Below are 72,089 nucleotides of genomic sequence, written 5' to 3' on the forward strand. Positions count from 1 at the left end.
GCTGCTGACTTGCAGTGGGGGTCGCCGCAGATGGCCTTGCAGGATGACCACAAGCAGCTCTAGGCATAGAAGGCCTGCTTCGAACTGAACCACCTCGGCATGGGCGGCAGCAGTCTGAGCTGGCTGGATGACAGGCAACAGCAGGAGTCACAGTGGTGGGATGATGAATGCTGTCATCCTGAGATAGGACAGCAGGATCATGCACAACGGAGCCACTGCCACTCCGCCAGGGCAGTACCTCAGCAATCTTGGTAATCTGCTTAAACACAGATTGCTGGACTGCTGTGAGACCCTGCAAAGCCCTTTTGAGCACTGGTGTTCACAGCCATGATGGCAGCAGTCTGAGTGTGCAGGACACCAATCTGAGCTTCCATTGCAGCAGTCAGATGTTAGGTAGCAGATGTTAAGAACAGAGAGGTTATGATGGAGCTGTATAAAATGCTAATTAGGCCTCAGCTGGAGTACTGTGTACAGTTCTGGTCACCACATTATAGGAAGGATGTGATTGCACCAGAGAGGGTGCAAAGGAGATTCACCAGGATGTTGCCTGGCTGGAGCATTTCAGCTATGGAGAGAGACTGGATAGGCTAGGGTTGTTTTCCTTAGAGCAGAGAAGGCTGAGAGGGGACCTGATTGAGGTATACAAAAATATGAGGGGCATAGATAGGGTAGATAGGAAGAAACTTTTTCCCTTAGCGGAGGTGACAATAACCAGGGGGCACAGATTTAAGGTGAGGGGCAGGAGGTTTAGAGGGGATTTGAGGAAAAATCTGGAATCTGGAACACACTGCCTGAAAGGATGGGAGAGGCAGGAGGCCTCAAAACATTTAAGAAATATTTAGATGAGCACTTGAAACACCATGGCATACAAGGCTACGGGCCAAGTGCTGGAAAATGGGATTAGTATAGATAGGTGCTTGATGGCTGGAATGGACACGATGGGCCGAAGGGCCTGTTTCTGTGCTGTATAACTCTATAACTCAATGACTCTAAGATATTGGCCAACCGACGCTGCATCATGGTTGGGTCTGCAAGTGTTCTCGTGGAGTTGGCCACCACTTCCATGCTGGAAAAGATGGGTTCCAAGCTCTGTGCAAAGCCCTGTGCATGGTTGGTGCCAGACTCCTCCATGCTCTTTGACAGTGACTGCAGACTTTCTGGTAGGTCTGCCAATGCAGCAAGTATTTCTGTGTGAATGTCCATCAGTCTTTTTCTGTACACTGCTCTGTCAAAGTCTTGATTTGAATACCCTGCAGCAAAACTTGTGTGCAACCTGGCATCGAGCTGGCATTGATGCTACCCTTTCCCACTGCCCTGTCTGCAGGCCACTCATGCCCAATGTCTCACCATGTGCAGATCTCACCTATAAGCTACCCTCTAATGTATGCGCAGTGTCAGTATCTGAGTTGGTGGTTGCGAGTGTCAAAGTGAGTGATGCTGTTTCTTCATCGTCAGTGTCTTCTTCTATCACTTCTTTCTCCTGTCCCACTGTCTGGCCAGGTTGCAGTTCTTGGGTATCTGAAAGGAAAAAGGCACAAGGGTGCGGTTATAGTGAAGGAAGTGGGGAAATGCAAGAGGTGCATACTTAAACAGCTGCAGCTTGTAAATCAGAAGTGATTGTGGGAGGAAGGAGAAGTGGGATGTGAGAAGCAGGATTAGGTATGAACACATTGTCATCTTCAATGGTTTCAGCCCCATCTCTAGCCATGGCCTCAGTCATGACCACTTCAATGATGGTGCACACCACCCCTTCCATTGGGAGACATGCCATGCCTGTCCTGTGTCAGTTAGCTTCTGCTGCCTACAGTTGTGCACCATCTTGTTCTGCAAAGGAGAAGAAAGTGTGTCAGTGAGTCTGACGCAATGTGTTTGGGTGATGTGTCTGTCATGATTGAATAGCTTTCAATGTTTACAAGCGGTGAGATGTTCGTGGGAAGCTTCAGCAGTGCTAAATGTGTGAGGTGAGGTGAATGTGAGGTATGAGTCATGATTGATAGAGATTTTTGGTGGATGAGTGAAAGTAGTGTGGTGAATTGAGCAATGTGTGAGGCTAGTGGTTCAGTTATAAGGATATGGCAATTGAAGATGCATTCACCGACCTTGACACCTCACTGATGTTGTGTACATGGACTTCCAAAAGGCATTCGATACAATGCCACACAGCGGACTTGTGAGCAAAGTTATATCTCATGGAATAAAAGGGACAGTAGTAACATGGATCTGAAATTGGCTGAGTGACAAGAAACAGAGTAGTGGTTAATGGATGTTTTTTAGGCTGGAGGAAGGTTTGTAGTGGAGTTCCCCAGGGGTCAATGTTGGGACCCTTGCTCTTCCTGATATATATTAATGACTTCGACTTTGGTGTACAGGGCAGAATTTCAAAGTTTGCAAATGATATGAAACTTGGAATCATTGTGAACTGTGAGGATAGTATAGAACTGCAAAAGGACATAGACAAGTTGGTGGAATGGGTGGACAAGTGGCAGATGAAGTTTATGTGGAGAAGTATGAAGTCATTCATTTTCGTAGGAAGAACATGGTAAGACAATATAACATAAAGGGTACAACTCTAAAGGGGATGCAAGAACAGAGGGACCTGGGTCTATTTGTGCATAAGTTATTGAGGGTGACAGGACAGGTTGAGAGAGAAGTCAATGAAGCATACAGTATCCTGGGTTTTATTAATTGGGGCATAGAGTACAAGAGCAAGGAAGTTATGTTGAACTTGTATAAGACACTAGTTTGGTCTCAGCTGGAGTATTGCGTCCAGTTCTGGGTGCAGCATTTAAGGAAAGATGTGAATGAATTGCAGAAAAGATTCATGAGAATGGTTCCAGGGATTAGGAACTTCAATAACGAAAATAGATTGGAGAAGTTGGGATTGTTTTCCTTGGAGAAGAGAAGATTGAGAGGAGATTTGACAGAGGTATTCAAAATCATGAGTGGTCTGGACAGAGTAGATAGAGAGAAACTGTTGCCACTCGTGAAAGGATCAAGAACAAGAGAACACAGATTTAAAGTAATTGGCAAAAGAAGCAATGGCAACATTCGGAAAAACTTTTTCACACAGCGACTGGTTAGGATCTGGAATGCACTGCCAGAGAGTGTGGGGGAGGCAGGTTCAATCAAGGCATTCAAAAGGGAATTAGATAGTTACCTGAAAATGAAGAATGTACAGGGTTATGGGGAGAAGCCAAAGGAATGGCGTTAAGCGAATTGTTCACTCGGAGAGCTGGTGCAGGTATGATGGGCTGAATAGTCTTCTTCTGTGTGGTACTGATTCTGTGATTCTGTGATGTGAAGTCATTAAACTTCTTCCTGCACTGTGTCCAGGTCCTCGGGGAGACACTGCTTGCAATGACGGTGATGGCTATCTGATCCCACTACCTTCACAAAGTTTGTCTGGAGGGCCTTCTGCCTGCTGTGGATGAAGGACATCTCTCCTCTGGCCCAGCTCAAGGCCTCCAGTGCTGTATCAGAGAACATTGGATACTGTTCTCTGCCCTGCATTCATTCTTCATTATTCATTCTCCTTGCAGGTCAGACACTCTTTCTGCTGCAGCCAGAAAATACCTCCCCTTTAAGTGGTGCAGGCTAGCTTTAAGTGGTGCTCGCCTTGCACGCACTTGGGCCCCCTGCTGAGGTGTCAGCCACTCCAACAGTGCATTTAGCACTGGGCTTCAAACTGCTATAATTTAAATTAGCAGGCAGCGCAAAGTTTGTGTCCTGCCTGCATCTGAAGGAACGGGTGCGGATAATCCCGCATCACAATCCCCGTGCCCATTTTCGGGGGTGATCGGATTTGCCCCCACTGTATTTGCATAGAAGCTCGGTAGAGTTTGGTATTCCCCACACAAACAGGGTTGATAAAATTCTCTAGTGCAAGACTTTGCCAAAGAGTCGGACTGAAGACCAAAATTAACCAAATAGCCCTGATTAGGAGACACCAAAGTTTGTTTTTAAAAGACTGCTGACTGTAAAGGGAGGGAAGATTAAAGAACTATGGGACACATGCTGATCAAACTGCTTTTTTCACTCAGCATGAAAAAGTCAACCTGTACTTACATGTTACAGCAATCTAAGAATCTTTACTCTGGCTGAGAATTCTGACTCGCTCGCACCAGCAATCAGATTTTTGGCATATTCAGTCAGTAATTCTCCAAGGTGACATTTTCACAAACACTAGTTTGTGAAAACGGGTATTTATCCGTTTGTAATCCCAAACATTCTGCTCATTTAGTTGTGGGAGGGGCATGGGAACATCAGTTCCAAAATATAACCATGTAATGCACATAGCTTTAATGCAGCGTTGTGACCCATTAATATGGACAGAGACATCTACAAAGTGCTGATGGGTTGATGTGAGAGTTTTGCTGAAGCTTTTTTGTAAGAATCTGTCACGGGAAGCTTATCCGGATCACTTCTTTGCCAACATGGTGCAGTACAGTTGACAGGTATATGAGGGTATTGTGCTTTGTGCTGAAATGGGTCAGTGTTGGGGAGGGTGGAGCTTTGTGTCCATGGGGCGGGGCACTCCTCGCAGTCCACTATAAGAACTCTTGCTTGTTCGCGGCTGTGTTCATTTCAGTCCATTTCAGTCCAAGACGATCCAAGTTCTTTTCGCTCTGACCAGAATGTCTGCAGCTGATCGCACCGTACTTGTGCTTGGGGGAGCCGGCACTGTTGGATCGGGGACTGTTAAAGTTCTGCTGGAAAAGGGTAAATGACAAATTTCGCTACATTCAGGTGCTGCAGTCGGGTCGAGGTTCCTTCGAATAGCATTTGTTTAGTTTTGACCAGTGTTTATTGGATGTTTCAGTTCGTTTCATACTGCTAATTTATAATTGCTGCTGTGAGATTTGTTTATTAATGGAAGAACTCAAAGCAAACCCAGCTAATTAACTTGTCCAAAGAACAATGTAATGTGAAACTGACGCGCTAACGGATAATTCATAGAAATATACAGCACGGAAGGAAACCATTCGGCCCATCGCGTGTTTGCCAGCTATCTGAAAGAGCTTTCTAAATTACTCCCCCCGACGTTAAACTGAGGCCCAGTCTTTCTGCTTGGGTGGGTGTAAAAGACCCCATGGCACTATTTCGAAGAAGAGCAGGGGAATTATGCCCGCTGTCCTGGCCAATATTTACCCCTCAATCAATATCACTAAAACAGGTTATCTAGTCCTTATCACATTGCTGTTTGTGGCAGTCTGCTGTGTGTAAATTGGCTCCCAGATTTCCTGCATTACAAAAGTATTTTCTTGGCTATGAAGTGATTTGAGATGACTGATGGTCATGAAAAGTGTTATATAAATGCAAGTTTGTAGAAAATAAAAATTATTCATTCACTATTCTTCTTTACTTACTTTGATATTTAGTTGAAAAAAAATCACATTTTATTAATCAATTATCATTAAATCAATGCAGTTTCATTTGCTTTCTACAGGGTATAGGTACCACTATGCTAAAATCCAGTGACATTATTATGGCACCTGGGGAAAACATATATTCAATAGGGTAGGACTTGGAATTCACTGTAAATCTATTTGGGTCACTTTGATGTGCATAACAAGTAGTAGGCTCTCAACAGCAGCAGATTATATGCAAATCCTTTTAAATTCAGCATTAACAATGTATAACAAATCCCAGAAACATCTTTTCATTATTTTTTTTATTTTAAGTTTGTGTTTTGGGATACATTTTTATCCTTGTAAATGTGAAAGATGTGGCACTTTACACATTCAGCGTGCAGTGTCTTACAGGTAAAATGCAGCAAACTAGATGAAGTGTAAAGCTCACTTGTCACCAAAGAGCATCTCTACTTCTTTAACGTGCTATTCTAATTTTTTGCACTTGCTGTCCTTTTGACCTCTCTGACCGAAATTTCAAAATTGCTGAAGTATATCAATTTGTGCCAATTCAGGCTGACCTCAACTAGTAGTCTCAAAGACACACATCTTTATGTTAGTGCTTGCAATTATACTACTATATCATTTTTTATAGAATTCTTCGGGTTCCACCTAACCTAAGTGATATTTCTCTGGCTTCAAAAGAATGCAGGTAGATTTCACACAGATTCTTAGGATTGTCTGTCTGTTGTTCTGGTCTTCTGCACTTCTGATGCATTACCTTTATGGAAAAAAGACCCTCCGGGTTTTCAACATTGCTGAGTTTTGAAGGAGTGCTGTGAAGCTGAAACTTCTCATCTCTTTTGCAATAAGACAATTAAGCAATGTCAGAGTTGTGAGCGGACTGCAGCAATTCAAGAAAAAGGCCCCGCCCCCCCGCTCCCCCAACCTTCTGAGGGACCACTAGAGTTGGGTAATAAATGCTGGGCTTGCTAGCGACACCAATATCTCAGGAATGAATTGCACTAAAGCTGTACTCCATGTGTTGTCAAATCCAAGTGGTCACTGCCTCTGCCAGGCTGTTTAACACAATTCCTCTCCAAAGTCACTCCGGAGTTAAGACTGTTAATTTTCTGTCATGAAAGTGGCAGTATAACTGCAGTCTATTATGGTAGGATGAGTGCTTTCTATCTAAAGAGCTTTCCCACCCACCTTAAATAGTTCAAAATATTATAAAAAAATGTTCTTATCTGTTAGGAAAAAGGTTATACTTATTCTTCTATACCACAGTTGCTGGATAGCTGCCATGTTAGAAAAGAGCAGCTTTGAGGGCATCAGTGGTGGCTCTATCAGGAAGTAACTCTTCTAACATTAGTGTGGATTAGTATCCTTCTCAGTTCTAGAATGCTGCCTGAGAGGCATTGTCAATTCTGAAAAGTAATACGGACCACAAATTTCTGCACTGTTGCCGACACCTCCTGATCAGCTTTCAGGACTGATTATAATTATATTCTTTGCTAAACCCATGACAATTATGTCACTGACATCAGCTGAGAGGCACTTTCCCAGTTTGAGACACCAGACAACTCCCCATATGCTGTTGGCAAGGAGATTAAATGTACAACATCTCCTGACAGCGCTCTGAATCAAATGTTAATTTATTTCAATGTTCTTTTCGAGGAGTTAAAATACTATGTGTACTTAGCACAGTGATTTTCAAAGTGTGGTCCACAGACCACAGGTGGTCCGCGAGGGTCCTCCAAGTGTTGCAGGGGCTGGCCCAAAATGCAAGCCAATGATGCGCAGCGCCACGGCCGAGGGGATATGAGAGAATAGGCCAGAACCCTCATCCCCACTACTTCTGTGACGTCACAAACCAGACTGGCTCCCACATGCACAGCACGTGTCAACATAAGCACGAGCAATAACAATGTAGTTTTCTAAGCAAGATTTATGTTACTGTTGATTTTGTTTGATTAATATAGATGTAAGCTAAGTATTAGTTCCTCAGAAGGTAATTGGAAAGAATCTATAACATATATAATGTTTCTAATTAAATGTGTTCTCTTGTAGTATTAATGTTTATAATATGAAAATGTTTATACTTTTTTGACATGAATTAATAATTTACTTACGATATTTAATGAAAAATTAATGCACAAAAGATTCACTACATTTAATAGCAAAAAAGCAGTGAAGTATTTATAGTTTCCATAAGTCCCCATTAATTCTGATGAATGTTTTTGTGGTGGCAAGTGAAAGCGGGTGGGTTAGGGCCTGTAGCTTGTCCCGCCTAAGTAGTCTGTGGATGGAAAAGTTTGAGAATCACTGACTTAGTATACCCACTCACTTCCTTCAACTAAATGGTGTTGCTATGGGAACCTGCATGGGTGCTTGCTATGCCTGTCTTTTCATGGGATAGATGGAATGTTCTATCTTCTCGCCACAGATGCTGCTGAGTATTTCTGACATTTTCTCTTTTTACCCTGTATGATGGTCAGTAATATCCATTTTATGCGCCATTCTGCTGAGTGTTTAGGCTTCAGGTATTGTATATTCTGTTCCCTCCCATAACTATTCAATATCTAACTGATATTTTAATTTACCTTGCCCTTTCTATGGTTTCCTGCCATGTCACTTCATAGCTGAGAGCTGATGCACTGACAGCAGCAGTAAAGGCCCATTAGAAATCCGCCAGGGTTGATTTCTGATCAGGAGGTGATAAGCCTGACAAATTTAATGCCAGTGCAGCACTCCGTTAACACATGCATCAAAGACATGCATCCCTGTGAGATATCGATGCTGCATCAGGTGTTCTACAGAAACTGCTCTCCACATAGAAAATCTAAAATATAATTAGCAACACTGATACAGAAGGTGAAAGCATAAGAAATCATGGTACAAGAAATGACCATTCAGCCCTTCTCCAGATTATGTGCAATCTGCTCAATAACAAACAGTTGCCAGCCTATTTAATCTTCTCAGGTAAGGTTTGTGGAAGTTTATCCTTCCTGGCAACAAACACCCCCCTCTGCCACCTCCAACCCCAGTCATTTGCACTCAGGTCAATCAAATGAAACTGCAGAATATCCATTTGAAGTTTCGTCCCAAACCAGATGCTTTTCTTGGTACATCATTTCCATTGTTTCAGCAGCTCAGGAACCATCATGTTCCTGTATTCAATTACCTTAATCTGCACTCATTCTTCAAGGCCATTCTTCATCAGACATTCATCCAGCTCTTTTTAAAGCTGTTAATAAATAGCTGAAACTAAATTAACTGTGAGGCTATCCCACATTGGAGAGAATCTGACTTTCTAGCCTTGCTTGAGGCCTGTTCATTTTATACGTGTCCACTAGTTCTGCATTTACAGATGATTCGAAAGATGATCCAAAATGTTAGCAGTTTTTTTTTTAGCAATTTATAGCAATGTTACTTTCACAGCATTTTTCTTAAATCCGAGAGCGGAAATAACTCAGTCCCCTTAACAGTACCTCCCTGCCCAGGACCTGGAGCAGTTTACATAGAATTACATATAATAGAATTAGAACATTACAGCGCAGTACAGGTCCTTCGGCCCTCGATGTTGTGCCGACCTGTGAAACCATCTGACCTACACTATTACATTTTCATCCATATGTCTATCCAATGACCACTTAAATGTCCTTAAAGTTGGCGAGTCTACTACTGTTGCAGGCAGGGCGTTCCACGCCCCTACTACTCTCTGAGTAAAGAAACTACCTCTAACATCTGTCCTATATCTATCACCCCTCAACTTAAAGCTATGTCCCCTCGTGTTTGCCATCATCATCCGAGGAAAAAGACTCTCACTATCCACCCTATCTAACCCTCTGATTATCTTGTATGTCTCTATTAAGTCACCTCTCCTCCTCCTTCTCTCCAACGAAAACAACCTCAAGTCCCTCAGCCTTTCCTCGTAAGACCTTCCCTCCATACCAGGCAACATCCTAGTAAATCTCCTCTGCACCCTTTCCAAAGCTTCCACATCCTTCCTATAATGCGGTGACCAGAACTGCACGCAATACTCCAGGTGCGGCCTCACCAGAGTTTTGTACAGCTGCATCATGACCTCGTGGCTCCAAAACTCGATCCCCCTACTAATAAAAGCTACACACCATATGCCTTCTTAACAGCCCTATTAACCTGGGTAGCAACTTTCAGGGATTTATGTACCTGGACACCAATATCTCTCTGTTCATCTACACTACCAAGAATCTTCCCATTAGCCCAGTACTCTGCATTCCTGTTACTCCTTCCAAAGTGAATCACCTCACACTTTTCCGCATTAAACTCCATTTGCCATCTCTCAGCCCAGCTCTGCAGCCTATCTATGTCCCTCTGTACCCTACAACATCCTTCGGCACTATCCACAACTCCACCGACCTTCGTGTCATCCGCAAATTTACTAACCCACCCTTCTACACCCTCTTCCAGGTCATTTATAAGAATGACAAACAGCAGAGGCCCCAAAACAGATCCTTGCGGTACACCACTAGTAACTAAACTCCAGGATGAACATTTGCCATCAACCACCACCCTCTGTCTTCTTTCAGCTAGCCAATTTCTGATCCAAAGCTCTAAATCACCTTCAACCCCATACTTCCGTATTTTCTGCAATAGCCTACTGTGGGGAACCTTATCAAACGCCTTACTGAAATCCATATACACCACATCCACTGCTTTACCCTCATCCACCTGTTTGATCACCTTCTCGAAAAACTCAATAAGGTTTGTGAGGCACGACCTACCCTTCACAAAACCGTGCTATCGCTAATGAACTTATTCTTTTCAAGATGATTATAAATCCTGTCTCTTATAACCTTTTCCAACATTTTACCCACAACCGAAGTAAGGCTCACAGGTCTATAATTACCAGGGCTGTCTCTACTCCCCTTCTTGAACAAGGGGACAACATTTGCTATCCTCCAGCCTTCCGGCACTATTCCTGTCGACAATGACGACATAAAGATCAAGGACAAAGGCTCTGCAATCTCCTCCCTGGCTTCCCAGAGAATCCTAGGATAAATCCCATCTGGCCCAGGGGACTTATCTATTTTCACACTTTCCAAAATTGCTAACACCTCCTCCTTGTGAACCTCAATCCCATCTAGCCTAGTAGTCTGAATCTTAGTATTCTCCTCGACAACATTTTCTTTCTCTACTGTAAATACTGACGAAAAATATTCATTTAACGCTTCCCCTATCTCCTCTGATTCCACACACAACTTCCCACTACTATCCTTAATTGGCCCTAATCTAACTCTAGTCATTCTTTTATTCCTGATATACCTATAGAAAGCCTTAGGGTTTTCCTTGATCCTATCCGCCAATGACTTCTCGTGTCCTCTCCTTGCTCTTCTTAGCTCTCCCTTTAGATCCTTCCTGGCTAGCTTGTAACTCTCAAGCGCCCTAACTGAGCCTTCACGTCTCATCCTAACATAAGCCTTCTTCTTCCTTTTGACAAGCGCTTCAACTTCTTTAGTAAACCACGGCTCCGTCGCTCGACAACTTCCTCCCTGCCTGACAGGTACATACTTATCAAGGACACGCAGTAGCTGCTCCTTGAATAAGCTCCACATTTCGATTGTGCCCATCCCCTGCAGTTTCCTTCCCCATCCTACGCATCCTAAATCTTGCCTAATCGCATCATAATTTCCTTTCCCCCAGCTATAATTCTTGCCCTGCGGTATATACCTGTCCCTGCCCATCGCTAAGGTAAACCTAACCGAATTGTGATCACTATCACCAAAGTGCTCACCTACATCTAAATCTAACACCTGGCCGGGTTCATTACCCAGTACCAAATCCAATGTGGCATCGCCCCTGGTTGGCCTGTCTACATACTGTGTCAGAAAACCCTCCTGCACACACTGGACAAAAACTGACCCATCTAAAGTACTCGAACTATAGTATTTCCAGTCAATATTTGGAAAGTTAAAGTCCCCCATAACAACTACCCTGTTACTCTCGCCCCTGTCGAGAATCATCTTCGCTATCCTTTCCTCTACATCTCTGGAACTATTCGGAGGTCTATAGAAGACTCCCAACAGAGTGACCTCTCCTCTCCTGTTTCTAACCTCGGCCCATACTACCTCAGTAGACGAGTCCTCAAACGTCCTTTCTGCCGCTGTAATACTCTCCTTGATTAACAATGCCACACCCCCCCCTCTTTTACCATCTTCTCTGTTCTTACTGAAACATCTAAATCCCGGAACCTGCAACATCCATTCCTGCCCCTGCTGTACCCATGTCTCTGAAATGGCCACTACATCGAGATCCCAGGTACCAACCCATGCTGCAAGCTCACCCACCTTATTCCGGATGCTCCTGGCGTTGAAGTAGACACACTTTAAACCAAGTTCTTGCTTGCCAGTGCCCTCTTGCGTCCTTGTAACCTTATCCCTGACATCACTACTCTCAACATCCTGTACACTGGAACTACAATTTAGGTTCCCATTCCCCTGCTGAATTAGTTTAAACCCCCCCGAAGAGCACTAGCAAATCTCCCCCCCAGGATATTGGTACCCCTCTGGTTCAGGTGAAGACCATCCTGTTTAGGATATATAGGACAAAAACAGGCTATTCAGTCCAACAAGTCCATACCAGTGTTTATGCTCCACTCAGGCCTCCTACCATCTTTCTTCATCTAATTCTATCAGCATAAGCCTCTATTCCTTTCTCCCTTATATGCTTATCCAGCCTTCCCTTAAATGCATCTATACTATTTGCCTCAATCACTCCCTATGGGAGATCCACATTCTCTGAGTAAAGAAGTTTCTTCTGAATTCCCTATTTAATTTCATGGTGACTGTCTTACATTGACGGCCTCTAGTTTTGCTCTTCCCCACAAGTGGAAACGCCCTCTCTGTGTTTATTAAAACCTATCATAATTTTAAGGACCTCTATGAGGGCACTCCTCAACCTTCTCTTTTCACACAAAAACATACCTATCCTGTTCATCTTTTCCTGATGGATATAACCTCACATTTCTGGTATCATCCTTGTAAATCTTTTTTGCACCCTCTCCAGTGCATTTATATCCTTTTTAAATATGGTGACCAGTTTTACACAGTTCTCCAATAGTGCTCCAACCAAGGTATGATACAAGTTTAGCATAACTTCTCTACTTTTCAATTACATTGCTCTAGAAAAAAAACTTAGTGCTTGGTATGTTTTAACCTGTGTCACTACCTTTAGTGATTTGTGTATTTGTACTCACAGATCCCTTTGCTCCTCTATCCCATGATTGGAAAGACAGGTTAGATTTTCTGTTCATAGATCATGAAAGAGCCAAATTCTATCTCAGCCTTACTTGGAGATGAATTATTAAGAAACACCAAACTATAGTCAGCTGTTCCCAGTTATACAAGATTGGAATAGTTTTTGTCTCATATCTAGTTTCCAAAAAAACCTGCCCCATATTCTGTGTTTTCATCTTAATCAAATAAATCACATCACTACGTAGCCAGCCCCTGAAGACTACCCAATCTCCAAATTATTTTCAACAATTTAGTAGGGTAGGTAAACATGAGAGTTAAAATTATATTCTGCTCCCCATAATCAAAAGTACTCATACCAGATATATGTCACAGCATAACCTTCTTACTTTTCCACATACACCACAGTTCTATGTGAGAGGGAAGACATTTCCAATATGGAGTGCTATGAACTGCAAAGCAATAAATATTTCATTTATTGGCAAATCATAATATTTTAACACATATTCCAATGGTATTTTTAATAATTAAATAATCGTTAATAGATTTAGTTTGCATGGCAGCATTCTAACTTGTGCACAGTGGAGTAATAGGATGCAAATTTTTACCTATGATTTCTCCACAAGGTGAATTTCCAATCTCAGCCTTGCTATCAAGGAGAGGCAGTAACTGAAGGGTCCCCAATAGTGAGAGAGGAAAAATTGATCGCTAAGTAACCCAGTCACTGCTGCATTCGCAACAACTTTGACATGTAAAGCCTGATCATCCTCTCATTACTGGACTGAGATAAATGTGAATAATGTAAAATACGTAGTTTAGTGAATATAAAGTGAAAATTCTCTCCGTGTTTATGACAGGCCATGACAATTTTTTATTTTGGTTTCACTGTGGTACTGCTGAAAGAAAGAAGTTTAATTTGTAGAACAACAACTATCACATACTCAGGGGATCACAAAGAAAATTAATTTTGCTATGATTACCATTCCTTTGCAGGTAGCTGCATCAGTAACCTGCATGCAGCAAGTCTCACAAATAAGATTTAGAGCCAGTTGACCTGTTTTTGGTGATGTTGGTTGTGGGATGAATGTCGGCCAGGATGCTGGGAGAACTACTTGCTTTTCTTCAAACAATATCATGGGATCTTTTACTTCCAACTTAATAAGCAAGCAGGATCTTGCTTTAGTGGCTCAATTCAAAAGACAGAATCTCCAACCATGCAGCATTCCCTTGCTATTACAATAAAGTATCAGCTTAGATTATCAACAGAAACCCTGGGGTGGAGTTTAAAACCAAAAGTCTTCTGACTCGAGGCAACAGAGCTTCCACTGAGACAAAGAGAAATGTAGTCAGATGAGATTTGCAGAATAATTATCCCCTTGAAACTGAAAATTGTGCCAGCTCTCACAAAGGTCACCAAATGTCAATGTTGTACAAGTCCAATAGAAGGGTGTTCCCAATAGTTCAGTGAGTAACAATTGGTGTGGTACTGAGTCATTTTAATAAGTAATATCTCTAGTCTGATATCAAATCTAGGTTACTCGATTTCAATGAGACTGAGCATTCCTGGACGTGAGAGAGGAGAAATTTGTTTGCTTTCCCAAAGCTGATTGCAATACACTGGCACCTGCTGCATGAAAATCAGACTACAAATTCCTACAGTGTCTGCTGTAGGACAGTGTCACTACCCAGTGATCTGGGTGGGGCCCAGCTCTGCTAGAGCCCTGCCCTTTTTGGGGGCCCACATTCTGAGTTCTTGAACAGCAATTGATCACAGAGCAATTGATGGTCAATAGGAAAGTGGCAAATGTCAAATCTCTCATCTTTTGAAAAAAAAATCAGAATGTTCAGTTAGAACAACCTGCAACCCTCTCATGGAGTGGCTAAGTGTCATTCTGAAATTCCTTGCCTTTTGAGAGGTGGGCACCCAGGGAGTGCTATAAATGGCAAGGAACCACCACAGTTATGCTAATTGCCCCACCCCTGGGATTTGTGCAGGGTCCATGTTAAGTCAAACTGCTGGTTACAAGTCCTGTCCAATCACACATCCACCACTGCAGCAGTCCACCAGGAATTTCAAGGTTATTCAGTCAGCACAGAGTGAGGCCTTGCTCGAATGGTTCAATACCTTGCTGTGATTTTTTTCAGCCATTTGTGTAATGTACTCAGTGCGTGTAACAGGAAAAGGAGAAAATGGATAGAGAAAAAAAACTCTGCTGAACTTGCCCAATTTCAGTGGTTTTGCTGAAGTATTGCAAAAGGGTGTGGGTGAGCTAATGAATCATCTAACCTATGATTCTGAGTTTTTAAATACAAGAATTCTGAAACTTACTTCACAGATACTTTTGAGACATATTAGTCATTAATGGTATCTTGTAATAAATCTGGTGATCCCAAATGGAGTCTGTAGTTATAAGTGAGTAACAACTTTGCATTTTTAACAAAATAAAAATTTAAGTAAAATAACAGAAAGACCAGTCTGGTGAAAAAAGGTTGATCTTAGAGTATCTTAAAATAATTCTCCTTAAATCTGGAAAGAGTTGTCTGTCTTTTTGATGACATTGATAAGTAGAAAGTATAGGCAGTCTAAATATCATTTGCTATAAGATTACGAGATGGGCCAGTGAATAGAATTAAACTTGGTTTGTTGATGTGCTGATCTTCCCTCAAAAGGACACTTTTGTTAACGAGATCACATGAGGTTATGCCACTGACTCATCAAGGTTGAATCCTAAATTAGTTCACTTAAAATTTTTACCATCACACAAGTATAATTGTAAAAAATGATGATACCATGCTACAATGTTTGACCTGTTACCTTGATATGAACATGTGCCAAGAAATATATGATGCAGAATGTTAGTTTATGTGTATATTTGAACATTAATTAAGAACTTATAAACTTAGGGAAGTAGTCATCAAAAGCAGAAGTGTTTGCAACTGCAGTCTGTTTAGATTTAGATTAGAGATACAGCACTGAAACAGGCCCTTCGGCCCACCGAGTCTGTGCCGAACATCAACCACCCATTTATACTAATCCTACACTAATCCCATATTCCTACCAAACATCCCCACCTGTCCCTATATTTCCCTACCACCTACCTATACTAGTGACAATTTATAATGGCCAATTTACCTATCAACCTGCAAGTCTTTTGGCTTGTGGGAGGAAACCGGAGCACCCGGAGAAAACCCACGCAGACACAGGGAGAACTTGCAAACTCCACACAGGCAGTACCCGGAATCGAACCCGGGTCCCTGGAGCTGTGAGGCTGCGGTGCTAACCACTGCGCCACTGTGTTTCATTGATTTAAAGAAAATGTATTTGCATTTTTCAGTGACTCCCTTTCCCAAAAGTCTCACATAACATTATTTCACATACGGACCAATTTTGCTTCGTAATCATTCACAAAGACGACAGCCTAAATTGGCTTAAGTTCTGGTTTTCATGCTATCCTTCTGTTTAAGGCTGGGCTTTGGTGCGAGTCAATGCTTGGATATAATTATCAACCATTTCACTGAAAATATCCTCTCAATTTGAGGCTGTTATCAACAAGATCAATCATGAAATGGAATGTTTCACAAGAGACTTTAGTTACAGGATATACTGTGTGCATTCTTCAAAAGAACATTCATTTATTAGAGGATTCAGAAAGAATGGCAAAGTTGATTTCAAGACATAAATTCTAAGGCTGTGACATAATAGGTTTGAACACTTCATGTATTTGTCTGAAATGCTTCTCTCCATTATTTTAGCAGAGGCTTTAATGCATTTAAAATAATTGGATTACACCTTTGTTAAGAAAGGAAATGGAGGAATTTAAAGCAGACACATTCAGTGTTCATATTTGTTAACCCACAGTGTTATTTCAGGCCAGTCTCCCCCAGGTGATCATTTATGCCCAAGTGCAATGAGAGGAAAGTCTTTTGGATCCGATGTTAAACGAAGCTTCTGTCTGCTCTTTCAGGCAGATATAAAAGATCCCAAGACAATATTTGAAAAAGATCAGTGAGTTCTTCTGGTATCCAAAATGCCTCCATCAACTAACACCACAAAAGATGGATCAACATGTCATTCATCTCATTTGCTGTTTGTGGGACCTTCCTATTTGTAAACTGGCTGTTGTGTTTGTTTGCATAACACCAATGTGGACATTGGCTGTGAAGTACTTTGGAATATCTTGAGGATGTAATAAGGTGCTATAGGAATACAAGTTGTTCTTTTGAGTCTCCTGAAAATGGATGAGAAATTTTTTATATGTCATGGCTAACTGTGATATGTAAAAAAAATCTTTACTTGTGAGGTTCAGAATAGCTTGGTGAGGCCATTGCATCCCAAGAGTTATCAGTGTAAGTTTTCATAATCACCACATGGCTGTAAACAGATAGAGCAGATCACTCACCCTTTGTAGAACCCATCAAATTCAATGGAATGAAAACTGAACGGGCTCTGTAACAGTGCAGCCCAGCTGAGCATCCAAGCCATGAAGATGAAAATTTACTCTGTCCAGTCAGGTTCACTGATGGGCTCTTAACAGTGCTGGCTATGTTATATGTGCGTTGAAACTATGCTATATGAGAATAACAAGCACAGAAATATACTCATAGAAAATTTCTTTATCTGCTAAAATAAAACGCTGAAACACATTTATTAAAATAGCGGACAGCTTAACTTCATATGAATGCATTAACTCATTTATTATTAATATCACCCAGTTCAATTTGCCTGCTTCTGTTTAATGCTCACCTACTTCTTCATAATCATATGATAAGACAGCGGTATTTTCTTAATCGTTTGGTCTGCTGTCCACCTCCAGTGTGTATTCAGCGCCCTTTGATGCAAGAATGAAAGATATTTATACAACACCTTTCACGTGCATGCCCCAAAGTGCTTCATATAAATTACTTTCAAAATGCAGTCACTTTTATAATGTAGGCAAATGCAGCAGCCAATTTGCACATGGCAAGGCCCCACAAAACAGCAAATGAGACTAATGATTGGCTAATCAGTTTTGGAATGAATGTTGGCCTGGACACCACCATACTTTTATGTTTTATACAGCATAATTCTTTAAATTAATCATAGTTTTCATTTTCATTTATTTCATATGAGCTTTTATCCTTGAGAAGGTAAAAGAAGTCAGAAACAAGGGGAACAGAATAATTTGCACTTCTGGTGCTGGGTATCATTAACAAACATCCTAAGGCCAGATATAGTATTTCAGAAAGGATGTAGAGTAAAATTCCTTTTATTCTGGTCCAATTTTGCTTAAATCCAATTTCACTACTGGAATTATTCCCCACATTTGCCAGACCAGCCATTCTCCTGCTCTGTTTCAGTAAGATTATCAGTTTAGTGTCAAATGCATCAAATGGCATTTGTTAGGAACTTGTGGTGAAGCTGACCCAAACTCTTTCATGTATGGAGAGGTTTTCCATGTTAACGGTCTGGGCTGGATTCATTTCCAGGTCAAATAGGTGAAAGAACAGTTACTTGCTCTCCCGTTCCCCCGTCTGAAAAAAATATTTTCTGCTGTGGCTGAATCCTTTTTCTTGTGTCTTCTAGGCTTCCGTGTGGCAGTTCTATCCAGAGATGCAGCCCGGTTGGAAAAACTGAAAAACTTTGTCCCAGCTGCTACCAGATCTAGACTTTTTACATTGGTTGGAAATGTAGGTAAGGTATCCTCTTCAAACAGTACCTGAAGGAGGAACAAAAAATACTCTTTTTCTGTGATTGGTGGAAAAAGGAAGAAAGAGAAAAATCAGCATTAAAAAAGTCAAAGAATTCTATACAACTCTGACAAAAGAATCCAGTTCAGTTGAATCTCATTTACTATGTTGATGGGGTTAGATTATAATATAGAGCTCCCTGGATGACAAAAGAGTTAGAGATTAAGATGAAGAAGAAGTGTGCTTACAACAAATACCAGGTACAAAATACTATTGAGAACCAGGTTGAATATAAAAGGTCCAGAGGGAAGTGAAAAAGCAAATAAGAGAAGTAAAGACAGAGCATGAGACGAGATTGGCAGCTAACATTAAAGGAAATCCCAAAGTTTTCTACAGCATATAAATAGTAAAAGGGTGGTAAAAGGAGTGGGGTCGAATAGAGACCAGAATGGAGATTTACACATGGAGGCAGCTGAGGTATTAAATGAATACTTTGCATCTGTCTTTACCAAGGAAGAAGATGCAAACCAGGCAATGTTGAAAGAGGAGGTAAGTCAGACACTAGAGGGGTTTAAAATTGATAAAAAGGAAGTATTAGATAGGCTGTCTGAACTTAAAGTGGATAAAGCACCAGGGCCGGATGAGATGCATCCAAGGATACTGAGGGTGGAAATTGTAGAGACACTGGCCATAATTTTTCAGTCTTCCTTAGACTCAGGGATTGTACCAGAGGATTGGAGAATTGCAAACGTTACACCCTTGTTCAAAAAAGGGTGTAAAGATAAGCCCAGCAACTACAGGCCAGTCAGTTTAACTTCAGTGGTGGGAAAACTTCTAGAAAAAATAATTCGGGACAAAATCAATAGTCACATGGACAAATTTAAGTTTATTAAGGAAAGCCAACATGGATTTCTGAAGGGACAATCATGTTTAACTAACTTGCTGGAGTTTTTTGAGGAGGCAACAGAGAGGGTTGATGAGAGCAATGCTGTTGATGTGGTGTACATGGAGTTTCAAAAGGCATTTGATACACTACCACACAACAGACTTGTGAGCAAACTTGCAGCCAATGGAATAAAAGTGACGGTAGCAACATGGATACAAAAATGGCTGAGTGACAGGAAACAAAGAGTAGTGGTTAATGGATGTTTTTTGGGCTGGTGGAAGGTTTGTAGTGGAGTTCCCCAGGGATCAGTGTTGGGACCCTTGTTTTTCCTGATATATATTAATGACCTAGACCTTAGTGTACAGGGCACAATTTCAAAGTTTGCAGATGATACGAAACTTGAAAACATTGTGAACTGTGAGGAGGATAATGTAGAACTTCAAAAGGACATAAACAAGTTGGTGGAATGGGCCGACAGGTGGCAGGTGAAGTTCAATGCAGAGAAATGTGAGGTGATTCATTTTGGTAGGAAGAACATGGAGAGACAATATAAAATAAAGGGCACAATTCTAAAGGGGTTGCAGGAGCAGATGGACCTAGGTGTATATGTGCATAAGTCATTAAAGGTGGCAGGACAGGTTGAGAGACTACTTAATAAAGCATACAGTATCCCGAACTTTATTAATAGAGGCATAGAGTAGAAGAGCAAGGAAGTTATGTTGAACTTGTATAAGACACGAGTTCGGCCTCAGCTGGAGTATTGTGTCCAATTCTGGGCGCTGCACTTTAGGAAAGATGTGAGGCCATTGGAGAGAGTACAGAAGAGATTCACGAAAATGGTTCCAGGGATGAGGAATTTCAGTTATGAAGACAGATTGGAGAAGTTAATACTGTTTCCCTCAGAGAAGAGAAGGCTGAGAGGTGATTTGATAGAGGTATTCAAAATCATGAAGGGTCTAGACAGAGTAGATAGAGAGAAACTGTTCCCACTCATGAAAGGATTGAGAATGAGAGGCTACAGATTTAAAGTATTTGGTAAGAGAAGCAAAAGTGACTTTTTCACGCAGCGAGTGGTTAAGGTCTGGAATGCACTACATGAGAACGTGATGGAGGCAGGTTCAATTGAAGCATTCAAAAGGGAATTAGACAGTTATATGAAAAGGAAGAGTGTTCAGGGTTATGGGGAGCAGGCAGGGGAATGGGACTGAGAGAATTGCTCTTTCAGAGAGCCAGTGCAGACAAGATAGGCCGAATAGCCTCCTTCTGTGCTGTAACAATTCTGTGATTCTGTGATTACTCGTTCCTTTGGAGCATTAACTATTCTAAGATTCACAGGAATACAAGTAATGTCCAAAGAATACATGGGTTTTTATTGTAACTTAAACTGGAACTTATATACACAGCTACTACAGGAGCATACCTACACACATCTTACTCTGTCAGGCCACACCCACAACTCTCTGGTTATATTTGATATGACATCACTTCCTTTCATGACTCTTCACTTACAGCCTCTTAAAGTGATACCACCACATCCCCCTTTTTTCCAAAGATAAAAACGCATGTACAGCATGTTTCGGTTCAGACTAACTATATAGGAATAAAACAAAACATAATTTACAAGTAAGCAAGTTTAACACTCTCTAAAACATAGAGCAAGTTTGCATTTCATCCTGTTATTGTAAATTTCTTTTCAGAGCTGTGGTCGTCTTGACGACTCCTCTGAGACTCTGGTAACTCAGAACTTTGGTTAACATGCTCTTCCTCTGTGCTCGTAGACTCTATGGGCTGAAATTTTTAGTCCTACCGCTGATCTCGGCAGCTGGCGCAAACAATTGCGGTCCGTCCATCTGGGCCACGCGTCGTGGAGCCGCCATGATATTAAGCGAGGTGGATTATTTAAATAGCCGAGGCAGACCGCTCCCCACCGATAATGTGAAGGGGACAGGTTGTCCATCCCCGGCAATGGCATCTGCTGCCTGTCCACAGGCGCTGATGCCATTTTTAAAGGGCTTCGTGACCTAACTTTCAATTTACATATTTAAAGAAAAATTCATATAAAAAATAAATAAATTTATCTTACCCATCTCCCACCACCACCCCAGTAACCACAGAATTAATTACTTGCCCTCTCGCCCCCCACCAAAACACTTATCTTGTCCAGCTACCTTCCCCGCCCCACCCCGCAAAGTGCATAAACTTTACACTATAACCCCACACCAATGACATGACTTTGACACCGCTTCCCCCACCCAACACTAAGAAACTTACCTGCTCCCCCCTCCCCACCAGTGTTCCGTCTCGGTTCCCCGGAGGGGATCCCGAGACGCAGGAGTGCCGTCCTCTGGCACGAAGATCACACTTGGACTGATGGCCAGAGCTTAACGGTAATTAATTCATTTATTTACATCAATTTAAATATTTCATATGGGCTCCGATTGGGGGGGCTGCCATGGGCAATATTGGACCGGGCCTTCATGGCATCAAGGTCCATGATGGGGCCCTCCTGGAAGCATTTTCGGGCCCCCCTCCACAACCCCCGACGTTGGGGGTCTGTAAAATTCAGCCCTATATTTTCATCTTCGGACTTTGTCTTTGAACATGTCTGCGATGCCACAGAGTTGTCACATGTAATGTTGTCATACAGCTCTCTGAGTTGACTTCGGTTCCGACTGAGAGTCGTACCATTGGGTGTCTGGACCTTGTATAATCTGGGCTGATCGCATATTCTAGCAACCTCTGCAGGATACCAAGTTCCTGATGCATTAATGAGGACTCTCATCTTCTGTCCTACTTGCAATCAAGCTAATTATGGTCCTGTTTGCTTGTCATACAAAGCCTTCATCTTCCCCTGTTTGGAAAGCAATTCTCTTACTGTTGAGAATTTGGAAAGATGATGACTGGCAGCATCACCAATCACCGGCAATCCTTCTGGCCTGAGGAGAAACTCCCAATCATATCGCCTCTTCGTGTCAAAACTCCCAGCTTTTTTGTCGTCCTTTACATGGACCGACCGGAAACACTCGACCTGGCTATTTTCTACCATCTTCGGTGCGTTATTGACTTCATGTGTTGACGATTCGTAAACTTCAGCATACTGGAAGTCCTGCGATGGCTGGTCCAGTTGTGTCTACAATATAAAATGTGCATGGCACCCTATCACAGCTCCTACAACTGCACTGCGAGGTTATCGTTCCAATGCACTTGATTGGAGAACCTATGTAAGCAGTCAGCCTAGCCATGATGGGGTATCCCATAGATTAAATACATGTCCTTCAGTATATGGAGAGGCTGAATATTTGCACTTCCTCCGGTGTTGATTTTCACTTTGAGCTTATGCTTACCACTCTTCTGTGGACATATGGCAAATGCCTCAGATTTCATAATAGCATTGACATGTTGATTCAAATTAACTATGTGAAATCCTTGCTTGCTTTTCGCATGAGTGCATTCTTCATCCATGTCATTCTGGCAATCTGTCTCTCTGCTGACCTGATGTACCCGCTTGGGCTTTTGTTGTGTTGGCATACCCTTTGTTGTGTTTACCATCCTGTCTTGCAGCCGTTCTCTCTGCATGTGATCTGCCAACATTCCTGTGTGCAGTTTCTGAGCTCGGCCTTCTGCACTGCCTTGCCCAATGTCCATTGCATGCCACAAGCTTTGCACAGGTCCTGGTACGCCAGACAACTGCGAATTGGGTGAGTTGGGCCACATTTGTCGCAAGGCTTAGCAGACGTCTGAGCCTTGGTTACCAAACCAATTGTCATAGCCATCCCCAATGCTTGTAACTGTTGGCACCCAGCCATGATGGCTTCAAATGTCCTTCTATCATTCAGTAATGCATCAATGTTGTGCCCTTTCTTCTTTTTTAGCAAGTATAAGCATACATCTGGTTTAAATTGAAACATTAGTAATGAGACTGGAGATGTAATAAACCCTTTGATATATTTCAATTAAACTTACCAGAAAGACGTAAGGTTATGGAATGTTAGTGCGGTATGTTATTAAATGCTTATCTGTGCTTCAATAGCACTTGTTTAACTGCCTGAAATGTCTTCAGGTTCTGAAGAGGGTGCGGAAGCAGCTAAAAATGCAGTGCTACAGGCTGTTGGGAAAGTGACTGATATTGTGTCATCCCTGGGGTTCAGCTGGTGGCAGGGTGGTCCTCCTCATACACAAACGCTCGAGGAACTGAACAGGGTAAGTGTCAGCATTAAAATCTTACACCCAAAGCTTTTGAACAACATTGCACTTGGCTATTACAAACTAATTTTTGCCTGTGATTAATTAACCTTAAATAACTTTCCTCTAAAGGAACCCAGCCAGCATTGTGATAGCTATAGAGAGACAGATGTGAGATATTTTTTACAGTATTATGTGGAACAGTTAAAATACATTAACTTCTATCTTCATGAACCCATGCAATTCTGCAGACAGCTTGTCATCAGCAGTACCCTTATTTATGAATGAAACCTTTGAACCCACATGTTGAATAGATGCCAGTTACAAAATATGCATTCTTCCGACGGCTGCCATGTAAGACATCAGTGCTGTTCGACTTCACGAACCTTTGTTGTTGAGCCAGATCTCTCATAACTGGAGTATCAGATATTGCATCACTTTTTCCCATAAATTAGATAGAATTTGTACAAATGGTACCAGGACTGCTGAAAGGAGTAACTTCAATAGACCAAGTGTTGTACTTTCTGCTTCTATGGTCCAGAATTTGTGGTTACAATAACGACAAAACTGTCTGTGCTCATCATCATTACAGTGTAAAACTGACTAAACTTCTGGCCATTCAAGCGCAGTTAAATATGGAAATCCAGATGTTGCTGTCAGTGATTCCCTGCTGCTCCACAGTGTGCGCTGTTACGGTCTTCACAAATGCAAATACACAGATTCAGTGAATTGATGTGAACTTCAACATTTTACACACTATTTTCACTGTAAAAACCATTGAAAATGTAAAACCTAGTTGAATGATGTGTAACTGGTTTTTATTGGCATAGAAGTCATAATTACTGCTGAACGACCTCTCTGGCCTTGAAACATTAATTTTTTGAATGTGGAGTCTCATTCCCTTGGAAGAACATTTAAAAATTTTATGATTTTTAAAATAATAAAAATGATGTATGTCACAATCTTTATTTCGCTTTCTGTAACATGATTAAAAGTGAAGGATAACCTGTGCTTCTTAATTTCCTGCTTTGCTGTCTGTGAGAATTCTTCAGTCTGATTGGCTGATTAGCTTGCCTGCTGCCTACACTGTAGCTGGAGGGCACAGAAGGCAGCACATTTAAGTCACATAAAATAGAGGAAATTAATCCTCAGGGCCTGCTAAATCTTTGGACATCTTTTTTCGAGTTTAGTGACAAGCACTGTCCCTTTGCTGCTGACCGCAAAATCCGGACCTGTATGTTTTATGTGACACCTACTGGAGCATGTGTTTCGGCTACACGCTTCATTTAAGGATCTAACTTAGACAGGAATGTTTGCATGAAAGTCTATTTCTTATGGGGATCTTCTATGACACTCAAAACTATTTAAGTAATATGAAACATTGAGAACAGAACAATTACACAGTTCACTGACTGTTAATGCACCATCAACTTAAATTGGAGTCAAAGCTGGAGTTTGACAACTCCATCCAGTTAAGATTTCAAAATTGATCTTTGCCCGAGGTAAATGTGATACAATCAAAAAAATGATTTGCACATGCTCTTTTTAAGTGTTGAACAATTTGTCCCTCCACCCACAATCCCCACTCCACTTAAATTTTGTATGTGCTTTTTATTGCCCAACAACTACAAGAAACAGTTCAAATGAACCCTGGGGCTTGATTTTGAATGGGAATGCAGCAAAGTGTGCAGCCTGCTATTCAGGTGCAGCAGCAAGCAGGATCAGCCGATTTTAACCAACTTTTTCCTGACTTCCTGACCAAAATAGCTGGGAGATTGGTGGAAAGCAGCTGCCCAGCCATTAAAATTGCATGTCAAGTGGCTGCTACTGGGGACCCAGGGTTATGTTCCCCAGTGCAAGGCAAGTGCTTTGTGAGGAGAATCCCAGTAGAGGGAGGAAGCCTGGGGTAAGGGAGGGTTAAGGTTTAGCTATGGGCCCAATGGAGCTGTCCTACATCTCTTCAGAGTGACAGAATCACAGAATAATACAGTGCAGAAGAGGCCCTTCAGCCCATCGAGTCTGCACCGATGCATTAAAGACACCTGACCTATCTACCTAACCCCATTTGCCAGCACTTGGCCCATAGCCTTGAATGTTATGACGTGCCAAGTGTTCATCCAGGTACTTTTTAAAGGATGTGAGGCAACTCGCCTCTACCACCCTCCCAGGCAGTGCATTCCAGACCGTCACCACCCTCTGGGTAAAAATGTTCTTCCTCAAATCCCCCTTAAACCTCCTGCCCCTCACTTGTGTCCCCTCGTAACTGAACCTTCAAGTAAGGGGAATCCTGTCCATGCCCCTCATAATCTTGTACACCTCGATCAGGTCACCCCTCAGTCTTCCCTGCTCCAGTGAAAACAACCCAAGCCTATCCAACCTCTCTTTATAGCTTAAATGTTCCATCCCAGGCAACATCCTGGTGAATCACCTCTGCACCCCCTCCAATGCAATCACATCCTTCCTATAATGTGGCAACCAGAATTGCACACAGTACTCCAGCTGTGGCCTTACCAAAGTTCTATACAACTCCAACATGACCTCCTTGCTTTTGTAATCTATGCCTCGATTGATAAAGGCAAGTGTCCTATATGCCTTTTTCACCACCCTATAAACCTGCCCTTCTGCCTTCAGAGATCTATGGACAAACACGCCAAGGTCCCTTTGTTCCTCGGAACTTCCCACTGTCAGGCCATTCATCGAATACTTCTGTGTCACATTATTCCTTCCAAAGTGTATCACCTCACACTTTTCAGAGTTAAATTCCATCTGCCACTTTTCTGCCCATTTGACCATCCCATCTATATCTTCTTGTAACACAAGACACTCAACCTCACTGTTAACCAGCGATTTACTTGTACTTCTTTCAATGCAGTATACTGTATTCGCTGCTCGCAATGTGGTCTGCTCTACATTGGGGAGACCAAATGCAGACTGGGTGACAGCTTTGCGGAACACCTCTGCTCAGTCCGCAAGCAGGACCCTGAGCTTCCGGTTGCTTGCCATTTCAACACTCCCCCCTGCTCTCATGCTCACATCTCTGTCCTGGGATTGCTGCAATGTTCCAGTGAACATCAACGCAAGCTCGAGGAACAGCATCTCATTTATCGATTAGGCACACTACAGCCTGCCGGACTGGACATTGAGTTCAATCATTTCAGAGCATAACGGGACCCTGATTTTACTTTTATTTTTAGTTATTTTTTCTTTTTTTCTTTTTTACATTTTTTACAACTTTTTTTTCATGTTTGTTCAGTTTGCTTACCCACTTTTTTTTTTCATGTTTGTACTTGCTGCTGTTCAACCTTCAGTCCGTTAACACCCTATTTGTACTAATGCTTTGTCTTTCAGCACACCATTAACATATTGTTTGCCTTTGCTCCATGACCTTTTGGTCAGCTATGTGGCCTTGTCCAATCTACACCTTCTCCTTTGTTATCTCTTGCCCCACCCCCACCTCACTTGCTTATAACCTTTGACATTTCTAATATTTGCTAGTTTCGAAGAAGGGTCACTGACCCGAAACGTTAACTCTGCTTCTCTTTCCACAGATGCTGCCAGACCTGCTGAGTGGTTCCAGCATTTCTTGTTTTTATTTCAGATTTCCAGCATCCGCAGTATTTTGCATTTATTTCACTGTTAACCACTTGGCCAATCTTTGTGTCATCCGCGAACTTACTGATCCTACCCCCCACATTGTCATCTATGTCGTTTATATAAATGACAAACAATAGGGGACCCAGCACAGATCCCTGTAGTAGGCCACTGGACACTGGCTTCCAGTCACTTAAAACAGCTGTCTGTCATCATTCTGTCTCCTACAGCGAGGCCAATTTTGAATCCGCCTTATCAAGTTACCCTGTATCCCATGTGCATTTGCTTTCTTGATAAGTCTCCCATGTGGGACCTTGTCAAAGGCTTTGCTGAAATCCATGTAAACTACATCAACTGCACTACCCTCATCTACACACCTGGTCATATGCTCAAAAAATTCAATCAAATTTGTTAGGCATGACCTCCCTCTGACAAAGCTATGCTGACTATTCCTAATCAAATTTTGCCTCTCCAAGTGGAGATAGATTCTCTCCTTCAGAATTTTCTCCAATATTTTCCCTACCACTGATGTGAGACTCACTGGTCTGTAGTTCCCTGGCTTATCTCTACAACCTTTCTTAAATAGTGGGACCACATTAGCTGCTCTCCAGTCCTCTGGCACCTCCCCCGTGGCCAGAGAGGAATTAAAAATTTGGGTCAGAGCCCCTGCAATCTCTACCCTCGCCTCCCACAGCATCCTGGGACACAAATCGTCTGGACCTGGAGATTTGTCCACTTTTAAGCCTGCCAAAACCTCCACTACCTTGTCACTCCCTATGACAATTTGCTCAAGAACCTCACAGTCTCTGAGTTCCATATCTACATCTCATTCTTTTTGGTGAAGACAGATGTGAAGTATTCGTTCAACACCCTACCAATGTCCTCTGGCTCCACCCACAGATTTCCTCCTTGGTCCCTAATGGGTCCTACTCTTTCCCTGGTTATCCTCTTCCCATTGATATACTTATAGAATATCTTGGGATTTTCCCTACTTTTACCAGCCAGAGCTTTCTCATATCCCTTCTTTGCTCTCCTAATTGCTTTCTTAAGTTCCATCCTACACTTTCTGTACTCCACTAATGCTTCCGTTGATTTGCTCTCCTTGTATTTGCTAAAAGCCTCTCTTTTCCTTCTCATCGTATCCTGAATGTTTCTGGTCATCCCTGGTTCTCTGGGCTTGCTGCTCCTACCTATTACCCTAGAGGGAACATGTTGGACAAATTTGCCAGTTTCGAAGAAGGGTCACTGACCTGAAACGTTAACTCTGCTTCTCTCTCCAGATGCTGCCAGACCTGCTGAGTATTTCTAGCATTTCTTGTTTTTATTTCAGATTTCCAGCATCCGCAGTATTTTGCTTTTATATTAAATTGTACCATGCTGTGGTCACTATCACCAAAATGATCCCCCACCAACACATCAACCACCTGTCCGGCTTCATTCTCTTGGTCCACAAGGAAACTAAAAAAAGAATGAAAACATTTAACCTGGCATGGTTTCCTTGGGCCCTGGCTGCCATTCCCTGCAGGTTTGGCTCCCGGGGAAGCCACCACTGCTCCCCTTGCTCAGACCTTGGGTTAAATTAGCAGATGACATTATTGGTTATGTTCTGGGCTGCTAAAGCAGATCAGGCCCTGATAACATTATTAGAGCACAATCTGCATATTTCCACAGAACCCCAGTGGCTTAGGGTAAGTGTCTGCGCCACTTGTGTTTTAAAATTGCAGTCTCCCACTCCATTTTAACTGCCTTCATCCCTCTCATTCAGTTTCTGCATGGCGGGTGTTAAAATACACCCACTTTGATTCATTTAATAATTTGGAATATTAATGGATAATTTTTTTTATCATTAACTGATCTACCACTGTCCAAAGCAGATTCTTTTAAGTTAGAACTTGTATCAGAGTATGATGTTCCCAAAAGATGTGCTTATGTGTTGTAGCATGCAAAGTTGCCAAGCTGGAGGAATCAAACCATTGGATCCTAATATAGTCACTGCTTTATGAGAGCTCCTTTTTACACTTTCACTGACATATGATTAGAGTACGGAAGACAAAGACTGGAACATTTTTGCCTCCAATGTAAATTTCATGATACACAGCCTGCATTGTGAAGTAGAGAAAGGAGAAAACATCGCCAGTGATAATGGAAAAGCTTCAGAACAATGCAGACTGTGCAGCATCTTGCAGACTTAATAACTTATTAGGGTGTTAAATATATGCCTATTATATACTGCAGGTTCTGAACACTCTGGTGCTAAGCACTTTCACATCCTGGAAGGCATTCTTTCCTTTGGTTAAAGATGACCACAATGGATCGTACACATTTATAACAGGTGAGTAGATTACTGTCTCCAGAGAGTGGCAACTTTTAAAGGAATCAATATTATTTCGAATGCTTTAGAATGTCTACATAAAGAATTATGTTTGCACCTCAAGTCCTGAACTTCTGCATACCAGTTACAAAATAGGAAACGCGCTATGCAGACGGTCTCAAAATGGTGGCAGCAACTAGGTCCTCCATACTTTTATATTCAATTCCCCTCGTGATAAACGATAACATTCTATTAGCTTTCCTAATTACATGCTGTACCTGCATACTAACCTTTTGCGATTCATGCACTGGGACACCCAGATCCTTCTGCATCTCAGAGCTATGCAATCTCTCACCATTTAGATAATATGTTTCTTTTTTATTCTTCCTGCCAAAGTGGACAATTTCCCACTTTCCCACCATTTGCCAGGTCTTTGCCCACTCACTTAACCTATCTATATCCCTTTGTAGCCCCCTTATGTCCTCTTCATAAGTTACTTTCCTACCTATCTTTGTGGCTTCAACAAATTTAGCAACCATACCTTCGGTCCCTTCATCCAAGTCATTTATATAAATTGTAAAAAGTTGAGGCCCCAGCACAGATCCTTGTGGCACATCACTCGTTACATCTTGCCAGCCAGAAAATTACCCATTTATGCCTACTCTCTGTTTCCTGTTAGCTAACCAATCTTCTATCCATGCCAATATTTTACCCCTACACCATGAGCTTTTATTTTCTGCAATAACTTTTGATGTGGCACCTTATCAAATGCCTCCTGGAAATCTAACTACAATACATTCACTGGTTCTCCTTTATCCACAGCATACATAACTCCCTCAAAGAACTCCAATAAATTGGTTAAACATAATTTCCCTTTCACAAAACCATGTTGACTCTGCCTGATTACCTTGAATTTTTCTAAATGCCCTGCTCTAACGTCATTAATAATAGCTTCTAACATTTTCCTTAACACAATGTTAAGCTAACTGGCCTGTAGTTTCCTGCTTTCTGCCTCCCTTCCTTTTTGAATAAAGGAGTTACATTCACTATTTTCCAATCTAACAGAACCTTCCCTGAATCTAGGGAATTTTGGAAAATTAAAACTAATGCATCAACTATCTCACTAGCCACTTCTTTTAACACCCTAGGATGAAGTCCATCAGGGCTCGGGGACTTGTCAGCCCGCAGCTCCAACAATTTGTTCAGTACCCACTTCCCTGGTGATTGTAATTTTCTTGAGTTCCTCCCTCCCTTCCATTTCCTGACTTACAGCTAACACTGGGATGTTACTTGTATCCTCAATAGGGAAGACCATTGCAAAATACCTGTTCAATTCATCTGCCATCTCCTTATTGTCCATTATTAATTTCCCAGACTCACTTTCCATAGGACCAACGCACAGTTTGTTATCTCTTTTCTTTTAAAAATATCTATAGAAATTCTTACTATCTGTCTTTATATTTCTAGCTAGCTTTCTCTCATACTCTAATTTTACCTTACTTATCAATCTTTTAGTCCTTCTTTGCTGTTTTTAATATTCTGTCCAATCTTCTGATCTGCCTCCCATCTTTGTGCAATTATATGCTTTATCTTTAAGTTTGATACTATCTTTATCTGTTTTAGTTAACCACAGATGGTGGGTCCCACCCTTGGAATTTTTCTTCCTCATTGAAATGTATCTATTCTGTGTATTCTGAAATATCCCCTTAAATGTCTGCCACTGCCCCTCTATTGATCTGTCCCTTAACCTGATTTACTAGTTCACTTTAGCTAGCTCATCTTTCATGCCCTCATAATTGTCCTTATTTAAGTTTAAAATACTAGTCTTGGACTCACTCTTCACTCCCTCAAACTGAATGTAAAATTCAGTCATATTATGATTGCTGCTACCTAGGTGTGCCTTAACTGTGAGGGCATTAATTAATTCTATCTCTTTACACAATACCAGGTCCAGGAAAGTCTGCCCTTTGGTTGGCTCCAGAACGTACTGTTCCAACAAATTATCCCGAAAACATTCTATGTACTCCTCAACTAGGCTACCTCTGCGCATCTGATTTTTCCAATCTATATGTAGGTTAAAATCCCCCATGATTATCACTGTACCTTTATGACAAGCTGCCATTATTTCTTCCTTTATACCCTGTCCCACAGTGTGGTTAATGTTATGTGGACTGTACACCACTCCCACAAGTAACTTCTTGCCTTTATGATTTCTCATCTGTACCGAAACTGCTTCTACATCCTGGTTTACTGAACTTAGGTCATCCCTCTCTATTAATTAACAGAGCTACCCTCCACCTTTTCCTAGCTTCCTGTCCTTCCTAAATGCCATGTATCCTTCAATATTCACGTCCCAGTCGTCCTGCAGCCATGTCTCTGTAATGGCTATCAGATCGTACTTATTTATTTATATTTGCACTCTCAATTCATCTGTTTTGTTTTGAATGCTATGTGCATTCAGATACAGTGCCTTTAGTTGTGTCCTTTTATTACTTTTGTAACCTCTAGCCTTATCTGTTGATTTACTCTTAGATTTGTACGCTCTGTCCCTTCCTATCACAGTCTGTTTATCATTTCCCATATCAATACCTTTCTCTCTTGCCTTGTCTCTACGCCTTGATTTACCACATCTTCCCAAATTTGATCCCTTGCCCCACTATTCAGTTTAAAACCCTCTCTACTTCCTTAGTTATGCAGCACCACCCCTACTCATTCCCAAAGGACTTCAATATCTTGTCTTTTGCATGTGTGTGTATACAGTATTTGATTATATGTTTTCATATTTTAGACTTTTCAGAGACATATGTAATGGGCTCTTTTTATTCCATTTATCTTGGTAACCAATCTTTTAATTACGAGTCACCCCAATGTTCAATCAATGCATTGTATTTTTTTTTTGCATTTCCTACATTGCGTGATGTCCGTGGCATTGATATCTGTGGATTGTGGCCATAGATGTAATCTTGGTTGGTAGTCGTGCACATCTCAGGAAATCATCTAAAACATTTATGATGAAGAAAAAGATTATTCAGCCACAAATGACCAACATCTGACATTCTTATGTACAATTTAAATACCCTTTTTAAAAAAACCTGAATTCCAGTTACAGTAATTGACGAAAGGCAATATTTTAAATGATTTTTGATTAATATATGATTCATTAATGATCTCAATCTATGCTCTGGTCATGAACAAAAATCAGAAAAATATTTTGTCAAGATTTGCAGTGGAATCTATGCCTTGTCTAATTTGTGGTTTGTCAAATTCTGTTGCTCGAGGCTGAATGTGACAGGTTTGCTAAGCTTACATTTAAATCTGAAGTTATGATCTTAGCCCACAGTTTGAGATCTCCATAGAATGCTTTGATTTTCACTCTTCCACTCACTTGTCATGCAATGTGGTAACTTGGCATCAGCAACTCTCTTGGAGATAGCAAATCTTCACACTGGAAACATGAACTTAGAGTCATAGAGTCATACAGCATAGAAACAAGCGCTTCGGCCCACCGCGCCCATGCCTACCATAATGCCTATCGATACTAATCCCACCTGCCTGCATTAATTCCATATCCCTTTATGCCTTGCTCATTTAAGTACCTGTCCAGATACCTCTTAAATGTCGCTGCTGTTCCTGCCTCCACCACCTCCTCAGGCAGCTCATTCCAGGTACCCACTATTCTTTGTGTGAAAAATTTACCCCTTTGATCCCCTTTAAACCTCCTCCCTCTCACTTTAAATCTATGCCTTCTAGTTTTAGTTACCCCTACCATGGGAAACAGACTCTGGCTATCTACCCTATCTATGCCTCTCATAATTTTATATACTTCTATCATGTCCCATCTCAGCCTCCTTCGCTCCAGGGAAAACAGACCCAGCCTATCCAATCTCTCTTTATAACTCAAGCCCTCCAAACCAGGCAACATCCTTATGAATCTTTTCTGCATCCTCTCTAGCTTAATCACATCTTTCCTGTAGTGCGGCGACCAGAACTGCACACAGTACTCCAAATGCGGCATAACCAACGTCATGTACAACTGTAACATGACGTCCCAACTCAATACCTCGGCCGATGAAGGCAAGCATGCCATATGTCTTCTTCACCAGCCTGTCCACCTGTGTTGCCACTTTCAGGGAACTTTGTACTTGCACCCCAAGGTCTCTCTGCTCAAGAACACTCCCCAGGGCCCTGCCATTCAATGTATATGTCCTGCCCTGGTTTAACTTCCCAAAATGCATCACTTCACACTTGTCTGCATTAAATTCCATTTGCCACTCCCTTGCCCACTTTCCCAGTTGATTTATATCCTGTTGTAACCTTAGACAACCTTCTTCACTGTCCACTATACCACCAATTTTGGTGTCATCTGCAAACCTACTAATCATGCCCCTTACATTCACATCCAAGTCATTAACATATATGACAAACAACAGAGGGCCCAGCACTGATCCCTGCTGCACACCACTGGTCACCGGCCTCCAATCTGAAAAACAACCCTCCACTACCACCCTCTGCCTCCTATCACCAAGCCAATTTTGTATCCAATTTGCTAGCTCACCCTGGATCCCATGTGTTCAAACCTTCTGGACCAGCCTACCATGCGGGACCTTGTCAAAGGCCTTGCTAAAATCCATGTAGACAACATCCATCGCCCTGCCTTCGTCAATCCTCTTGGTCACCTCCTCGAAAAACTCAATCAAATTCGTGAGACATGATTTTCCACGCACAAAGTCATGCTGACTATCCCTAATCAGACCTTGCCTTTCCAAATGCATATAAATCCTGTCTCTCAGAATCCCTTCCAATAACTTTCCCACCACTGATATAAGGCTCACCGGCCTGTAGTTCCCTGGCTTATCCCTGCTGCCTTTCTTAAATAAAGGCACAACATTAGCTATCCTCCAGTCTTCCGGTACCTCACCCGTGGCTAACGATGATACAAAAATCTCTGTCAGGGCCCCAGCAATCTCCTCCCTTGCTTCCCATAGCATTCTGGGATACACCTGGTCAAGCCCTGGGGATTTATCCACCTTAATGTACTTCAATACCTCCAACACCTCCTCCTTTGTAATGTTGATATGCTCCAGGATATCGGTGTTCCCTCCCTTGAACTCACTAGCTTCCATGACCTTCTCCACGGTAAATACAGATGAGAAATATTCATTTAAGACCTCGCCCATTTCCCGTGGCTCCACACATAGATTGCCACACTGATCCTTAAGGGGACCTACTCTCTCCCCAGCTACCCTTTTACTCTCAATATACTTATCGAATCTTGTAGGATTCTCCTTTATCTTATCTGCCAGGGAAATCTCATGGCCCCTTTTCACCCTCCTAATTTCCTTCTTAAGTGTAGTCCTACATCCCCTATACTCCTCGAGGGACTCGCTTGATCCTAGCTGCCTATACCTGACATATGCCTCCTTCTTTGTCCTGACCAGACCCTCAATATCCCTCGTCAACCAAGGTTCCCTAAACTTGCCAGCCTTGCCCTTCTATCTAACAGGAACATGCCGGCCCTGATCTCTTCCTATCTCACTTTTAAAAGCCTCCCACTTGCCAGACGTCCCTTTACCTGTAAACAGCCTCTCCCATTCAACTTTTTAGAGTTCCTGTCTGATGCCATCGAAATTAGCCTTGTCCCAATTTAGGACTTCAACCGGAGGACCAGTCCTATCCTTTTCCATAACTATCTTGAAGCTAATAGAGTTATGGTCACTGGTCCCAAAGTGCTCCCCCACTGACACATCAACCATCTGCCCATCCTCATTTCCTAAGAGGAGGTCGAGTGTAGCCCCTTCTCTAGTCGGGCCATCCACATACTGCTTCAGAAAACTATCCTGGACACACTTAACAAATTCTTCCCCATCTGATCTCTTAGCACTAAGGCAGTCCCAGTCAATATTAGGGAAGTTAAAATCACCTACTATTACAACCCTATAATTCCTACACCTACCTGTGATTTCCCTACATATATGCTCCTCCACTTCCTTCTGACTATTGGGAGGCCTATAGTATAATCCCATCAAAGTGATCATCCCTTTCTTATTTCTAAGTTCTACCCATATGGCCTCACTGGACATTCCCCCCGGGAATTTGGATAGTAAACTGTATGTTAAAGAAACCTCAAAATGTTTTCTACCCCATTCTATTCCTGAGATATTTACCAAAGGAGTTGCACAAATATGAGCCTAAGAGGATTGAACAGAATTTCTTTGAAACTTTGTAGATTTTTTTTGAACATATCAGCCATGATTTTCATGAATAGGGTTTCAGTTCTTCTAATTTCTCAGGGTTGTGCTGTGAGACTGAACTGTTGGGTCTATGAAGGCTAAAAGTTTGATCCCTTGTCTGTACTGAGTTAGCTTAATGTTGTGCCACAGTTACACCCATTACTGCTGGGCTACAGAGTAGAGAAATCTGCTGTAATTCATGTTCCAGGTCATTGCCCAGTGACCTCTGCTGGATATGCCCATGCATCCATGTTGGGTGTAGACAGGGTCAGACGTGGCCGAGGTACAGTAACTCTAATAATGTTGTAACTAAAATAATACCATCATATTTTGGTTGTTGTAAAGTCTTGATCATACTGTTGATTGGCACTTAATCTGACCAGCCATAGGTGAAATGTAATTCTATATCTGACAGCTAGACTAATGGGCGATATACCTCTCGGTGATGTGCTCCAGTTTAGTAGGTGAAAAGCCTTAATGAACCCCCAACAAAAATTTGACAACCAATGCCAAATGGTTCATTTCACTCCGACACTGTTACTTTCCCTTTCCTTTATAGGTGGTGCAGGGGAGCGTCTGCTGATGCCTGGGACTGGTTTCTTGACTCTGGGAGCTGCAGGAGCTCTGGCATTCTGTCAGGTTATCAGAGAGGAGTACCCTGATGTCTCATGCAAACTGAATGAGGTAAAGATTTGAATAAGAATTTGCCATACGCTAAATGAGGGAAATGGAGGAAATTATTTTGTATGTGTTACATTCCAACAAACAAAAGTGAAAGCTGCATTAGAAAATAACTGCCTTCTGTCCAGGCTTAAAGTAATTTTCAGTAATTTTGAGAAAGTTCCTTTAGATCTTCGTCAACTTGGATATTTCTGAAATAGTGAATGAGATCGACATTTATGTTTCTTACATTCTGTAGTTTTGAATTTGTGCTTTGTCTCCTCTCTTGCATCAGGAAGGGCAGTAAAGTAGTTTACTCATTTTCAACTACTTCTGATATCCGTATTGTTAATTGATTTTTAAGCTCAGCTTTTTGTTAGTGTTAAGACTATAAAATCCACAAAGGTTTCTGCAGTTGTGTTTTCACACAAAATGACTTTCACTGATAGAGTTAAACCTGGGTCTGCGTAGATTACTCCATCTAACTATAGTAGGATTAAAGCTGCAGAAACGTTTCTCAGATCTGATGTGAACATTGATATTCCAAAACAGTATCTACATTTAAAGAAAGACATTTTAAAAATCACTATGAATCCAATTTTATATTTGTGGAATGTCAAATTTCTCCATTTAGATAAAAACTCACATTTTTAAAATAATTTTTTAAAAAGTTTCTTCAGCTTCTCCCTTAATCACATGTGCATCACCAAATCATTTATTTCACTGTAAAATTTTAATTAAAAGTGAAAAAAATCAGTGCATTTTCCTTTTTGGTTTGTGGTCTGTGAGAATACCTCAATGTGATTGGCTGCTTACCCTGATTGTTGACATCACTGTTGCTGGATGCCTGGAGATCCCCTTGACTTGGCACCAGATTCAAGCTGACACCGGGAAAGGCGAAATTCATGCAACAGAGATCGCAAGGTCTTTGTGGGCAGCTTTCTTCGAGGTCAGCATCGTGCACTGTTGCTTTGTTGCTGACCACAAAATCAGGGCCAAGATGTTTATTCTTAAAAAGCATGGAAACTCAAGGAATTTGTGATCATAAGAATATAAGAAGAGGATATGTACATAAGAAATAGGAGTAGGAGTTGGCCATTCGGCCCCTCGAGCCTGCTCTGTCATTCAATAAGATCATGGCTGATCTGATTGTGGCTTTGACTCCACATTCTTGCCTGTTCCCCACCACCACCCCCGCCCATAACCTTGACTCCCTTATAGATCAAAAATCTGTCTAACTCAGTCTTGAATATATTCAATGACTCAGCCTCCACAGGACTTTGTGGAAGAGAATTCCAAAGATTAATGACCCCCTGAGAGAAGGAGTTCCAACTCATCATCTTAGGGCAGCACAGTGGCACAGTGGTTAGCACTGCAGCCTCACAGCTCCAGGGACCCGGGTTCAATTCTGGGTACTGCCTGTGCGGAGTTTGCAAGTTCTCCCTGTGTTTGCCTGGGTTTTCTCCGGGTGCTCCGGTTTCCTCCCACATGCCAAAGACTTGCAGGTTGATAGGTAAATTGGCCATTATAAATTGCCCCTAGTATAGGTAGGTGGTAGGGAAATATAGGTGTGGATGTGATAGGAATATGGGATTAATGTAGGATTAGTATAAATGGGTGGTTGATGGTCGGCACAGACTCGGTGGGCTGAAGGGCCTGTTTCAGTGCTGTATCTCTAAAAAAAATTTTTTAAAAAGGGAGACCCTTTATTTTGAAACTGTGCCCCCTAGTTCTAGATTCCCCCACGAGGGGAGACAACCTCTCAACATTTACCCTGTCAAGCCCCCTCAGAATCTTGTATGTTTCAATAAAATCACCTCTCATTCTTCTAAACTCCAATAAATATAGGCCCAACCTGCTCAACCTTTCCTTATAAGACAACCCCTTCATCCCAGGAATCAACCAAGTGAACCTTCTCTGAACTGCTTCCAATGCAAGTCTATCCTTCCTTAAATAAGGTGATTAAAACTGCACACAGTACTCTAGGTGCGGTCTTACCAATGCCCTGTGCAGTTGTAACAAGACTTCCCTACTTTTATATTCCATCTCTCTTGCAATAAATGCCAACATCTGTTTGCCTTCCTAATTACTTGCTGCACTTGCATGTTAACTTTTTATGATTCATGCACAAGGACATCCAGATCCCTCATACTGCAGCATTCTGCAGTCTCTGTCCATGTAAATAATATTCTGCTTTTCTATTCTTCCTACCAAAGTAGACAACCTCACATTTTCCCACATTATCCTCCATCTGCCCATTTTTTGCCCACTCACTTAATCTATCTATATCTCTTTGCAGACACTTGGTGCCCTTGTTATGGCCAGGTGAGGAAGGGGTCTCAGGCTCCCCTCTTGCCCTTCCTCTTGTTTGACCACAACAGGGTTTATTCCTTTTAAATAGTGGTTGTCCTTACCACCTCTGTGAGTGTTTTACCTTTTACCCTTTACTGTGATTGTGAAAGAACCAATCGGACAGGTTTTCTTGAGTATAAACCAAAAAGAGATAAGTTTATTATGCTTAACACACTAACCCTGATTTAAAAACACATTACACATTCATGCACACATTCACACAAGAATTACACACACACAAATAGATTACAAAGGGAAAAATAGATTTGGTGGTTGAATTAAAGTCCAGAATAAATGGAACTTAAGTACACCGTCTATGAAGTGGGTGAACTGGTAATCCTCCGGCTAAAGCTGTATTCTTGAAGTCCTCGCTGGTCAAAGTGCACTTTGTGGTTGGCCTGCTTGCTTCGGGTTTTCTTAAAGGCAGAATTGTAGTTGGCTGTCTTCTCCTGGTCTCTGGTTGTAGCAGTCTGAAGGCTTGGAGGGTCCACAGTCGCAGACGATTTTCAAACTTGATGTTTTCTGGGGAGAGAGAAAGAGCAAGAGAGAGAGAGAAAGGGACGCCCACAGCTTTCTCTGCTGCTGCAGCCTCAGTTACTACTTGTCTCTTGTCCAAAGGAAACAAAACCAGCTTCCCCAAGATGGACAGATGGTCACATTGCTGCTACAGGTTTTCTGGAACCTTCTAATGAAATTAAAGGTTCAGAATTGGCTCCACAAGCCCCAGGATGCCAATTTACACTTGAAGGGGGTTTGCTCTTTCAAAGTTAGTATGTTAGGATTGCCTTGACTGTTGTGCAAATGAAGCCATTTTCGGTAATTCAATCATTTAGAGCAAGCCATTGTCCTGGGTCCATGTTGTTCGAACCTCTGGCTCTGGATGGATCTTTTGAATATGAATAGGTGTTTCAGATGCAAAGCGTGGTGGCCATCTTGGTTGCCAGTTATTTTTTAAAAAGTTAACTGCAAGATTTTCTCCATTTTAAGTCTAATGTAAGCTTCCAACCAATGAAATTAACATTTCTCATTTGGCATGTAGGGTTTTTCTTGACAGTCATCCTCACAACATGCTTTTCTACCTATCTTTCTGTCACCAGCAAATTTGGCTACAATACACTCGGTCCCTTCATCCAAGTCATTAATATCGACCATTAATAGTTGAGGCCCTTGCACTGATCCCTGAGGCTCCCCAATAGTTACAGATTGCCAACCAGAAGATGCCCCAGTTATCCTGGCTCACTGTTTCTTATTAGTTAGCCAATCCGCGATCCATATTAATATATTATCCCCAAAACCATGAGATCTTATTTTGTGTAGTAACCTTTAATGTAGCACCTTATCAACTGCCTTTTGGAAATCCAAATATGCTACATCTACTGGTTCTCCTTTATCCACCCTGCTTTTTACATAGAATCATAGAAGGTGTGAGGCACAGAAAGAGGTCACTTGGTCCATCGTGTCTGTGCCGGCTGGAAAACGATCCACCTATTCTAATCCCACCTTCCAGTATTTGGTCCATAGCCCAGAAGATTTCGGCACTTGAGGTGCATATCCAGACTCCCTTTGAATGAGTTGAGGGTTTCTTCCTCAACTACCCTTTCGGGCAGTGAGTTATAGACCATCACCACCCTCTGGGTGAAAAAGTTTTTCCTCATCTCCCTGCTAATTTTTCTACCAATCACTTTAAATCTATGCCCCTTTGTCACTGACCTCTCTGCTAAGGTGAATAGACCCTTCAACTCCACTCTATCCAGGCCCCTCAAAATTTTGTATATTTCAACCAGATCTTCCCTCAGCCTTCTCTGTTCCAAGTCTATCCAATCTTTCCTCACAGCTGCATTTTTCCAGTCCTGGCAACATCCTTATAAATCTCCTCTGTACCCTCTTTAGCGCAATTACATTCTTTCTGTAATGAGGTGACCAGAACTGCAAACAGTACTCAAGTTGTGGCTTAACCAATGAGTTATACAGTTCCAGCATAACCCCCCTGCTCTTGTATTCTATATCTCGACTAATAAAGAAAGGATTCCATATGCCCTCTTAACCACCTTAGCAACCTGTCCTGCTACCTTCGGGGATCTGTGGACATTCACTCCAAGGTCCCTCACCTCCTCTACACTTCTCAGTATTTTTCCAGTAATCGTGTATTCCTTTGCCTTATTTCACCTCCCCAACTGCATCATCTCACACTTCTTCAGGTTGAATTCCATTTGCCACTTTTCTGCCTATCTGACCAGACCATCAATATCCTCCTGCAGCCTACAGCTATCCTCCCCGCTATCTACCACACAGCCAATCTTTGTGTCGTCCGCAAACTTCTTGATCATGCCCCCTACATTTACGTCCAAATCATTAATATGCACCACAATAAGCAGGGGACCCAGTACTGAGCCCTGCAGAATGCCACTGGAAACAGCCCTCCAGTCGCTAAAACACCCGTCAACAATTACCGTATGTTTCCTGCCACTGAGCCAAATTTGTGTATACCGTGCTGCATTTCCCTGGATCCCATGTGATTTTATTTTTTTAACCAATCTGCCATGTAGGACCTTGTCAAAAGCCTTTCAAAAATCCATGTAGACCATATCAACTGCACTACCCTCATCTATCTTCCTTGTTAATTCTTCAAAACATTTGATCAAGTTGGTCAAACAAGATCTTCCCTTAACAAATCCATGCTGACTAGCCTTGATTAACTTGTGCCTTTCTAAATGACAGTTTATCCTGTCTCTCAGAATAGATTCCAATAATTTGCCCACTACTGAGGTTAGACTGACTGGCCTGTAATTATTCGGTCTATCCTTCGGTCCCTTTTTAAACACAGGTACAACGTTAAGTTCTCCAATCCTCCGGCACCACACCTGTATCCAGTGAGGACTGGAAAATGATGGTCAGACCTTCTGCTATTTCCTCCCTTGCTTCTTTTAACAGCCTAGGGTAAATTTCATCTGGCCCTGGTGATTTATGAACTTTCAAGAATGCTACTCCCATTAATACTTCCTCTCTCCCTATGTTTATCACATCCAATACTTAACACTTCTCCTCCTTAACTACAATATCTACATCGTCCCCCTCTTTTGTGAAGACAGACGTAAAGTATTCAAGAAGAACCATACCAACATCTTCCGCCCCTACAAATGGTTACCTTTTTAGTCTTTTATGGGCCCTACTCTCTCCTTAGTTATCCTCTTACTCTTAATGTCTTAATAAAACATCTTTGAGTTCACCTTGATTTTGCTTGCCAATATTCTTTCAAGCCCTCTATTTGCTTTCTTAATTTCCTTTTGCATTTCACCCCTCCACTTTCTATACTCCTCTTGGCTTTCTGTAGTATTAAGTTCTCGGTGTGGGACATAAGCTTTCCTTTTCTGCCTTAAATACTCTGTAGGCTCCTTGACATCCATGGGGCTCTAGATTTGGCTATCTCACCCGTTTTCTTTGTGGGAACATGTTTACTCTGAACCCCTTGAATCTCCCAAATAAAAGCAAAATACTGCAGATGATGGAAATCTGAAATAAAACAAGAAATGCTGGAAATACTCAGCAGGTCTGACAGCATCTGTGGAGAGAGAAGCAGAGTTAATGTTTCAGGTCAGTGACCCTTCATCAGAGCAGTTCTGACAAAGGGTCACTGACCTGAAACGTTAATACTGCTTCTGTCTCCACAGATGCTGCCAGACCTGCTGAGTATTTCCAGCATTTCTTGTTTTTATTTACCCTTGAATCTCCCCTTTGAATGCCTCCCACTGTTATGAAACTGGTTTACCTTCAAGTAGCTGTTTCCAGTCCACTTTCGCTAAATCACTCCTCAGTTCAGTAAAATTGGCCTTGCCCCAATTGAGAACTCTAACTCCTATTCTATCTCGGTCCTTTTCCATAGTTATGTTAAAAGTGACTGAATTATGATCACTACCACCAAAATGCTCTCCCATTGCCACCCCTTCCATCTGCCCATTTCATTTCCTAAAACTAAGTCTAAAATTGCGCCCTCTCTTGTTGGACTTGCTACATACTGGGCAAAAACGTTCTCCCGAATGCACCTCAAGAATTCTGCTCCTTCAATTCCTTTCACACTAAAATTAGCCCAGTTAATATTCTTCTTCTTCTTTGGCCTCCTTGTCTCGAGAGACAATGGATAAGCGCCTGGAGGTGGTCAGTGGTTTGTGCAGCAGCACCTGGAGTGGCTATAAAGGCCAATTCGAGAGTGATAGACTCTTCCACAGCTGCTGCAGATTAAAATGGTTGTCGGGGTTGTTACACAGTTAGCTCTCTCCTTGCACTTCTGTCTTTTTTCCTGCCAGCTGCTAAGTCTCTTCGACTCGCCACTCTTTAGCCCCGCCTTTATGGCTGTTCGCCAGCTCTGGCGATCACTGGCAACTCACTCCCATGACTTGTGGTCAATGTCACAGGACTTCCTGTCGCATTTGCAGATGTCTCTAAAGCGGAGACATGGATGGCCGGTGGGTCTGATACCAGTAACGAGCTCGCTACACAATGCGTCCTTGGGGATCCTGCCATCTTCCATGTGGCTCACATGGCCAAGCCATCTCAAGCGCCGCTGGCTCAGTAGGATGTATATGCTGGGGATGTTGGCCGCCTCGAGGGCTTCTGCGTTGGAGATACGGTCCTGCCACCTGATGCCAAGGATTCTCTGGAGGCAGCGAAGATGGAATGAGTTGAGATGTTGTCCAAGCCGTGCTGCCATAGAGCAAGGTACTGAGGACACAGGCTTGATACACTCGGACTTTTGCGTTCCGTGTCAGTGCGCCATTTTCCCACACGCACTTGGCCAGTCTGGACATAGCAGCAGATGCCTTTCCCCTGCGCTTGTTGATTTCTGCATCAAGGGACAGGTTACTGGTGATAGTTGAGCCTAGGTAGGTGAACTCTTGAATCACTTCCAGAGCATGGTCGCCGATATTGATGGATGGAGCATTTCTGACATCCGGTCCCATGATGTTCATTTTCTGAGGCTGTTTTTGGAGGAAAATTCCTTCTTCTGCAGACTTGAACGCATGTGAGAGTAGCAGTGGGAAGAAGATCCCAAACAGTGTAGGTGCGAGAACACAGCCCTGTTTCACGACACTCAGGATAGGAAAGGGGTCTGATGAGGCACTGCTATGCTGAATTGTGCCTTTCATATTGTCATGGAATGAGATGATGATACTTAGTAGCTTTGGTGGGCATTCGATCTTTGCTAGTAGTCTGAAGAGACCACGTCTGCTGACGAGGTCAAAGGCTTTGGTTCGATCTATGAAAGCAATGTAGAGGGGCATCTATTGTTCGTAGCATTTCTCCTGTAGCTGGCGAAGGGAGAACAGCATGTCAATGGTGGATATAAATATTGGGGTAATTAAAATCCCCTACTATTACTGCATTATTGTTCTTGCACTTCTCAGAGATTTGCCGACATATCTGCTCTTCTATCTCCCTCTGACTGTTTGGGGGTCGAGATTACATTCCTAGCAGTGTGATTGCCCCTTTTTTATTCCTTAGTTCAATCCATATGGCCTCATTTGATGATCCTTCCCACATATCATCCCTCTTCACAGCTGTAATAGTTTCCTTGACCAAAATTGCCACTCCCCCTCCTTTCTTATCCTCCTTTCTATCGCATCTTAAAACCCTATATCCAGGAACGTTGAGCTGACATTCCTGTCCCTCCTTAAGCCATGTTTCTGTAATAACTATGATATCATACCGTCACATGTCTATCTGTGTTGTCAACTCATCTACTTTATTTGCTATACTCTTTGCATTGAAATAGATAGCATTGAGCACTGCCAAACTGTTTTTTTATTTTCTAACCTTTGTTTCCTCTGTCTTCTTGACTCATTCATTAATTTTCTGCTATCCATTTTCATTTCTGAATTTGTCCCAATTGAGTCTACCCTCAGGTCCCCATCCCCCTGCCAAACTTCTCAAAGAACTCTAATAAATTTGTCAAACATGATTTTCCTTTCATAAAACGCCATGACTCTGCCTAATTACATTATGATTTTCTAAATGCCCTGTTCCAACTTCCTTAATAATGGATTCTAGTATTTTCCCAATGACAGATGGTTGGCTAACTGGGCTATTGTTTCCTTCTTTCTCTCCCCCCCCCCACCTCTTTATATCTTAGTGGGTTAATGCTTTATTTATTGTTCTATCTGACAGGTGAAGCTTAATATGGGTGTTGCAACCCCAGATCGGATTGTTCCTGGTTTTGTGAATCACTTGGATGTGGGTGAAGCGATAGCCACTGTTTTGGAGAAGAATTCCCTTTCACATCATGTGTTCTGCGTGAATACCCCGGCTGACCTCAAAACCCTGATCATGGAAGGGAAAGTCTGAAAGTGAAGCCACTTCAAGCTGGCAAACCAAATCACCATTCCATATTGCATGTATAGTTTATTTCAAAGTCCTACACTACAGTAGTGTGCACTTTATCATAGAACCAGTGATGTGTCTATCAATGCGTGTGCCTGATCTTAGCACTGAGTACTAAAGCAGGTTAAGTTTCATGTTTATCTAGATGATTTGTTTCTTGTTACTACATGACATTTAGAAACCCAATAAAAACTTGAATTTATATGAAGGCCAAAGCCACCTGTTGTACTATATCTCAACATTTGTCCTCAGAGTATTAATTCCAAACTGATATAGGGTTAGAACCTTTCATAATTGGTTCAGCTTTTCACTGTTAATGTTAATATCAATGCCAACCAAAGTTCCAGCAATTTTATTTACACGTTAAAGAACTTTCACTGAAGGAAGTAAAGCTGAGTCTACATGGTGCATTGGTTGAACAACATCTTTTGTTTTGTGTTCAAAATAGCAGGCAGTGAAGATTAACACATATTGATGGCCTCAAGGATCAGTAGTTGAATGAATGAATTATGAACATTATGCTTTTTTCTCTTGTAAAGTCGCAGATGGAGTATACCCATTTTGGACCTGTCTTTCAAATTCTGCCATACCGAAGTGGTCCAGATTTGAACTGCTGTGAGCCACACTTGAATGAATTAACTTTCACTGGAGTATCAGGAATATATAATATTCCTAGTGTTGCTTTGTATTCATCTGCTGTCCATAAACATCTGATACACAGTAAAACTATGCTTCACTTCTCCAGCATTTTTAATCTTGGTCACAAAGAAGTTTGAGCAGGAGGTTAGTTTTGTTCAATGTGTAAATGATCATTGTCAATTACTAAAGAAGCAGTTTTCAACAATGTGCCAATTGATTCATGTGATAAGGTGAAAAGAGATATTGTGATGTCATGTGAATCAGACATGCCTCCTCTAAACTGGTTTCTTATTCAAAAATTTTCAGTGCTTAAGATGTGTATTGCATTTACCAGAAAACATTGCCTAATGTTAGAAGTCTATGGACAGCCTGCTTAACTAACATTGTCCTTCAATATTACTTAACAATATGGCCAGAATGCTTGGGGACCATCTGAATTGATTTTGAATTAATTGCCCTTTTCATATTACTCAGGAAAATAAGAAACTATGAACCAGTGAGTGATCCAAACAAGGATGATTTTGTTTCTGTCATTAAAAGATTATATAATGGGACTTGGCAAAAATGTGTCACTTGGCTGACCTCAAAGAACTTGACCAATGATGTAAATGTTGTATAAATTGAGTTTCGAATGTGTTTTGAAGAACTTCTTTGAGTTTACAACAAACTGAAAGAATCATTTTGGATACCCCAATATCTAGAATTGTTTTGTACACCATAGTTTAGTTCCTGAAAATTTTAAGGAACAGCAAAATCAAGGATTCTAGTATTGATGACAGTACATATAAGCGTCTGCCAGTCGAAGGTTATATTGTATCAGTAAAGGTTAGTACTGATCAACACCATTTCAAATGTATTAACAATCCAAAGCATAACAATAATAATGAACATATACGTCCACAAATAAGTTAATAGTTCCTTCTGGTCAGGTGTAAGAAATGGGCATTTACTTTCATTGTTCCAAAGATAACGTTTGGATTAAATTGACAAGGCTCATCTTTGAAAGACACATCTTCCCTTTCAGTATTTTGTAGTTTTAGTATTGAATTAAGTTGCCTACTACTTTAGTTAACTTGTAGGACTTTTTGCCATTAGCCATTCTTAATGTGAGTTGTGTTTAACCACCATTACATATTCATCACAGCAAATGAATAATTAATCTGTTGTCTAGTAACTTTTTAAAATAATATTTCCTCTGTAAAATGTAGCTAATGTTTTCAATATCTGTCAATTTTGTTGCATGGTTTAATAAATATAATTTATAAAGATAAGTGTTTGTTTTAAAAGTTGGCAAAATTAGATTGATTTTTTTTCATTGGATTACTACAAATAATGAGTGCATTCCCAGAGTAAATGTGATAACTTTGACACATTGTAAATACCTAGTTTCTCATTACCGTAAAACTAATCTTATAACTAATGCCTTACATATTACACCAACACCTGTGAATCATCCTTGGAGCAAAAATACACCTTAGTCAGCAGTCTATTCTGATGATCACTTCTTTGATCTTGGGTACACAGCTAACAAAAGTTGCATTGGGATCCTATCTGAAATCAAGTTGGTTTTTGGTCTCTCAAGGCCTCAAATTAAAAATTTACATCTTTGTGCTTAAGTCCCTCATGCTGTTGCCAATTTGTATCTCTGTAACCTTCTCCATCCCAACAGCCCGTTCCCTTTCCATGTTTCTCTGTTCCTCTGTGTCTGGTCTCTTGTGCAGCCCACACTTCCTTTACGCTACCACTGGTGGCTTTGTCTTCCTCTATCTTGATCTCCCTCTTTGGAATTTCATCCCTACCATCCTCGCAGCCCTCACAAGCACACACACCTCCTTCGTAAAGTCCACACCTTTGACCTAGTTTTTGGTCACTCCTCATAATCTCCCCTTCTTCGGCTTAGGACTCATTTTCTTTATGCCTCTCTGAAGTCCCTTGAGATGTTTATTCAACACTAATGTTGCTATATAAATGTATGTTGCTTTTTTTGGACTCTTGTTCACAGCCACATTCAGTTCTGAGAGGTTACTGTCATTAATTTACAATAATGAGAATGCACTTACAATACAAAATGACTTTCCTTTATCAGATTATATCCAGTAAATTATATTATTGTTTAGTTCCATAACGCGAGGGTCCATCAACACATTTTTTGTAACTCATAAGTGCTGGTATAATATGTGCATTTAGTGAAATCATCCACATGTTTGCATATCATCACCACAAAATTTGGTTGTGTAGCAGCTGTATCTTTGGTGTTGGATCCAAAATGGTGGTCTGCACTGTGCATGCAGTATTCAGGTGCAGGCTGCAGTGGATGCCATTTTGGTTAGTCCATCACCACGGGAGCTGGGACCGTGCGGCGGCTGGCAGATTGTAACATTAACAATATCGTTTTCGATCTCAGAGCTCAGCTCTCACTGAGGAAGAGTGTGTGTGACATCTCTGCTTCACGAAGGAGGTACTCACTGAAATCTGCCACATGTTGCAGGCAGAACTGCAGCCTCAGAGCATAATGAGTCCTGCATTGCCAGTGGGTGTCAAGGAGACCGTGGCCATGAATTTATTTGCATCGGGCACCTTCCAGGCTGGAGAAGCAGGCAATAGTTTCAAGTTCTCGCAGTTCACCATACAGGCTCTGTATGCAAGGGGAGCTGAATACATCTCATTCTCACTTGCCAGAGAGAACCTGGTAAAGTGAGCAGGAGGCTTCACCAGGAAGGTGGGCTTCCCCATTGTGCAGAGTGCCATTGACTGCAGGCAGGTCACTTTGCGGGTGTGTAAATTCTGAGATGTACTGCAACCGAAAGGGATTCCATAATGTCCAAGGGCTATGCACTGACCATCTGGCTCATGTCTCCAATGCACAAACTGCGCAAATGCGGAAAACTTACATATAACAAGAGCCATGCTGCCACACAAAGGGCTGAATTTTACAGCTCACCACCAATCTTGGTGGCGAGCTTCAAAAATGGCACGGAGCACGTGTGAGATGAGGGCCGCGGAGCCGACGCGATACTTAGCGCAGCGGCGCCGGGGCAGACTGCCTTCCCCCCCACCCCATGATGATGCCCAGGGGGCGGGTGCTCCATCCCTGGCAATGGCATCTGGCGCCACTGCGAAGGCGCCATTTGTAAAGAGCTTCAAGCCTTTCCAGAGCATTTAATTTTTTTTAAAAACAGTAATGATACAATAAAAGTTCGAAATGTCATGAAAGAATCAAGCCCTCTTCCACCTACCCCAATGACTAAACCATTTATGAATTGTCCTCTCCCCCCCACCAAAAAAACTCCCTTTCAATCCCAACCTTTCTGCCCGAACTTTATTAACTTTCACCTTCAACCCCTTCCCACCATCCCCTCCACCAATCACAATGGTTTTCCCCACTAACCCCCCCCCCCCACCGCCCTGAAAACTTACATCCTCCCCCCTCCCCACCAGTGTCCCATATCGGATCTCCATTTGGAGATCAGATGTCGCGGGAGTGCCAGCCACCGATGGAAATATGGAAGCGGGATGGCCAGCGCAATGAGGCACCGTAATTATTCCTTGATTTTCATAAATTAAAACATATTTTAATGATAGTCCCGTTGCCGGGGTGGCAGGGGAGCCGCCTCGAGGCCTCGCCACCACCGGTTATATTGAGCGTGGCCTACCCGGTGTCAAGGCCCATGGTGGGCCTCTCCTGGAGGCATTTTCCAGGCCCCTCTGCCCCGACCCCCGACATCAGAGAGTTGGTAAAAATATCATTGAGTAGACCATTGCGGTGCTTAAACAATACCTCCACCGCTGGGACCACTCTGGAAGAGCCTTGCAGTACTCTCCAGAGTATGGGTCATGGTTTGTTGTGGTCTGCGGCACCCTGCAATACAGCGAGGAGTTGAAGAGGAAGAGGAGGAGGTGGAGGTTGGTGCAGAAAGGAGGCAATCAACACGTCCCTTTTCTTCGTGGCTTTCCACGATTAGATCATCCAGCTGTGGTCCCAGTGAAAGCAACCCCAATTCCTCATTCAAGAACAGGCCCACACCTTACCTTGTCACTGATCATCACAGGGCCCTATTGATCATAGTGCTGAAATAAAAGCCAGCAGAAAACAAGCATTCCAAACCAACTTTTTCAAACAAACAAATAATCCATTATTCCATACAAAAGGCAATAATCACCCTTGTGCATTTCCTTAGTGCCTGTCTTGAGGGTGCCTTTGCCTGGTCCAGTGCCCCTGTGTTGTGCTACCTCAGAGTCTACAGCATGGCTGGTGGAAGGCTGCTGACTTTCAGTGAGGGAAACTGCAGCTGGCCTTGCTGGATCACCTTGAACAGCTCTGACCATGGATGGCCTTGGCATGGGTGGCAGCAGTCTGGGCTGGCTGGCTGACAGGCAACAGCAAGGGCACTGGCAGAGTGGCGGTGGTGGGAGGAAGAATGCTGTCATCCTGAGAGAGGAGAGCAGCTTCATGCTCCAAGGAGTGCCAATCTCCTGGGGTGGCGCCATAGCAATCCTAGTCATCTGCTGGAGTACAGATCACTGGAGTGCTTTGTGACTCTTTGAGTACTGGTATCGGCAGGCATGAATGCAACAGTCCGAGTCTTCAAGGCAGTGAGCTCTTGCATGACATCAAGCTGACTTTACATGACTTCAGTCTGAGCTTCCACTGCAGCACTCAGACATTCTTCTGCATGTGCTGCAATGGAAGCTGAGACATCAGCAGACCCTGCATCATGTTTGTGCTAATGCAGTTGGCCACCACTTCCATGCTGGAAAGGATTGGTTGCAAGCTCCGCGCAATGTGCAAGGTTGGTGCTAAACTCCTCAATGCTCCTTGATGGTGACCACAGGCTTTCTGGCAGGCCTGCCAATGCACCAAACATATCTGTGTGCATACCCATCAGCTTTTTCCTACATGTCACCCCATGAATATCCTTATCGAAGTCCTCTACAACAGAAATCATGTTCAATCTCACCCTTTGGGAGCTGGCAACTGTGCTACCCTTTACCCCTGGCCTGGTTGCAGGCTGCTCAGACCCAGTATTTCACCAAATGCAGATCCCACCCCTAACCTGTCCTCTAAAGTACGTGCAATATCAGTATCTGAGCTGGTATCTGCAGATGTCGGATCAAACGATGGTGTTTCTTCATCATTGATCTTTTTTTCCTTTACCATGTCTTGCTCCTGCACCACTGCCTGGCCCTGTTGCAGTACTTGGGTAGCTGAAAGGAGAAAGGTACAAGGGTGGGGTTACGATGAGGGGACGGGTGAAAGCAAGACAGGAATCCTTAAATCATACGCACCTTGTAAATCACAAGCGATTGTGGGATGAGGGGGAAGTTGGATGTGAAAGGACGATTAGGTGTGAACATATCATCCTCTTCAATGGTTTTAGGCCCATTGCTAACCACGGCCTTATTCATGGCCTCTCCAATGATGGTGAGCATCGTCACCTCCATCAGAGTGAGAACATGCTGCTATGTTGTCTGGAGGGTCTTCTGGTGGCCTGTGCGTAGAGGACCTCTCTGCTTCTGCCCACTTCCTACATCAAGGCCTCCAGTGCTGCAGCTGAGAATCTTAGAGCACACTCTCTGCCATGTTGTATCATTCTTGTGTCTTTCCCACATCAAACTTGATCTTCGAATGACTTCTAGCACTTGCTGCAGTCACGATGCATCTTCCCTCTAAGAGGTGCAGGTTGGCTTTAAATAGCGCAGATTGCCATGAACTTGTGCTAGCCTCTCACAATTTTCCATCCCCTATCTGGTCATGCTGCCACTCAGTGAAGCGCTTGGCATTGACTGCATGCTGCAATCATTTAAATGAGCAGGCAGCACTAAGTTTGTATGACTCCTGCACTGGAAGCAATGGGTACATGCAAATTACTAACAACGATTCCGCCCATTCTTGGGCCTTATCCAATTTAGCGGCCAGTATTTTTTAAATCCATGTACGCTTGCTTTGTTCGTATAGTTGTATGTTTGCTGTTTCACTGGGGCATTTTGTTTTGCCTCTGAATCTGAGTTGATTTTCAACCAGCTGTGAGTGGCGTTGCAGATCAGTTTTCCATTATAGAATCTGGCAATTTTTATTCCCATTACTTTTAATGCAAATGACAATTGGGTAGGTTCCATAATGGGCAACAGAGCCACAACACCAGTTTTATATCCTGGTGGCCATTTGAAAATCTACTCCAATGTGTTTGCAATATTTTGATTTGAGTTGCCTAATGTGTTGTAGCCACACATTGTTTTGATTCTTGAAAAAAATGGTGTGTGAACTAAATTCAAAAATGACACATTCCATTTTCTCTGTTTCCAACTATTTGAAAATTATATAATATTCTGGCTCTGATTACTTGCTAATTAGCTTGAAAATGCAATGGATGAGAAATTGCCTCAATGGTGCCCACCTTTTGGGTGGAATGAATACTCTTAAAATTCCAAAATGGTGTCCGTGATCCGTGCATACATTTCTGTTGTGAAGCACGCCGGACCCCATCTTGGTAAAAGGGTTAGTGCATGTGCATTTAACATTCGCTGGAAGTTTACAGAGCAAGCAGTTCATGACGTCAATCAGTGTACAACGCTGATTTTAAGACAGGCTTGCCATTTTGGAGCTCCACACACCAGTCGATGCCCTCTCTTAACCTCACCCAGCTGAACATGCATTAAGCAGCATGAAAAACCCCACAACAGCGCTATTTAAAGGACTCATCAACACACTAGGTGTTACTTGATGCTTGATTTCTTCTGGCTGTTGCGATAATTCTACACCTCTTTGGTGTTTTCAAATTTCAAACGTGTCCAAGGAGTGGTGTGGCAGATACTGAATATTTTTTCTGACTTCAAGGCACAAAGCAGTTGTACTCAGATGTGGATGCACTAGTAGGTCTTCCTCTTTGAATTGAGCATGACTGGGCAAATGAGCAGGCTCAGTAGGAGGCCATATCCGCAATTAATGTTCAGACAGCAATTCTCTAACCTGCGCCTCAGTGAAGAACAATGTTTGGGAGGTCTGCACTTCACTAAGGGGCTCGTCATTCTGCCAACTGCTGTAGCCACAACACCAAACAGGGCAAGGACCGCATTGCCAGTGACTGTGCAGGTGACTGTAGCTATGACTTTTATGTGTCTGGCTCCTTTCAGGCTGGTGCTGGAGATATTAGCAACATCTTGCAGTTTGAACTCCAACTTTGAATAAGGGAGGTCACTGAGGCTATATATTCCAAGAAAGATAACTTTATTTCATTCCCTCTTGCCAGAGAAAAACAGGCTGAGCAAGCATGAGGGTTGGCAAGGTTTGCAGGCTTTGCTATGATGCAGGGTGCCATTGGTTGAGGAGGGGGAGAGGGAAGAGAAGAGCGAGGAAGGGAGAAGGCAACTTGTCCCAGTGCGATACCAGTAACTGCAACCCCAATTCCCTATTCACCAACAGTCCCCCACTTTACCTTCCCTTTCACTGACCATCACAGCATCCACTTAGCCACCATGCAAAAAAAAAAGCCACCACAAAATAAGCATTCCAAACCAAATTTATAAATGAAATGTCATATTGCATATAGAAGCCAACTGATCTCCCTTGTTCATTCCTTTAGTGCCTCTCATCCATGTGCCTTTGCCTATCCTAGTTCTCCTGGGCAGTGCTAGCCCAGTGGCTGCAGCATGCCCAGTGGAAGGCTACTGACTTACAATGGAGGAGACTGCAGGTGGCCTTGGAGGACGACCTCGAGCACCATTGGGCCTAGAAGGACCTGCCTCAGACTATATCAACTTGGCGTAGATGGCAACAGTCTGGGCTAACTGGCTGACAAACAAGGCACTGGCCAAGTGGCAGGTGTAGGATCACAAGATCGACAGCGAGATGACAAAATGGTGGCCTGCCTATGCGGGCTGCACACCATAGAGCCGTCGCAATCTTCCATGCGGCAGCTCGTTTAAATAGCCAGGTTGGCCGGTCCTCCCCCCCAATTACGTGGAGGGGGCGGGCTGTCCATCCCCGGCAAAGGTGTCAGCTGCCAGTGCGCAGGCGCTGATGTCATTTTTAAAGGGCTGTCAGCCCTACAGGCTAATTTAAATATTTAAAGGTAAATTGAATTAAAATAAATAAATGCATCTCTTTTGCCCCTCTCCCGCCCCCACAATAACAATTACATTAATTATTTGCCCTTCCCCCCCCAAAAACCACTTACCTTTACCATCTGACCTTCCCCCGCCAAACTGTGCAAACTCTCAACTACAACCCTTCCCACCAACTCCCATGACTTTAATTTGACCCCTTTCCACCCCATCTTCACTGATAAACTTACCTCCTCCCCCCTCCCCACCGTATTGTGTCTCGTTTCCCCGGATAGGGATCCGACGGCATGGGAGTGCCGGCTGCCAGGCCGAAGATCACAGCGGGACATGAGGGACATAATATTCAAATTAGGGTCTCGTTGCCGAGCAGCCGGGGGAGGTGGTCGCCACAAGGCTTCGCTGCCGCCGGTAATATCGAGCTGGACCCTCCTGGCATCAGGTGCATGGCGGCCCTCTCCTGGAGGCATTTTCTGGCCTCCCCCAACCCTGCCACAAAACCTGACATTGGGGTGGTTGGTAAAATCCAGCCCGATGTAAAAGATCCCATGGCACTTTTTGAAGAAGTGCCAGGGGAATATTCTGGGTGTTCTCAACCAAGATCACTGAAAAACATATTATTTGGGTATTTATCTCATTGCTGTTTGTGGGATCTTGCTGCGCACAATTTGGCTGCTGCTTTTCCTACATTAATGATCTCTACACTTCAAAAAGTATTTCATTGACTATGATGTGTTTTGGAACATCTTGCGGCTGTGAAATGTACTATATGAATCAACAAATCTAAAAGTTATTAAACTGCTGGAACAATTTCCCTGCCCAAGTACATCAGATGTCAAAATTGTTGGTATTTGTGATGTAACATAAAAAATGAGGTTTCGTTCCAGAATAGTGCCACTGGAGTGTGCAAGGTTTGAAAGTGGTATTAAAAATGGACATTTTTGCAATTGTCCCAATAATTTCATGCTTTTACTTGAAATATTTACCTAGAATATTTGATCTTTTTAATATCATTAATATATCACAAGATGCAGGATAACTAAGGCTATTTGACTGGTCCTAGTTCATCCTTACAGGAAGATGTTATATTCACTTCCATTGCAGCAACTTACTGAGCTGAATTTTTCCGATATCGAAGAAGTCCTGCCGCTGGGGCTGAAAGCAGAAGCTGACCCCACGCCAATGGGCAGTGGGACCCTGGAGCAGCATTTTACTGACGGCAGCCAATTTACAGTTTTTTCAACAAGCTGTGGCCAGGCAGCCAGACCCCGGATATCGAGGATGGGGGGGAGCCTTCAAGCTGCAGGGGGCCCTCTGTAGGCCATGGAGCATCCATAAAGGAAGACTGCCCACCCCGGGAACTTGCTCGGAGGCCACCAGGGTTTACTTGGCCATCTCCCAACATGGCGATGGCCCCTCCCGATGCTGGTACAATGCCAGCAGGGGCGGGAGGTGGCTCTTAATTGGGCACTAAGTTGTTCAATTGATTGCCCAGTGAGCGGCCACCCCACTGGGTTTCTGGCTGCTGGCAATATGCCACGGCAATGGGAAGACATCGGGTTCCCCCCGACGCCATTTTACCAGCCCTTGCCTCCCAGCCCATCTCCAAAGGACTGGTAAAATCCAGCCCAATGTAGGAGCACCTGGAGGGGGGCATCAGGAAAGCATGGGGCTGGACGGGGTCAATTCTTGAAGAAGAACGTCATAATATCAGTCTTAAATTTAGATTTTATTCGTTGAATCTGTCATCCTACTATCACCATTTAATTTAAAATGACATTCTGGATTTACTGTTTGCATTCGCTGGACTATCTAGTCCATCTCTGTTCGATCACCTTTCAGACACCCCCTGTCCTGGTTGAAAAGCCAACGTTGCTCCAGTTTTTCCTCATAACCCAGACCTTTGCCATCAGTGAATCAACCTAATGGTACCTCTCTGCACTGCCTCCAGTTGCAGCATCTCCTGCAATTAGTTCTAAGGGCTTCAGGAATGCTATCAGCAGTGACCACAGAGATCCAAAAGAATCAAGTTTGCATATGACTTATTATATCTAATTAAGTGGTGGAACACACTGAAGGGGCCGAATGGCCGAACTCATGTTCTTATGTCAAATACAACACAAGATTAAATTTATCTTTAACTTTTAACTTTAAAGTCTTGTCAAGTCTTGGGACCAAATTTTATTTTTGAGACTTTGGTCCTGCCGTCAGGCCCAGAGACAGGCACAAGCCACGTTGGGGGCAGGAGCGGTCGGCTACATGCGATTCAGCAGCAGCCGGCCAATTAAGCCTAATGAGCTGTGAACTCCGACCAATTGCGTGGTTTGCGTCAGGCCCAGAGGCAGAAAGCACAGAGTCAGATGACGCCTCAGCAGTTGATGGAGACATTTCTAAAGGGCTGCCAGGCCTGCAGTGCACTCTGCATTGGGAAGGTCTGGAAGAGGAGGAGGTTACTGTACATGTTTAGAAATGGCTGATAGGAGACCCCGTCCAGCCCCATGATTTCCTGATGCCCCCCTCCAGGCTATCCTACAGGCTGTCAGAGAGAGGAGGGACATCTTGTTCTTGAGGGATGGGAGGAGGAGACCTGGGAGCCAAACCAAGCAGGCCTAGCTCCAGATCGCTGAGGAGGTCAGCAACCATGGGGTTATGCATACATGGATACAGTGGCCCAAGCAGCTCAATGACCTCATCCGGGCTCCAAAAGCATCAGGTGAAGCAAACGGTGCATTGGTTGGAGAAGGATCAACCCCACAGACGTGGGCAAACGGACAGCGGATGCAAGATGACTGTCAGCGGCCTGTCACCTGGCCCTGAATGCAGGCCTCCTGTCATAGTGGAATCGTGCGAGATCCCTGGGAAGGGAACTAAGGGTGGCACAGTGGTGCAGTGGTTAGCACTGCAGCCTCATAGCTCCAGCAACCCGGGTTCGATTCTGGGTACTGCCTGTGCGGAGTTTGCAAGTTCTCCCTGTGACCGTGTGGGTTTCTGCCGGGTGCTCCGGTTTCCTCCCACAGCCAAAGACTTGCAGGTTGATAGGTAAATTGGCCATTGTAAATTGCCCTAGTATAGGTAGGTGGTAGGGGAATTGTGGGGATGTGGGATTAATGTAGGATTAGTATAAATGGGTGGTTGATGGTCGGCACAGACTCGGTGGGCCGAAGGGCCTGTTTCAGTGCTGTATCTCTAAATAAATAAATAAAATAAATAAATAAATGAAGAGGCATCTGTGTTCCCCCATAAGTGGCAACTGGACTGCCAGCAGTGTTGGGATTGATGTCATTAGGGAACAACATCTCCCTTCCCTCTGCCTGCAGTAGAAGATAGCACGTAATCGTAGGGAGTGGATGGAGATTGGAGGTGGGCTGCCATTGCTGCATATCCTCATGCTGATGGAGGAGGAGGAGGCCATGGAACTGGCTGGACCTCAGGATTGATGAGCATTGTGGGTGGAGAGACTGGGGCACCTGTCCAAGACAGTAAATAAGGTCTACATGGGACACAATGCTGCATTGGCAACGATGGAGTCATGTTGCTCATCAGGTATCTGGTGCACACAGGGGTCTACATTGTAGGGATGTGTGCTATAGAGGGAGGGCAGGCCCTTGACCCTTACATGTCTTTGTTCTGCCCTGCAAATCAAGTTGTGCCAAATCAGAGAATAGTTGAATCTGCAGCAGATCCTGCCATCTGTGAGGGGGAGGAAGGAGTCTTAAAAGGTCCATCGGCACCTCATAGTCCTCCACCAATGCAGATACATGCACCTCAGCGGGTTTGCGCATGAGTTTAGATCTGGGCACAGAATCTGGTGAGCACAGCACACAAGCGCTCGAGCAACTGACAGAGGCGGTGATAGCCCAGGCCTCTGACAGTCGGAGGACTGTAGGTGGACAGGCCCATGCTGAGCCCCAGGTTCATGACGTGCCTCTGGTTTCAGCAGCAACTAGGTAAATGCTGGAACTGCAGCGAGAGGTGCGGCAACATCTGACAGAAATGTAGAGGCTATGTGAGCCCAAGCGCAGTTGATGGAGGAGTACGTCCAAGCCTTGACCTCGAGATTGTCTCTGACTGGTGCATGAGTGGCCTCCTCCATTGAGAGGTTGGCAGCTCTGATGGAGAGCCACATCCAGAAGAGCACTCAGTGTTTGCTGGATATTTGTGCAGACCTCCATACCCTCGTCCTGACCATGGGTGCAAGGCAGCCGTGACATGGCGAGAGGGAAATAGAGGACCTCGAGTCAACACCAGGTCCTCTGTCCTCTCAGGTCAGGAGGGAGGCAGAAGTCTGCCTTGCTAAAGACGAGGAGTGAATGCTTCCTGCTACTGGGGGCTCCTCTCAGGGTGATCCTTGTGTGGGCAGTGTCGCCAGTTCCTCCAACACCCCTGCTGAAAGAGGGCTGTACTGCTTCTGTGTAGGAGGCCCGTAACATGCCGGGACTCTATAGGCCCAAATCATCTAGAGGACGATCACCAAGGTCATCCATAGCCACGGGGCAGCAAGGCCAGCAGCCAGCCTCCACCTCAGCTGACAATGCCCCTGCACCGTGCAGCACCGTGTAGGAGTTCACGGAAGAGAATTACGAAGTGCACGTAGAATCACTGGGTTTTCACGGGTGAGAATTTGTTTATAATTACACTGGCAGTCTCCATTCGGAATGTCAATAAATCTTTACTGCTAGACATGGACTTTCTCTTCCATCAAAGACATGGCCCTTCGCTGCATTTCTGCCTCTATGAAGACGCTGGAGATGATCGAAGATGCTGCAATGGGGTCAATTCTGGAGCCTCACCAGATCTGCTCTGCACGAATGTTCAATAAACCAATGCATCATTAAGTAAAGACGGAGGCAAGATGGCTGCATAAAGGAAGGTCTTTATTGGTGAAGGTACGATGTCCAAAAAGGAGCAAATGAAATGTGAATGTATAAGGGCATCGCGAGCCTCCCTTGCACATCTCTCATGTCCAATCTCATATTATCCCTTGGGTCCTTCATCTGGCCTGGCTTGCCCATCTTTCCGCTCCACGTTCTCATCGTCTGAGGAGGCAGTCGGCTCCTCACTTTCCTCGTTGCTCATTGCCTCCCTCCTCTGCAGGGCCAGGTTGTGCAGTGCACGGCAGACACCCATGATTTGTGAGGCCCTCTCCGGGGTATACTGAAGGGCTCCACTGGGCTGATCTAGGCACTTGAATCTGACCAATGGCCAGCTCAGTGCTAGCTCACGTTGGCCCGTGGCAGACATTGTATCTCTCCACAGCATCTGTATGTGGGTCTCCTCACAGGCATCAGTAGCCATGTCCTCAGTGGGTAGCCCTTGTCTCCAAGGATCCATCCCTGAAGGCTGGAGGGAGGGTGTAAAAGTTCAGGACTGCCGCAAAATGTAGACATCATGACAACTTCCTGGGAAGCGTGCACAGACCTGCAGGATCCATTTATGGTGGTCGCACACCAGTTGTACATTGAGGGAGTGGAAGCCCTTCCTGTTGATGAAGGCCGCTAGCTGGTGTTTCGGAGCCTTGATGGTCACATCAAATGATCCTCTCAGCTTGTGAGTTGGGATCTGTGTGGAAGCGCACATAATCTGCAGCCCTCCTGAACAGGGTATTGCTGACCTCCTTGCTGCACTTATGTGCCGTGGACTGCGAGATTCTACACATGACCCATGTGGATCCCTGGAATGATTCGGTGGAGTAGCGATTCAGCACCATAGTGACCTTCAGGACCACTGGCATTGGATTCCCATCAAGGCCCTTGGGGCACAGCTCATTCTGCATCATGGCTCATAGGTCTGTCACAGCCTCTCTGGAGAGATAGGCATTGCCTCTCAGACATCTACAGATAGTTGAGCCTCAATCTGTACACTCTCTCTAGAGGGTAGTTCCTTCTGCATGGGGCAGCCTTCTGTCTGTTTGTCTCTCTCTCTCCTCTTCACTCTTCTGCCACTTCTGGAGGCCGCTGAAGACCCTCCTATGGGCTCACAGCCATTGTGGTGCTGCTGCATGTCTCTGGCCCTCCCTGCCACTCAGGTGCACCTTGTCTTTGACAGGGCCCCCGAAGCCTGGATGAATGAGGCCCATGATAAGTGGCCTCTCCCTAAAAGGCAGTCCTTTCCTGCTAGTGCCCTCCTCTTGATGCCCCCACTTGTGATCCTTGCTCAGGTGTCACTGACCCATTGCCCTCCTGCAGCACAGCCAACCTTCCCCTCACTCCTAACATGCTACGCTCAGCCCTCTCTTCATGGCTCTGCCAAGCCCTCGATGGTTGCCCTTCCGAACACCTCCTCTTCCAGGCAGCCATGATCTGCCACCTCCATGTCACCCCCTTAAAGGAGGCGAGACTCTGAAGTCCTGTGAGACCCGTGTGTTATTTATAAAATTGAATCCGGTGCTAAAATCACTTTCAATTGGCCTGTTAATTATCAATTACCTGCCCGCTGTGTCACCATTGGACCTCCACCTGCCTTGATTGCCACCATGGACAAAATCTGGATGGGACGTCATGATGTTGGGCTTCCAGTCCAACATGTCCCTTCCTGATTTTATTGCCTCTGTACCCGTCCACTTTGTTCGCTTAAAATTCAGCCCTTGGTGTTTACAGAAGAAGTAGCAATTTATTTGGATTTATTTGTATGTTTTGAATATTTGGACAAAAGTAAGATAAATGAAAGAAATGATTGCCCATCATTGATTCCTCCTTTTTAAGTCAACAGACCTTAAGAACTCTGTGAAATAATCAAAAATGAAGTAATGTATATTTTCCTGGATACATTTCTGTTCTGCGATCACTCTCTTAATTTTGCTATACCGCTGGGAAACAAAGACAATAACCAGTTTAAGAATAAGAGACAGTAAGTCACATTTAATCACACTTAAACTACATATCTTTGTCAAGCAAATACTTTCCCATCTGAATCATTCCCTATTCGTTATTAGAAACATGCTTTGTTGCACTGCGCTATGGTTCAGTCGAACACACCAACTTTAGATAGTTGGCTGTTGTGAATACATTTTAATCAAATAGATTATGTGTTTGCAAATGTATTTATTTAGCTGGAAGAAATTAGACTCACAATTACATTGCGTGGAAGATTTCTATTAGTTTCAGTTTAATAACATTTTAGAAAGCTCTACCTGCAAAATCATATAGCTAAAATTAGTTTAACCACTAAACTACAGCACTTCTTGTGGGGCATGAGGAGAAGGAGTGCTTCCCCCCCTCCCCCACCAAGCCTATTTTCTTCCCTGTCATTGGAACCCTCCCTGCCCCGTCCCCCCAATAATAGTCCTCCTGGGATTGGGGTTCAGAACTCCCAGAATGGAGATCGGTTCCTCTGGAATCAGATCCCACCCTCAGAGTGATAAAAGAAACCAGCAAAGAACATTTAAAAAAATTAAGTTTAAAAAAAAATCTCAAACACTAACTAAAATCTGAAGGAAAGAGGCTCCACACTTGTAAAAGTACATTTCTGGTGCTAGCCAGGTTATTTGGTCATAATTAAGACTCATCTTGCCATTAAAGATTCATTTATACCTCAACCCAGCATCCTTAACTTTTTTGGCCTTGTTTTCAACAACATCAACTTGCATTTACCCATTAACATAGTAAAACATCCCAAGGCACTTCACAGGAGCATTATCAAATTTGACACCGAGCCACATAGGGGACATTAGGGCAGATGACCAAATGCATAGTCAAAGAAGTAGGCTTTAAGGACCGTCTTAAAGGAGAAAAGAGAGACAGAGAGGTTTAGGGAGAGAATTCCAGAGCTTAGGGCCTCAGCAGCTGAAGGCACAATCACCAGTCATGGAATGATTAAAATTGGAGATGCACAAGAGGCCTGAATTGGAGGAGCACAAATATCTTGGAAGTTTGTAGGACTGGATCAGGTGACAGAGTTAGAGAGGGACGAGACCATGGAGGAATTTGGAAACAAAGATGAGAATTTTAAATAAAAGCAAAATACTGCGGATGCTGGAAATCTGAAATAAAAACAAGAAATGCTGGAAATACTGAGCAGGTCTGGCAGCATCTGTGGAAAGAGAAGCAGAGTTAACGTTTCGGGTCAGTGACCCTTCTTCAGAACTGACAAATATTAGAAATGTCAAAGGTTATAAGCAAGTGAGGCGGGGGTGGGGCAAGAGATAACAAAGGAGAAGGTGTAGATTGGACAAGGCCACATAGCTGACCAAAAGGTCATGGAGCAAAGGCAAACAATATGTTAATGGAGTGTTGAAAAACAATGGTGTGTTTTTTCTTTCATGTTTGTACTTGCTGCTGTTCAATCTTCAGTCCGTTAACACCCTATCTGTACTAATGCTTTGTCTTTCAACACACCATTAACGTAACATAAGTGTTATGAAACAAAATTTGACACTGAGCCACATAAGGAGATATTAGTGCAGGTGACCAAAAGCTTGTATCAAAGAGACAGGTTTTAAGGAGGAGGGCAAGAGAGAAAGATTTAGGGGGGGGATTCCAGGGATTAGAGCCTTGCCAATTCAAGACATGGATGACAATGGTGGAGCAAAGAAAATCAGCGGTGTGCAACAGGCCAGAATTGGAACAGTGCAGAGAATGCGGAGGGATTGTGGGGTTGGAGGAGATTACAGAGATAGGGAGGGATGACATCATGGAGAGATTTGAAAACAAAGATGGGAATTTTAAAGTTGAAATGCTGCCAGGCTGGGAGCCAATGTAGGTCAGAGGTGTTAGGTGAACAGTGCTTAGTGTGAATTAGGATATGGTCAGCAGAGTTCTGGATGAGTTCAAGTTTACAGAGTATGCAAGGTGGGAGGCTGGCCAGGAGAGCATTGGACTAGTCACATCTAGTGGTCACAAACACATGAATGAGGGTTTCTATCGCAGAGGAGCCTACGTAGCGCCAGAGATGGACATTGTTATGGAGGTGGAACAATGCGATCAAACAGGACAGCAAACTTACAGAAGTCTTGTTATGCCTCAGACTGTGGCCAGGGAGAGGGATGCAGTCAAAGGTTAGGAAATGGAGTTTGTAGTGGGGACTGAAGACATGGGCTTCAGTGTTCTCCATGTTTAATTGGAGGAAAATGCTACGCATCCAATGCTATATGTTGGAAAAACAGCATGACAAATCAAAGGCTGTGGAGGGGTCCAGAGAGATGGTGGTGAGTTGGAATTGGTTATCGTCAGCATACGTACGGAACCTGACACTGTGTTTTGGATGATGTTACTGAGGGGCAGCATGTTAATGAGAAAAACGGGATTGGGCAGGCAGTGGAGAACTATGCAGGAATAGATCCTTGGCGTCTCCAGAGGTAATGGTTTGAGCGAGCGAAGAGAAGTTATTGCAGGTGATTCTCTGGGCATGACTGGATGGATAAGAATAGAACCAGGTGGGTGCAGTCCCAACCAGCTGGAAAACAGAGGACAGGCATTGGAAGAGGTTAGTGTGGTCAACCATCTCAAAGGTTGCAAATAGGTTGAGAAGCATGAGGAGGAATCGTTTATCTCAGGCACAGTCACATAAGAAGTAATTGGTGACTTTGATAAGGGCTGTTTCAGTAGTGTGGCTGGGCAGAACCTGATTGGATTGGGTTGTACTTGAAGTTGGGAAAGACGGACACAGACTCGGGAAGAAATAAAATGCTCAAGGACGTCCTGGCTCCTATTTTGAATATTGGGATCAATTTTGGAAGGGATTGAGAGATGCACAAACGTATGATACTGGTTATCTTTCAGATCTGCTCCCAGTGTTCAGAATTATGCAAGAGGCCAGGAACTTCACCTTTTCTTCAGAAGACTTGCCAGGTCACAAAATCTTCTAAACGTGTGGTTAATTGCTTAAATGTGTTTTCTGCATGAATTTCCTTATTTTGTCTAATTTACACTTCTGTTTTTTGTTTAATGTACTGGGTGTGAATGTGGCATTGCAGAAGAAGATGATTTTCCATTACTGTGTGTTAAATAAAAACTCTCATATGTTCATAATTTTTTAGTGAAAATACTCCTTTAGTAAGCTGATATATGTTGTAAAACATTGCAAATCCTCATGCATAAAGCCTTCTGTTCATAATTGTCATTGTGCTGGAAATAAAATAGTTATCATTTCTGTCTTTTAAACAGCCTTATTGTAAAAATTTGCAGTCATGTTGTTAAATGTAATTTCAGAAAAAATAAGAACATAAGAAATAGGTGCAGAATAGGCCATTTGTCCACTCGAGCCTGCTCCATCATTTATTAAGATCATGGTTGATCTGATTGTGGTCTTAACTCCATTTTCCTGCCTGCACCCATGATCCTTTGATTCTCTTGTAGATCAAAAATCTGTCTGACAGCCTTGAGTATGTTCAATGATCCAGCCTCCACTGTTCTCTGGGGGAGAGAATTCCAAAGATTAACAACCTTCTGAGAGAAGAAATTCCTCCTCATCTCCATCTTAAAAAGGAGACCCCTTATTGAAATTGTTCCCCCTAGTTCTAGATTCCCCCTCGAGGGTGTCATGCTCACGAAAGGAACAGTTATGAACGAAAGTGAACTGGAGCAATTATGAACTGTCAAAATGAGTACATTGGGAAAGGACAATGAGCTATTGACTTGCGTTTTGCGATACAGTTAACAGTTTTTCTGAAGGCAGACAGGCTGTGCAGAAGACCTACAGTGGCAGCCTCAGAGCAGGCTCTAAGGAAGACCAGAGAGAGAGAGAGAGAGAGGGAAGACCTGCTCTCGGAAGCCTGATACAGTGAAAGGTTGCGAAGACTTGAACCAATGTAAAAAGTTGAGGTTTGTGGAGAAGTAAAAGCCCAACAGGATCAGCTGGAATTGCCTTATTCACGAATGTCCAGGTTGAAAGTGCTCGGAGAAGTGAGCAAAAGGTCATTGATTTTGAAAGGGTCTGGGAGATCCAACACATTGCAACTGGGAGGGGTTCGGGACTTTTGACCACAAAGATTTCACCATCAAAGAGGACTGTGTAACATAAGACTGGTGTGAGATTTGCAAGTATATTAATAAGTAAAGAAAATACCTTTCTTTCTAATTTGGGACATTAGCCACTTAATATTTAGTTAATGAGGATTTCTTTTAGGTTAGTTGTTATAATAAAAGTCTTAAAACATGACATCTTCTTGTGTAATTCTTTAAATTGATCTAGGGATTCATAATCTCATTTTTAACGTGAATTGTCTCACTCAGATCTTAACACCATATAGAGCACTAACAATTACCACTGTTACAAGTTTTAAAGATTGAGGTTTATTTTCTTTGAATATTAAATTTACAAGGTAATGTACTTAAGTTAAGCAGATTTGATTGTGTTGATTGCTTGGCATTGAGTTTGGAAAAACGCCACTAGCTCGACATCACACCCATACCCATGGTACAACAGTACTCCTTACATATGCTAAAAAGAAATACATGGATCATATTCTGATTATATGATTAATCCAAACACATGGAATCTGCTGAGGTCATGTTGCCATTCAACCAGTGAAGAAGCCAACTCTTACACTTAATAGGCTTTGAGATTTATTTATCTGTGGAATGTTGTTTGGTTGGATGACAAATGATTCATTTTTACCACTTCTTTATCTGATGTCTTTTTTAGCTCATATCAGTTATCTGCTTTTATTTCATCTAGTGATTGCAACTAAATTGCACACCATCTGTGATGATCCCCGTGGAGACCACCAACATACTAAAAGAATTGAATCCACCAACTGGCCTCAATTCAGGAAACAAAAACCCCAAACAGATAAGATTACACATTTATCAATTTTACTTTAACACTAAAACCAAAACCAACAAAATTAAAACTAAATGTTAACTATCAGTTAAATCATGATTGATATATATATCTTAAAGGTTACATGTAAATTATCAGTTGCAACAAAGATAGTCCTTACAAATCCTCTGAACAGTCCTATCAGCATGAGGGCACCCAACAGTTCCAAAGTATATCAAAATCAGGAACTTCTTCAGGTGGTTTTCAAAGTTCTATCCTCCAGGATGCAGGTACAGAAGTAATGACATCCTGTCGAGAGCAAGCGATGCAATCTTCCCTTCAATGATTTAGATTTAGAGATACAGCACTGAAACAGGCCCTTCGGCCCACCGAGTCTGTGCCGACCATTAACCACCCATTTATACTAATCCTACACTAATCCCATATTCCTACCACATCCGCACCTGTCCCTATATTCCCCTACCACCTACCTATACTAGGGGCAATTTTATAATGGCCAATTTACCTATCAACCTGCAAGTCTTTTGGCTGTGGGAGGAAACTGGAGCACCCGGAGGAAACCCACGCAGACACAGGGAGAACTTGCAAACTCCACACAGGCAGTACCCAGAATTGAACCCGGGTCGCTGGAGCTGTGAGGCTGCGGTGCTAACCACTGCGCCGCCTTGTTGACTCTTGAACAACTCAGAGCTCTCAGAGTCCAATTTCCTCAGCCTTTTAAAAACAACTGCCAACAGCTCCCACCTTGTCATGGGGATCAGAATGAAGCTGGCTGTTTTTGCTTCCACTTGCTGCAATGTGTTCTTTGAAACTGAAACCTGAGCTCCAGTCACATGTCTCTGATCACATCTCTGATCATAAGACTGTGTGTTTCAAACTGGTGCAGACCAGTTTTAGCTTTCCCAGAACTCTCTGGAGCTTTCAATTTCATTTCCAGTAAATGACTGTCTCAGAAAAAAAAACAAGCTTTGAATTCAAAGCCATAGGACGTAACAGTCCATTCAACAGGTTTGATGCATAGAACACAGTCTGCACATGAAGACTCCATCACACCATCTTTGTAGCTTGAAAAATTTCTGGAGTACATGAAGTTTCCTTTTAGCCTCCAATTCATGCTTTCATTAATATAGTTATTTTAGTACAAAGTGTGGCCACCTCCAAGGATCTGCAGCCAGGCCTTTACAAGAATGTTCAAAGCTGTTAAAGGTACAGTGGAAGCTCAAACAGTTGCCATGCAGATTGCAGAGACAGACATCCACCTTGGACAGGTTGTTGGAGGAAATGAGGAAAAGCTTTCAAGGCATCCCTCAGCAGAAGCGGCACATGCTGCCCTCTCAGGATTTCGGTAGCTCTGCTTTCTTGCCACTCCCTTAACCAATACTAACTACAGTGCCAGAAAGCCTGCTGAGCCAGACTGCCTCAACAGCAGCTAAAGTATTGCATTCTACATCCATGTCCTCTGAGGCTTGAGCTTGAATGGAACTGGTTGTAAACAAGTGGGGTATTAAAGCCTGAAATAGAGAGGTGACTTCTCTGTTGATGGTTTCGAAAAGACAACAACAAGCCTGAAGATGACCATCTCCAGACGAAGATATCTTGGTTTACATGGACGGAGTTTTATATGAGCATGAGTATTATATAATGAAAGTGAATTGAGGCAAATGTAGCTGTCAAATAATCATGTAATTGAATAAATATTGCGATTAAGCAAACTCATGTGAATCCTTCTGTTCCTGAATTTGAATTAATATTCATTGGTTTGGTACTTCCCCACAGAATAGCTGGTCTATGGGATACCTCAGGTGTTTTACGGATTGAATACCATTTGAGCAAATAATTAGCTTTGATTTGTCAGTTGCTTGTCAGTAGCCAGCATGGTCTTCCTCTACATCACAGGTATATCAATTAATTTACAAAGGTGTATAATTTAATTTATGACTCCAGGCATGCTGATCCCCACGACGGGCACTGGACCACTGAAACATTGATATGCTAAACCTGGGTCAGGATATTGAAAGAAATGTTAAATCCGTTGGTGCCTACAGAGCAAATTTTTCCTGGTAGTAATTGGCTGGCAAAATTATCAACAGTCAGAATAACTGTCCCAAATTCTTTTAAAAATAGAAGCAAACAGGTAATATGGTACTTGCACTAAATCATCCAATACAATATTGAAACTTTATTGAGGTTGACAATGCCCATCTTTGCTAGACCACAAACACAAATACTGTTTTATCATAAAACCCCCAAAGTATATAAATATTGAGAGTGTGCTAAACATATTGTTGGTTTTTTGCATTCAGGCTTTGTTGTTATTATTTTTAACCATGGACTGGCATAGAATCTGTTCATAGACCATTGGCCTTGTTTTCTTTTGCTGTGTTATCAAATGTTGTTATCATTTGCCATGATATCATAGAACCATAGAAGGTTTAAGGCACAGAAAGAGGCCACTTGGCCCATCGTGTCTGTACCAGCTGAAAAACGATCCACCTATTCAAATCCCACCTTCCAGCATTTGGTCCGTAGCCCTGCAGCTTACGGCACTTGAGGTGCTTATCCAGACTCCTTTTGAATGAGTTGAGGGTCATTGCCTCAACTACCCTTTAGGCAGTGATTTCCAGACCATTGTCACCCTCTGGGTCAAAACATTTTTCCTCATCTCCCCTCTAATTTTTCTACCAATCATTTTAAATCTATGCCCCCTCGTCACTGACCTCTCTGCTAAGGTGAATAGACCATTCACCTCCACTGCTCTTGTATTCTATACCTTGGCTAATAAAGGAAAGGATTCCATAAGCCTTCCTAACCACCTTATCGACCTGTCCTGCTACCTTCAGGGATTTGTGGACATTCATTCCAAGATCCCACACTTCCTCGACACTTCTCAGTATTTTCCTATTAATCATGTATTCCTTTGCCTTGTTTGACCCCCCCAAATGCATCACCTCACACTTCTCCAAGTTGAATTCCTTTTGCCACTTTTCTGCCCATCTGACCAGACCATCAATATCTTCCTGCAGCCTACAGTTATCCTCCTCGTTACCTATCACACAGCCAATCTTTGTGTCATCTGCAAACTTCTTGATTATGCCCCCAATATTTACATCCAAATCATTAATATACACCACATAAAGCAGGGGACTCAGTACTGAGCCCTGCGGAACGCCACTGGAAACAGCTCTCCAGTCGCTAAAGCAGCCGTCAACAATTACCATTTGTTTCCTACCACTGAGTCAATTTTGCATCCACCTTGCTGTATTTCCCTGGATCTCTTAGGGTTTTATTTTTTTAACCAGTCTGCCATAGGACCTTGTCAAAAGCCTTGCTAAAATCCATGTGGACCACATCAACTTCACTACTATCATCTATTTTACTTGTTACTTCTTCAAAAAATTTGATTAAGTTGGTCAAACAAGATCTTCCCTTAACAAATCCATGCTGACTATCCTTGATTAACCTGTGCCTTTCTAAGTGACAGTTTATCCTGTCTCTCAGAATGGATTCCAATAATTTGCCCGCTCCTGAGGTTAGACTGACTGGTCTATCCTTTGCTCCCTTTTTAAACAGAGGTACAACATTAGCAATTCTACAATCCTCTGGCATCACACCTGTATCCAGTGAGGACTGGAAAATGATGGTCAGACTTTCTGCTATTTCCTCTCTTGCTTCTTTTAACAGCTTAGGATACATTTCATCTAGCCCTGGTGATTTATCAACTTTCAAGGATGCTAATCCCATTAATACTTCCTCTCTCCCTATGTTTATCACATCCAATACTTCACACTCTTCCTCCTTAACTATAATATCTGCATTGTCCCCCTCTTTTATGAAGACAGATGCAAAGTATTCATTAAGAACCATATCAATATCTTCCACTCCTACTCATAGATTACCTTTTTGGTCTTTTATGGGCCCTACTCTCTCCTTTGTTATCCTCTTACTCTTAATGTATTGATAAAACATCTTTGGGTTCAGCTTGACTTTGCTTGCCAATATTCATTCTTTCATGCCCTCTCTTTGCTTCCCTAATTTCTTTTTTGATTTCACCCCTCCATTTTCTATACACCTCTCGGCTTTCTGTAGTATAGAGTTCTCGGTGTCGGACATAAGCTTTCATTTTCTGCCTTATCTTACTCTGTAGGCTCCTTGACATCCATGGGGCTCTGGATTTGGCCACCTCACCCTTTTTCTTTGTGGGAACATGTTTACTCTGAACCCCCTGAATCTCCCCTTTGAATGCCTCCCACTGTTCCGACACTGACTTGCCTTCGAGTAGCTGTTTCCAGTCTACTTTCGCTAAATCACTCCTCAGTTTAGTAAAATTGGCCTTACCCCAACTGAGAACTCTAACTTCTGTTCTATCTCTGTCCTTTTCCAAAATTATCTTAAAACTGACTGAATTATGATCACTACCACCAAAATGCTTTCCACAGCCACTCCTTCTACATGCCCATCTTCATTTCCTAAAACCGTCTAAAACTGCACCCCCTCTTGTTGGGCTTGCACCTCAAGAATTCTGCTCCCTCAATTCCTTTCACACTAAAACTATACTAGTTAATATTAGGGTAGTTAAAATCCCCTACTATTACTTCACTATTGTTCTTGTACTTCTCTGAGATTTGCCTACATATCTGCTCTTCTTTCTCCCTCTGACTGTTTGGGGGTCTATAGTACACTCCCAACAGTGTGATTGCCCCTTTTTTGTTCCTTAGCTCAATCCATATGGCTTCATTTGATGAACCTTCCAGCATATCATCCCTCTTCACAGCTGCAATTGTTTTCTTGACCAAAATTGCCACTCTTCCCCCTTTCTTATCCCCCTCCCTATCACGTCTGAAAACCCTGTAACTAGGAATGTTGAGCTGCCATTCCTGTCCCTCCTTAAGCCATGTTTCTGTACTAGCTATGATATCATACAGCCACATGTCTATCTGCGTCCTCAGCTCATCTGCTTTATTTGCTATACTCCTTGCATTGAAATAGATACCCTTGAGCACTGCCAAACTCTCTTTTTTATTTTCTAACCCTCGTTTCCTCTGTTTTCCAGACTCATCCAGTAATTTTCCGCCTTCCATTTTCATTTCTGATTTCATCCCAGCTGTGTCTACCCTCAGGTCCCCATCCCCCTCCAAACTAGTTTAAACTCTCCCCAACAGCACTAGCAAAACGTCCTGCAAGGAACTCAGTCCCAGCTCTGTTCAGGTGCAACCCGTCCGACCTGTACAGGCCCCGTCTCCCCCAGAGCCGGTCCCAATATCGCAGGAATCTGAAGCCCTCCCTCCTACACCATCTTTCCAGCCATGCATTCATCTGTCTTATCCTTCTATTTCTATACTCACTTGCACGTGGCACTGGGAGTAATCCGGAGATTACTACTTTTGAGGTCCTGCTTGCTAATTTCTTCCCTAGCTCCCTAAATTCTGACTGCAAGACCACATCCCTCTTTCTACTTATGTCGTTGGTTCCGATATGGACCACGACTGCTGGCTGTTCACCTTCCCCCTTCAGGATGCTCTGCAGCTGCTCAGTAACATCCTTGACCCTGGCACAAGGGAGGCAACACACCATCCTGGATTCACGTCCGTGTCCACAGAAATGCCTGTCTGTTCCCCTGACTATAGAATCACCTATCACTATGGCTCTTCCAGTCTTCCCTGTACCCCACTGTGCAGCTGAGCCACCCATGGTGCCATAGACTTGGCTCTGGCTGCACTCTCCAAGTGAAGCATCACTTTCCTCAGTATTCAGAACTGGAGAGTGAGATGCACTCAGGGGTCTCCTGCACTACCTGCCTGATTCTTCTGACTGTCTGGTGGTCACCCACTCCCTCTCTCCCTGCATACTCTTAAGCTGTGCGGTGACCACATCTATAAACTATCCTCATGAATGCACCGCAGTGTTGCCAGCTGCCGCTCAAGTTCCAAAACCTGGAGCTCAAAATGCTTCAATTGACAATATAGTGCTATAGACTCTGCTCTGAACCAGACATCTACTGACAATCCACACAGATGTTGGAGGATCTCTCAGATGTGTGATTTTCTCTTTAAGTAGCTAAGACACAATTTCCAGCTCAGTAAATCGCATTGTCCATTTACATCACAGCCTAAAGGTTTCTCAATAGACAAATCTGATCTTTTAATTCAAAAATCATGTTGCCTGTCAGACCCATTACGGACTGATTCCATTATATTGTTTCTAAGTATTGGTGCTCACTCAATATCTTGCTTTATTAGCTGACTTCTGTGTAATATTTAACCTGTAAATACACATGACCAAACAATTTTCACTTGTATACGTTAGTCTGTTGGAAACTTTTTTCCACCTTTTGGAAGAGTCAACAAAATGAGATAGGCAAAACCTCAGTAAGTAATATAGTGTAATCAAGGTTTTTGTTTACATCTGGACACACTAACACATATGCAGCATTTCCAAGGATGCTGGTTTCAGCTCAGGGAGGATTTATTCTGCTAATGGAGACTGCCTTTCAACCATGAACACAAGCCGAGGAATTAGAAAATATCCTGAACTGTAACTGCTTTAAAGCTGGCTGATGAGATGTGCTAATGAGAATCCTTGGCATCAGGTGGCAGGACCGTATCTCCAACACAGAAGTCCTCGAGGCGGCCAACATCCCCAGCTTATACACCCTACTGAGCCAGCGGCGCTTGAGATGGCTTGGCCATGTGAGCCGCATGGGAGATGGCAGGATCCCCAAGGACACATTGTACAGCGAGCTCGCCACTGGTATCAGACCCACCGGCTGTCCATGTCTCCGCTTTAAAGACGTCTGCAAATGCAACATGAAGTCCTGTGACATTGATCACAAGTCGTGGG

The 72,089-nt window shown here is 43.0% G+C and overlaps 1 protein-coding gene across 1 annotated transcript; it reads left to right on the plus strand.

Annotated features, from left to right (window-relative positions):
- Positions 1-4,604: 4,604 nt before the first annotated feature.
- Positions 4,605-46,678, plus strand: si:dkey-238o13.4 (uncharacterized protein LOC560780 homolog). Its single transcript, XM_068049875.1, has 6 exons — positions 4,605-4,719; positions 18,150-18,257; positions 23,200-23,339; positions 29,148-29,244; positions 36,013-36,137; positions 44,625-46,678. Exons 1-6 carry the CDS (start codon positions 4,635-4,637, stop codon positions 44,799-44,801), a joined length of 732 nt encoding a protein of 243 aa, XP_067905976.1. The 5' UTR covers positions 4,605-4,634; the 3' UTR covers positions 44,802-46,678.
- The last annotated feature ends 25,411 nt before the right edge of the window (positions 46,679-72,089 follow it).

Source organism: Heterodontus francisci, chromosome 17, assembly GCF_036365525.1.
Source record: "Heterodontus francisci isolate sHetFra1 chromosome 17, sHetFra1.hap1, whole genome shotgun sequence".
Taxonomy (NCBI): Eukaryota; Metazoa; Chordata; class Chondrichthyes; order Heterodontiformes; family Heterodontidae; genus Heterodontus; species Heterodontus francisci.

Bases quoted from the DNA above. Each gene is read 5' to 3' on its own strand.
- si:dkey-238o13.4 (XM_068049875.1), top strand. From the start codon at position 4,635: ATGTCTGCAGCTGATCGCACCGTACTTGTGCTTGGGGGAGCCGGCACT. The intron at 18,258-23,199 runs GTAAGGTATCCT...AAATGTCTTCAG, and splicing joins TACATTGGTTGGAAATGTAG to GTTCTGAAGAGGGTGCGGAA. The intron at 23,340-29,147 runs GTAAGTGTCAGC...TATATACTGCAG, and splicing joins CGCTCGAGGAACTGAACAGG to GTTCTGAACACTCTGGTGCT.